Source organism: Malania oleifera, chromosome 4 (genome assembly GCF_029873635.1).
Source record: "Malania oleifera isolate guangnan ecotype guangnan chromosome 4, ASM2987363v1, whole genome shotgun sequence".
NCBI lineage: Eukaryota > Viridiplantae > Streptophyta > Magnoliopsida > Santalales > Ximeniaceae > Malania > Malania oleifera.
The window spans coordinates 72,503,786-72,575,874 of NC_080420.1; positions in this window are offsets into that span (position 1 = coordinate 72,503,786).

Genomic DNA, 72,089 nt, shown 5'->3' on the forward strand with positions numbered 1-72,089 from the left:
AGTCTCATGTAAGTACTTCAAACAATTCAATATTGATGCATGAAGCTCTTAGGAATTAATATTGACTTAGAAACCTATGTTTGAAAACCTTGAAAAATATTTTCAAAATTCTTAATTCAATATAACAAGTATAAAAACTAAAAAGAGTTTTGGAAACAAAGTTTTTAAAAGCATATGTTTTGCACGATCAGGCAACTAATGCTTGACCATCAGGCGATTGAGATTTTATGCTGATGAAAATTAAACAGATAGAATAGAATCAGGTGACTGACCTCTCAGGATCATGCGACTGACCCCATCGTGTGTTTGAAAATATGTTGTACTTAAAAGGCACAAGCAACTGACCCTGATATTTTAGTCAATTGACCTTCGTGATTTTAAATTTAGAACAGCAAGGGAAAGTTTCCAAATTTGATTTCTTGGCCCCCAAACTTTCAAACAAACTTGGGAAATACTCCAAGTAACTTGGGCAACACGAAAATTTACTTTATTACTCTATAAATACATGTTATTCACATGCATTAATCACAACTAGCAAGCACACACGAATTGAAAATTTAGAATACTGCTGCTAAAATTCTACTAAAGCATTGTCATGCTATTGCTGACAAAGCCACTATTTTTTATGATTATTTTCTACTCAGAAATTCAAAATTAAATAAGAATTTCAATAACAATCATCTGAGCTTCATTTTCTATATTGATTACTAATTGAAGTATATTATTCTTAAATTGTACTAATATGCTTTTGTTGAGAGTTTTACTTGTATACAAGTTGTTTCTTGTTTCTCTTATTGTTTGATGATTTAGGATTGTTGAATTATTGCCTAACGAGATAAGGGTATTCTTGATAGAGAAGAGATTTGTTTTTGTTTGACGATTCAAGGTTGTTGAATCATTGGCTAATAAGAAGAGGAATTCTTGTTAGAGAGGGATCTCCGCCTAATAAGGAGAGGTTGTAACTTTGCCTATTAAGAAAGTTGGAAAGGAAAATACTCATAGCGGTTGCTTGGGACAAGGACGTAGTTCGCTAGCCAAACCTTGTAAAAATATGGTCTTCAACTCTTCTCCCTACTCTCTTTAATTTACTATAAGCATATAACCTGCGTGTATGATTATTTAACACTTGCTAAACATTGGGAGTCGCTGAATTTTTTGATCCATATTTGATATCAGCAAAACTATTTTGTTTGGTTGTTGATTAATTATTTAGAGCTCACCAAAATCCTAATCTTAATTGGTATTTGACTCAAGGAATTAATTGATTGGTAATATTCTTAATAGAATTTCTTGAAATATAACTGAGACATATCTTGAGAATCTAAATATCTCATTGAAGTAATATTATAGGGAAATTGAGATCAATCTTTGTTTAATATGCAGTTAATAGAAATCTTATGTGATTACTTCATTTATTTTACAAGACACTTCATTTTGGTTTATTGGGACTATTCATTGAAGTTATTATTATTGTTATGAAGAAAAATTGATTCTGAAAATTTGGTTATATGTTGAAGCATTATATTCAAATATTGAAGTGCTGAATATTAAAACTGAGTTTGATTTTGTAAACTTAATATTGTCTTTGGTATATAAATCTGATATGATATTTTATCGGTTAAAATTCTAAAAACTGAATAAGCAACATAATGTTTTTTTATTGGTTAATATAAATAAGTTATTTGATAAGAATTGTGTTGTTGATTAAAGAGTGTAGTTGCCGTCAACAAGGATTAAACAAAAGTTGTAAAGAAGTTTTAAAAACCCAAGCATATATAGTCCCAAAGGTACACTTAGTTCAATTCAACCTTACTTTGTAGCAAAAGGTACCCCATTGAGTAATGAATGTTGTATTTACCTTATCCTATTTTGCCATTGTTGGTAATTTTTAAAATAAAAACTTTTAACCCAAAATAATATGCAAAAATCAAATGAAAATAAAGAGAAAGTGAAGGATTTTTCACTGGGAGGTCAATTGGCCCCTCCAATTCATTTACTCATTGCCACCCATAGGCAGTTTATCGACCCCTAAAGGTGGTCAATTGACCCAACCAATATTCAAATTTTGAATTGATTACACGTGATTGGCTACAGAATTTGGGCTTGCCACATTGATGCAACTTGTCAACTTTCAACAATGACAATTGATTGATGGTAGTGATTGGTAGTTAAATTTTGAATTTGAATTTTCATAATTTAAATTCAAAATAGTTTTCCCTCCATCTCCATGGAAAGTCTATAAAAAGAACCTTTTGTAGAGAGATTAGTGCACGTCCAAGTGGGGGTAGGGTGAGGATTTCAAGGCATATTTGTTTACTTTTTGAGACTGATCCCTGTTTTGATGCTGACAAAGCACTTGGAACTAATGTGTGTGCCTAGTACTTGAACAAATCATTAATTCCTAACACACACATGAGAGAGGATTGATGGAGGCTATAAAAGAATTAAAGCACATACTCCTGGTGCACTCCATGGAAGATGGAAGAGCAAAATGACAAGAAGACATTTGTTTTTATTGTAATGCATTTTGTTTTGTATTTGGTCTGTAATAATGCATGACATGCATGGTATGAATGAAAGCTCAGTGATGACCATAGATGGGTGGGCCGTAGGGAAATCAAAAGACCATAGAAATTTGGTCGACCGACAAAAGGTTTTTAAACTTAATTAAAAAGCCTAGGCCGTGGACTGACCATAGGTGCCCAAGCACTTTATGGAAAATCCCCCATAACTCAAAAGTTATAACTATGTGAATAGGGGAGAATTCCAATAAAAAATAGCACCTAAATCTTACTTTCAAAGGGCTTTAGGTGACCGACCATAACTGGTAGAAAGTCAACATGTTTACTGAGGCCCGGGCGAGCGAATCAAAATTGAACTAAACGTCCACGGTCGACTGAACCTTAAAGCTTACTTTTTCTACCATCCTCGAGCACCTGAACCTGTAGTTTAAAAACACCTCGGGTGACCAAATTGGGAGGTTTGACAACCGGAACCGTAGGTCAGGCGCCCAAACCTACGAAGGTTGGGAAATCGCCTTGGCTTCAGCCAAATGAACTTACCCACAGTTAATCAAACCCAAAAATAGACTTGTGTCTATTCGGGTGACCAGCCTTAAGGATTGGGCGACCGAACCTCTCGAGTTCGCACATTTTTATTGTAGCAATTTGGGTTAAAACTTAACTAAACATTTTTAAAAATTCCTAATATGTCACTAATGGTCAAAAATCCACCCAATTCTATATATACCCCCTCATTACTCAAATTTAAACATGAAATTAGATTGAAAATCCTCTGAAAATATTTTTTATTTTTTCATTCCTTTATACTCTCCTATACTTATTACATTGAAAATCTTTCAAGGGAGATTTATTTTAAGCATTCTTTTGGGCATTTGTTTTACAAATCAAATATCTTTTAACTCTCATATCTTATTTATTTTCATATCATATTTTGAGAGTGTTCTTCAAGTTCCTCCCACATTATTCTTTGATAAATATTTTTTGTAGAGAAATATTTTTATTGCTTGTGAATCTTGCACATCCATTACAAGATTCAAAGGCTCGCGTTCTTGTGCTTGCAAAAAATATTTTTTGAGCCAAAACCCTAGGCTCTCCCTGACTTTATTTGAAAAATATTTTCGGGAGAAAATCTTTTATATTAGGGTTTGATACTTTGAAGTGCATTATCATATACATCATTCTCAAAGATTACAAAATCTTTTTTAGAAAAAGCACCCTTTCTCTACTAAGTATATTTCATATCATTAGAAAGTGCATTTGTTAGAGCTTTGGATGTGTACATCCATGTTTGTATTTAGAAGCGTATTAATATTTACAAAAACTGTTTTTATTGTACTAGTTGGGTCATCCCATTAATTGAACAAGGGAGTCTCAGCCTGGTAAGTGAGACCGGTTCGATTCAGCCCCGGAATTTGAACTGGGGAGTCTTAGTTTCGTAAGTGAGACAAGTTGGACTCAGCCTTGTAATTGAGCTGGGGTTTACCTCACCCCGTAAGGAGAGGTTGTAACAACTTATGCTCTGCCCGTTTAAGTGAGCATAGATAGTGTAGTCCTTGGGGGGTATGCCCAAGGTGGGGACATAGGCTGGTTTGGCCAAACCTCGATATCAAATATGTGTGTCACTCTCTCTCTCTATCCCATTTAAATTTGCACCCTTTAATTTCTGTATGTGTATGCTTTCTTTGTCGTTATAATTATTTGTATACACACCTCTATTTTAAATTAGATATGTTTCATATGTATGTTTTCTTTTATTGTTTTATTAATTTACTTACACATGTGAAAATGAGATATGATATGTGGTGAATTGGCATAAATATTTAATTTAGCCAAAATATTTTAAAACTCAATTCACCCCCCTCTTGGGATCATACCAATTCCAACAATTGGTATTAGAGCCACGTGGCATTGACTTAAATGTTTTTGCTAAAGATCGGGATGGCTCACATTGGTATATCCCCATTTGGAGAGGGACGATCACCTTCCAGTCCTCCATTATTTTGTGGTGTTGATTACACTACTTGGAAATTTAGAATGAGCATATTGATAAAAGCAATGGACTGGAAGGCTTGGAAAGTGATTGCTAAATGAAGTGGTGCACAAATTTTTGAAAATGATTTCAACTTGATTAATTCTAATGCCATGCATATGCTATACTGCGCCTTAGGGTCTAACATTTTCTTGAGATCATGGCATGTAGAAGTGCATAGGAGATCTAGGTTGAGCTGGAAAAGAGATATGGAGAGACCCAGGAAAAGGAGATTGCCACTCTAGAAGCTCCAAGATCAGATGATCAGGTAGTGGCAGATCATGAGCTAACCACAATAGCCAACGAGGAGGTATATGTCTCACCCTCTGGTTTAATTAATATTGTATGTGATGATTCATCTTTTGATTCTTCCAACACATTATTTGATGAATCATTTGTTGAATGTTGGGATAATCTTGCTGATGACACATGTAATGATTCATATAATGATTGTGTTAAATTTTGTGATGAATCATGTGTTGAATTCAATGATGAAAACATGGCCTGTAATGAAAAACTAGAAAATGCTTTAATGAAAAGGCATAAATTTCTAGTTAGGTTATCTGCAAAGAAAATGATTTTGAAAAATGAAACTAAAAGGATTGAAAAGCAATTAGACAAATTAAAAGAGTATCATGCCATCCTTGAAAATAAAAATATTGAAAAAATATTGAGAATTTTATGCTTAGAGGAAGAAACAGATGATTATTCGAGAGTTATAATCAAAGTTGAAAATGAAAAGAATAATCATAACAAACTTTCACAGTTAAAAAGAAAAATATTTTCAAAAAGGGTTCATGTTTAGTTTATCAAACCCACAGTCATGCCTCATCAGCTAAAAATAGAATAAATAAACATATCCTTTTACGAAAAATCCAAAACTTGCTTATTTCGAAAATTAAAATGACACATTCAATCTACTTGTCCATCTAGAAGTGTCAGAGGCTTAGATAGAGAGATGGTGTGGGTAATTATGAAGGCAAACCCTTTAGGACCAAAGGAAGATCAGACTCAAATTGAAATTACATAATTATCGAATTCTTCCTTAGTGCATAGGATTAGCTATAGGGGGTAGTGATGACTATAGGCTTGGGAAGTGGTTGGTGCTTAAAATGAAAATTATTAGTAGATGCATTCACTATACACTATATTGAATACTAAGAATCTTAGATAATTAAGTCAATATGAGTATTCAAGTAATATATCCAACCTAAACTTAATACACACACACACACACACACACACACACACACACACACACATATATATATATATATATATATATATATAACTTAATACATATATATATATATATATATATCATCATGGCTAGATAAAATGTAAAAATTGGCTAAAGCATGATCTAGAAAATCCACTTCCAACTAGACAAGGCATCTTTGCTAGGTATATATTTCTTAATGCTTAATCCATACTTGAATTTAAAAATCTAAAGTTAAGCATACTTTTGTCCATTTCACAGAATTGAGCTTTACGGAATTTGTCTTGCCATATATAATTTTACCCTAAACTCTTTAATCAAAATTGAGTCATCACTTTGACCTAAAGCACTAATGATAATAAAAGCCTATTCCACTAAGTGCTTATTAAAAGACATCCATCAGAATCAAGTTAGGGGGTATCCATTAAGGGAATTAGGTTTCTCGTCTAGTTAAATCTAAATATTTCCCTTGTGCTTAAATTGTAACAAATCCTCTAATTTTGGTTCATCTCCTCCATAGGAAAGCTTTACCACATCATGATCACGTATGGTAAAGATCCAGTCTCTCATTGGTTCGTATCCTTACTCCAAAAAATTGTGATTGTATTCGAAGGATACTTTCCATTCTTCGAAGAGCATTGTTCAAGAAAATTCATATGCTCATAAATGCTCTTTGCCTAAGCAGTTGGACATATTCAATTCCATGTGAATATCCTAAATCATGTCCACTCATAATGAATACTCTTCTAAACTTAATGAAAATTTTATTATTTAAGAGTATTTATCCAAATTTCCTTCTAAAAGCTTTCAAACGTTAAATAAAATCATTTAGAGCTTTACATCCTTAGCTTAGTGTTCAAAGGCTGAAGTGATTGCCTAGGTCTCAATCTACATGGAGAAACATATTTCAAGCAAACCTATGCATGAACAATAAAATCCAAAGCCATTTGAACTTGAGCCTCTTACGGACTGAGTTTCATAAGAAAAGAGGTAGACATAGGCTTATCACCCTATCGAATATTCATTGTAACTTTTTGGTCCAATAAGCCTAAAGCATTTATCGCCAAGATTAAATCATTGAAAATCTTAAAACACTTGGCTAAAGAATTTGAAAAATAGAAAAGGCATAAAATGAATAAGTGCATAACTCAGGGGGGAGCATTACTCTTTCATGATTATTTATATAAAATACTCTCATGATTTTATCTTATATGCCCATATGCCTTCATAAGAAAAGCACCAAATTGCTACTATTCATTATGCGTTACATGATTATATTTTCTAATGGATAGTTTATCTTTTATGTCACTTGTTGATGGAACTATTGAAATGCATGCTTGTATTGGAATGCCAACAGTATGGCAGATGCAGTATCTTGTGAATTGCATGCTATTAGTGGATATAGGTTCTCGCATGCCTAAACTAAATTATAAATTGCTTGTTTTAACCTATCAGGTACAAGTTTTATGGAAAAATGTCTAATTTATAGATGTCATGCTGCCGAAATTTCATAAAATTTTCCTAAAAATAAAACCTTGTGCTAAAGATGATTATGATAAAATTAACGATAAAATATTTTTGAAAGGATAGGTGAAAACTCAAATAGATAATTAAACTTCATCCTTACATAATCATCATATACTTAGGGGGCGCTAAGCTCCTGTCATAGAGAGAGAGCATAATGGACTCATATGCATCATGTTGTGCTTCTTGAATATTGAGGCTCCTTTGGAAAGCTAGAACATCATATCCAGCTCATAAAGCTTTATATTTAGATATGGATTGTTCTCTGGTTTATAAGCATCATTTCAAGCCTTGATATATCTTTTCTGATGCACGTCTGAACTATAGGAAAGCTATGCTGGTTGCATGTTTGAGATAAATTAATCCTTATCCAGTATATCTGCTCTAAGAAGTTTTAAAGTGATTGCTTATACACTATGACACACTTAGTAAAATCATCCTTGATTAGTATAAGTACTTTATTGCATCTAAGTTTGAATTCAAATTGATAGGGGGAGCATCCAAAATAAAATTCCATCTTGATATGCTCACCAACTTTTGAAGCTTAGATATTTGTTGCAATTCACTGTGGCGCGTGCTAAATGTATTGACTTTATTGAAAATTTTTAGTTGAAATCTGTTATTTTGCCACAATCATCTGTTTGCCATATGATCCTTGTTTTAATTTCTTGAGATCTTTAGGATTTATATGGTTGCTTTTGTTTGGTTATATTAAGGATGTGCTTAAATGCTTAACCAGATGAATATTGCTTGCTTGAAGCTTAAAAATTAAAATTTCTTTTTCAACAAGCACACCCCCAATGCCTTTTTCCAAACATTAAAGGGGGATACAAACACACACACACACACACACACACACACACAGATATATATATATATATATTTATATACATATTTATAATTTTATTTAGCAAGAAATGGTTTTGCATTAAATATATTTTGTTTCTTGCTTATGTGTTTAAATGCCTTCATGACTCGTGGTATATTTTTTAAATTCTTGCATCATGATATTAAAAATTTTGCTTTCAAAACTATGTAACTGGTTTAGTAATTACATGTGAAAATACATGCGAACTAGTTAGACTAAAATCGTGCTCAAACATACTATTTGCTTTCATATGTCATGTGCTTTGAATTAAAATCTTTCACGAGTCTTATGAAACATTTGAACTACAATGTTTTGTGCATATTTTTGGTCTAATCTAGTTTATTATGTCATTTTTATCTCAAATGACCAGTTATACTATCGTTGTGTGCTCAACTGCATTTTTTTTTTTTTTTTTGCCCAAGTACTTTTATATTTATATGCCCAAATACTACATCAAAATGGGGGAGTTTTTTTAAAAGGAGGGAGAATTTTTTTTTCTGAGCTAAATGAAAATTATTTTAGAAAGGGGGAGTGCTACCTTAAGCTAAGACTTTTAAAAAAATAATCAAATATTTTTTCTAAGCTTAACCCTTTTTCTAATGCCCGAAAGGGGAGAGGGAGAGCAAAATGTAAAATCTCTTAGCTATATTGCATGCTACATGCATGTACTTCATTGTCAAAACTGAAGCATATTATCTGAAATGTCCCCTTTTGTGAATATGCTTGATTTATATTACTTATGTTTTAGATATGCATATTCTTGGGGGGAGTCTTTTCATACTAAACCCCATTTTGCTCTTGGGTGTTTGTCATCATAAAAAAGGGAAGATTATTGACTTTTTGAGTCCGATCCCTATTTTGATCCTGACAAAGCACTTGGAACTAATGTGTGTGCCTAGTACTTGAACGGATCATTAAATCCAAACACACACATAAAAGAGGATTGATGGAGGCCAGAAAAGACTTAAAGCACATACTCCTGACACACTCTATGGAAGACGGAAAAGCAAAAAGACAAGAAGACATTTGTTCTTATTGTAATGCATTTTGTTTTGTATTTGGTCTGTAATAATGCATGACATGCATGGTATGAATGAAAGCTCAGTGATGAATGTAGATAAACCGTAAAGAAATCAAAAGACCATAGAAATTCGGTCAACCGAAGCCAGGTTTTTAGGTTTAATTAAAAAGCCTAGGCCGTAGACTGACCATAGGTCCCCAAGCACTTTATGGAAAATCCCCCATAACTCAAAAGTTATAACTATGTGAACATACGAGAATTCCAGTAAAAAACAGGACCTAGATCTTACTTTCAAAGGGCTTCGAGCAACCAACCATAGGGAGTTATAAATGGCCCGATCGACCGAATTGGTAGATAGTCAACATGTTGACTGAGGCCTAAACGACCGAATTGAAATTGAACTAAACGTCCTCAGTCGACCAAACATTAAAGCTTACTTTTCTACCATCCTCGGGTGCCTGAACCTGTAGTTCAAAAACCCCTCGGGCGACCAAATTGGGAGTTTCGGCAACCCGAACTATAGGTCAGGCACCTGAACCTACAAAGGTTGGGAAATCGCCTTGGCTTCAGCCAACCGAACTCACCCACAGTCACCCCAACCAAAAAACAGGCTTGTGTCTATTCGGGCGACCGACCCTAAGGACAGGGCGACCAAACCTCTCGGGTTCACACATTTTTACTGCAGTAATTAGGGTTAAAAATTAATTAAATAATTTTTAAAATCCCTAATATGTCCCTAACGGTAAAAAATCCTCCCAACTCTATATATACCCCCTCATTACTCAATTTTAAACATAAGATTATATTGAAAATCCTCTGAAGATATTTTTGATTTTTTCATTCCTTTATACTCTCCTATAATTATTACATTGAAAATATTTCAAGAGAGATTCATTTTAAGCATTCTTTTGGGCATCCGTTTTACAAATCAAATATCTTTTAACTCTCATATCTTATTTATTTTCATATCATATTTTGAGAGTGTTCTTCAAGTTCCTCCCACATTATTCTTTGATAAATATATTTTGTGGAGAAATATTTTCATTGCTTGTGAATCTTGCACATCCATTGCAAGACTCAAAGGCTCACGTGCTTGTACTTGCAAAAATATTTTTTGAGCCAAAACCTTAGGTTCTCCTGTACTTTATTTGAAAAATATTTTTAGGAGAAAATATTTTTTATTTGGGTTTGAATATTTGAAGTGTATTATCATATACATCATTCTCAAGATTACAAAATTTTTTTAAGAAACACATATTCTCACATTGAGCTTTCTTTCATATCATCTGTGAGTGCATATTTAGATTTATCGTTGTACAATTCTGCTTGTGTAAGAAGCACTTTGTTTGTACAAATATTTAATCATTTGTTATATTCACGAAGGGTGGTTTGAAGAGGGGGACTTGCCATATGAAAAATTCCGGACTTGCTTAGACCCAGTTAGGAGAGCATCGAATTGGTTCGAACCTGGCTTGGAGAACTAGGTGTATTAGCCTATAAGGTGTTGTAAACGGTGTCGCTCCACCCATGAAGTGAGCAACTAGTGGAATCCTCTTACTTGTGAGCTTGAGGTGGGGACGTAGGCAGTATTGGCCGAACCTCAATAACATATCGTGTATCTGTTTTTAATTTCCTGCACGTTATATTCCTGCGCATGTATGTTATATTTAATATATTGTGAATGCTACGCATGATTTAATTTCTGCATATTATATTTATTTGCATAATTAGTATTCATTTAGACAGACCCTAGGTTGAGCTATATTGAATGTGGATTTGAATTAAACCTAGGAGAAATTTTTTTTAAATACCCAATTCACCCCCCTCTTGGGAATACACCAATTCCAACAATATTCATCATGGGTTTGAGGGGATTTTCATTTGAATAAAAGAAAGGAGAAATTCCATAATCCTCTTATTTTAGAAGGGACTTTGGGCGCATGATTTGAAGTGAAGTGTCTTCCACTTGATCTACAGAGGTCTACTCTTCAAAGAAGTCGGTGATGCTCATTAGGTTGAGTATAGCCCAAGAGCTATATTTGAATTCAGTATGTGATTCCAAAGTAATTACACGTGGACATTTTCAAAATAAGCATAATATTTTCATGCTTTTGGATTAAGCATGATAAGTATGTTCTTAATACTTGGCAATGAGCATTTAGTAGTATTTGAAGCTTTATTGAACAATGCTCTTGGTGATAGGAGATATGTTCTCTTGAATAGCCACTAATGGTAAAAAACCTTAGACTAAGAATATGCTCATAATTTTAAGCAAGAATATGATACTACAAATAGATACTTCATTGCAAAATTTATTGTAATTTGGTAAACCTTTTCCTATGGAAGAGAATGCTTTTGCATTAACAATTGTTAAGGATTTTTTCATAGGTCAAGCATAGAGGGAATATTCTATCTTGAGTTAATATAGATGAAAAAAAGAACTCCTAAGTAAATGCCTCTAATTGAGCAAGGAAGGATGTCTATTAGTAAGCACTAGAAGATTACTAGTTTAGAATCGATCATGATGATTAGTGCTCATAGCTAGAATTGAGAAAGTTTTCACTAGTAGGGTTTGATATGATGCATTCTTAGTGATGAATGAATTTTCATTTTTGAATGCCATTGAAGTTTTGATGAAGCATTCAATGTTAATGTTTCAGGATGAGTTTAGGGTTGGATGGTACACAATACTTATGTTGTCATGAATAACTCCCCTAAAACTCAATTTTGTGCAAAGGATGCATATTTACAATTTTGAGCATAAATCATCAAAAATTATATAACTAGGGAAGACACCTTTGTCCATCAAAAGTGGATTTTATAGAGCATGCTTCTGAGACTTTTTCAATAGTAGATTACCTAGGTTATTCATCTCAACAATACAAGGTTTTTATTGTAACCCTCAATTAGGCTATTTAAGACCTTCACTTTTACTTTGGACATTTTGAAGGAATGATATCTTATGGACTATTGTCCCACTAAAGCAGATACTATTTCATTCCTTTCTACTCCTAAGAACAAGCCTGAGTATAGAGTTTGTGAGGGTGTGCATGAAACTTCATCCCTTAAACTATAGCCAATACTTTCATATAAAAAATTTACTAATCAACAGCATATATACAATTAAAAGATCATATTTTATTTATCATTTGAACTTATCATTTTGATTTGATTCTCTAAAGTCCCTAGCATACTAATCAAGCTATTATTTTGCATAAACTGGGTTTTGACACCTTGAGTGCTATCCACATAAATTGTGGTAAAGGTCTCTAATTTTGTGGTATATAGGTTCACTTAGTCATTAATATCCCCTTTTACCTTGGTATGATTAAATCTACCTAAATCCTATTAACTAATCTTGGGTTCTAAGGAAGTAATATTCTAAAAATTATGTATTTCATTTTGGTACCCATTCTTCCTTGGGTCCCAAGGGGTTTGTCTTCTTAACTACCCATACGAGCTTCCTTTCTTTGCCTCTAGCACCTCTAAAGGGTCATGAGTAATGGATGTGACCTTTCCTTTCACAATACAATCAAGCCTTGTTTGCATGTGAAGAATTTGTCTTATTAACCTTATTTTCATTTAACAAGGCATAACCATTAATATGACCATGATATTTATAAGAGAAACCATGACTCAAATTATTTTTGTAAAAGCTATTTCGTTTAACTCCTAAAAATTTATTGGAGTTTTCTTTTCCTCTTGTGAATCTGTTAATAGTTTTACCATAATCTTCATCTTTATTTTTCAAGAGATATTTTCTTTTAAAATATTTTCAATTTGATCTTTCAAATTTCATACTTCTACTTTAAAATTTTCATGACCTTTTTGAGCATTTGAAACATGCTCCTCATTTTTATTTTTAAGGGAGATATTTTCCTTTTTTAAGGTGGAACAAAGACAAGGTTCCTTTTGTTTGCATGTTGACAAATTTTCCTCCAGATTTTTGTTCTTCTTTTGATCACAACTAATTCATCATATATTTTAGTGCATGTGATCCTTAATTCATCACAAGAATGAGCATAATCATCATCATCATAACTTACCTCCTCTTGTTCGTAATCCATGAAGCAAAAATGTGCTTCTTCCTCAATTTCATCATCGGTGGATAGTCCATTGATTTCATCGCAAGTAGCAACATTCATGGCATTGTAATTTCCTTTTTAAAAATTCCCTTTTTTTTGGTTTAAAGGGCAATTTATTATTTCGTGCCCAGTCTTATTGTAATCGTAGCATTTAATGCTATCATTATTGCTTGACCCTTCTCCTCCAATTTTCTTACCAAGTTGTCATCTCTTAACTAAGAATTGCTTAAGTTTCCTTTGTGAAAATTCTATATCATCCTCACTATCTTCATCTTCTTCTATCATGTCTTTGTGAGTAGAACTAGATGATTTTGAGGCAATACCTATTTCTTTCTTAGGCTCCTGTGGATCTTTTGCTTCTTTAATGGCTGTTGATTTTTCATGCCATGACTTGAGTAAAGATTGGAGAACTCTTTGTACATAATCTTCCATTGAATAAGTTCTATTGAGTGCTTTTAAGTTGTTTATGATGTGTGTGAACCGAGTGATCATGGATGTGATTGTTTCACCTTCATTCATCTTGAACATCTCATATTATTTAACTAGCATGCATATATTCGACTGTTGAACTTGAGATGTACCTTCATATATGTTTTGAAGCTTATATCATATTTCTTTTATGATTTCACATCCGCAAATATGATTATATTCATCATCACTCAAGACATAGTAAAGACAATGTTTTGCTTTAAAATTGAGTTGTACTAACCTCTTTTCACCCATTGATAGCTCCATTCTTGTCTTCACAATATCTTCATTCTTGTCATTTTTCTTGGTAAAAGAGAAGTCTCAATTTGATATGATCTCCAACATATCTAGATCATATGATTGAATGAAGATGGTCATAAGATTTTTACATTATGAATAGTTTATGCCTTCGAACCTTGGTGGTTCATACATGGATTGTCCCTGGGAAAAATAAGTGTTCACCGTATATGCCATTGATCTTTCTAGTCTAGAAGTTACCTTGATAAATTAAGCGCCTTCCTCTGATACCACTTGTTGGCCCTAGAGTCGAGTCTAGAGGGGAGGGGGGTGAATAGACTCTTTTGCATATTTGGGCTTTCTTCTAAAAAATAGAAAATCTTGGCAAGATACAAATGATTATATCACTAAATATATAATGTAAATCCTGCACAAGATGTAAATTAAAGTGTAGGGAAGAAAAGCTCAACAAACAATATGAATGTGGTTCAGCACCTTGCCTACGTCCACACCTTGAGACACACTCAAGGATTCTCAATCCATTATACGATCTCCTTCAAGGATGGAGAAACCTTTACACCACAAGGAAAAAAATCCCTTCATGCTCACATAGAGCCTTAAAACTCGGTTCACCAAGAACCCTTAAAACTTGGTTTACCAAGAATCCTTTACAACTCGGCTCACTAAGAACCGTTTACAACTCGGTTCACCAAGAACCTTTTACAACTCAGTTCACCAAGAACCCTTTATAACTTGAAGATGAATTACGAGGAAGTAGTAGCAAACAATGCTCTTTAATTTGAGCTGATATCAATTACAATGATAACCTTACACTAATCTCTCAAAGTAATGAATCACAACAAAAATTAGAAAACAAAAGAGATAGTGAGCACTTCAATGATGAACTAAGAAATGCAAAGTGTTTGCAAATGATTTTCACTAAATGTAAATTACTAAGTCAATGCTAGAACAAGTATTTAGCCTTTTATTTATAAGTCATTTTGAGTCCTAGCCGTTTTATGGCCGTTAGGCTTAGAAAATAAATTAATATTTTAAAAACTAGCCATTTATAGTTGTTTTGTTTGGAATCCTGATGCAAAAAGTCGACGGATTCACAAAGCCGTGGACAATTTCCCCTCAAACCGTGGATGATTTCTCAAACTGGCGACGGTATCCTCTAGGCCAAATTCCAATTAACTCTTTGGCTGAAACCATTGATGCACCTGGGCTAAATAGTCGACAGTTTGCCCTATTTCCTCACAAACTTTATATTTAGGTGCATAATCATGGTTTTAACCCAACCGGGACCAAGTATGTAAAAGTTTACAATACTAAGATCATTTAAAACTTGTCCCATATTAAAATACTTTTGAGTATAGGATATTTTCATAAAACTATTTGTTTTGTTATTGAAAACTTAAAAGTATGAGATTTATGACTTAGTGATTTCCTATATACTCTTACGAACTCGTATGCATATGTAATTTACTCAATTCTTACTCAATAAACATGTGTGAATTAGAACTACAAGAGTTACAGAAAATACAACCTCAAACACTCCCCATTACATATGATTCTACACTTTCTTCATTGGATGTGCTTAAGATCCCCCGAGTGAGTGTCCTCTTGATCTTTGGCTATTTGTGTGTTCACTCAATATTTGCCTATGAGAATATTTGCTTGATCTTTGACTTAAACCTGTATCTGTATGATTTCGTTATACATGTCACAACTTAGTATGTAAAAATTAGTTTAACGTAGAATTACTAATGGGCCGTTATCATCAAAATACAAAAATTATGATTATGTAGCCACTAAGGGTAACACATCCTATTGAACAATTCTCCTTTTAGAGTAAAGTTAAAAGTTTGGATTAGCTCATGATCCACTACGGGTGGTTCTGCTTGGGCTGCCACCTAATGCCACTATTGTGCAAATTCTTGGAAAGTTTCATTATCTTTCTTTTGCATTGCCTAAGCTCATCTTTGTTAGGGGACACTTCTATATTGACTTGATGATAAGAACAAAGGCTACCCCAAAATCATGCCATCCCTTCACTTGATTCTTCCTATCTAGTTATAGGAACTAACGAAGAGTGGGACCAGACAAGCTATTTCGAAAATAATGGATAAAGAGATTCTCATTATGTGTATATTATGACATGCTTTGGCAGTGCATAACTAGATATGACTTTGGGTAGCCATGACCATCAAATTTCTCAAAATCCACAAGTTTGAATTTAGTTGGGACTAGCTCTTCTAGAGCCTAACAAAGACTATTATTATCCACATACACAAATGCATCAGTGCCCTAGATGGCTTAAATCTTCTTTTTTAGATTTTCAACTTTATTGATCACTAGATTTTGTTTTTCCTAAATGATTGATTCTTTCATTTTTTCTTTTGATCTACCACATATTCATTTGCAAATTAAACTTTAGGCATGGGTGCATAGTAGCCTTTCTGAGGTGGGCTAATAGGAACATCTAAGCATTATACGACGAAGATGGCAAGTTAGGATTTAGAGGTAACTTAGGGTAGTCCTTACATCTAATGTTTCGAGTGCCTTTGCTTTGTTCATATTTTTCAACATTTCTAAGATCATATTGATATTTCCCTCCATGGTGTCCACCTTCTACTCTAGGATATTGATAGTGTCTAAGTGATCTATGATTTAAAACATTTCAGATTTAATAGATGTATTTTGGTGAGTTTGGGACTATGCTAGGATGAAAACCTTTACAACATACTTATGCTTTGGTGCAATTGAAAGACTACTTCTCAAAGAGAAAATTTTGAAACAAGAGAGCTTTATTTTAAGAAACCAGGAATCCATTCTCAAAACATTATTTATGAGTACATGGAACCAAGGCCTAATACCTCTGCTAACATATAGACCTACTTTTTCCATAAGGCAACATGAATATGTATATGTATGAACAAAAATGATTCAAAGGAAAACCCTTAAGTGGGTGAATATCTAACCTATGAAAAAAAAAGAAAAGATTGGCTTGCTCTGAGCTTCCCAACCTTTAGCAAATTGGATAATGGAGATAACGGACGCGAAGACCATGTTGACTTTTCAGGTCTGATTTTATTTTGATGTTGACAAACACAAGTGTCTTAATTCAATACACACATAAGGGACAGGAAGTGGATGCCAAGCTAGGTTTTAAAGCATATAAAAATTGGCGTATTCCATGGAGTCCTCAGAGAAAAAGAAGAAGAGATATTTGATTTGTATTTGTAATGCATTTAAGTTTTATTATTTTGATCTGTAATAATGCATGCATCTACATGATATGTCTAAATGCTAAGATTGATTGTAGACATACCTTAGGGCACCTAGAGTTTAACCAAAAACCCTCTTCATAAAAACTAAAATCAAACAAAGGTTTTGGAACAACCTTAGGTAACTTTGGTTGACTGACGTTGGATTTTTGGGCTTAATTTAAAAGCTCAGTCGATCAAAACCTTGGTAGTATAAATGCCTCAGTAGACCGAATAGGTCAGAAGTCAACATATTGACTTTGCTTGGTCAACCATTTTGTTTTTGAACGTATTTTCCTTGGTCGACCAAACCAACACGTGTTTGACCCCCAATTGTCCGGCCGACCAAATGTGTAGTTCATTTTGGCCACACTTGACTGAACCACATGAGCGGTCAACCAAACCTTAGCTTCGGTTAACTGAACCCACAAAGGGGTTTAAAATCACCCTAAGATGGTCAACTAAATCCATAGTTCAAAATTGATACGGTTGATTGAACCTATTAATATGGTCAACCGAACCTCTCGGGTTGGAAATTTTTAAAGGCCTAAAATGTCACTAACTTTTAATTAAACTTTTCCAAAATACCGAGCGTGTCCCTAATGGTCATAATTTTCGGAAAATCTATAAATATCCCCTCATAACTCTTAATTAGAAACTTTGATTAACTCCAAATCCTCTCAAATTATTTTGTTAATCAAAGTTCCCCAAACCATTTTTAATGCAATATCTTTTTCTTTGAGGCAAAATATTTTAATCTCTCTTACTTTCTTTAACTCTTTATTTTTGAAAGAGAGCACTTATTTTGGGAATTCATATTGTTAATCCATAACTTTTACTCTCACTTAGGTTTTATCTTGAAAATCATTTTTTAGAGCAGCCTTAAGATTTCTTTCGATTATTTTTTCTTGATAAATATTTTTGGAAGAAATCCTTTATTGCACAAATATTTTCTTTGAGCCTAAACTTTAGATTCTCCAGACATTTTTATTAGAAAAAATCTTTGTTGGAGAACATAATAATCATTTTGATATTTTCATATGTATATGTGTGCAATAATTATTTCGAATATCACCCTTCCTCAACTAAGCATAATGCATATCATTAGAGAGTGCATGTATTTGAGTTTTAAATGTGTACATCCATGTTTGTATTTAGAAGCATTTTAATATGTTCAAAAATGAATTTTATTGTACCTTTTGGGTTCGTCCCATTAATTGAACTGGGAAATCTCGATCCTGTAAGTGAGACCGGTTGGGTTCAACCCAGAAATTGAACTAGGGAGTCTCAGCCCATGAGTGAGACAAGTTTGACTCATCCTTGTAATTGAACTGGTGTTTACCTTGTCCTGTAAGGAAATGTTGTAACGGCTTCTGCTCTGCCTGTTTAAGTGAGAAGGGATAGTGGAATCCTTGGGGGGGGGGGTATGCCCAAGGTGGGAATGTAGGCTGGTTTGGCCGAACCTCAATAACAAATATCGTATGTTGCTTTCTCCTTATCTCATTTAATTTATGCCCTTTACATTTAGCATGTGTATGCTTGTTCATTTATGGTTACAATTATTTGCATGCACACTTTTATTTAAATGAGATAGGCTGCACGTGCATGTTTACAATTATACCTTAATCACTTTTCATACGCGTTATTATATTGAATGAGATATGATATGTGGTGAATTGGCGTATATGTTTAATTTAGCCAAAATAACTTTAAAACCCAATTCACCCCCCCTCTTGGGATCACACCAATTCCAACACTTGGTATCAGAGCCTGGTTGCAATAAGCTTAACTGCTATTTGCATAAAGATTGTAACAACTCATTTTTCGGTATATCCCCATTTTAAGGGTCAATCCTTTGCAAATCCTCTACTGCTTATGTTATATAGATTTTACCAGTTGATTATTGAAAATGCTTTTGTAAAATCAATTGATTGGAGGATTTGGAAAGTATTTGTCAAATTTATCATATCCCATAGAAAAATGTTTTTAAAATGCAAAGTTTCCCAAACAAAAAAATGATTTGAAAAAGCAAGACACAATTTTAACACAAATTATTTGTGTGCCATGCATACTTTTATATCATGCCTTAGGTACTAATATTTTTGTAAAGTTTATGTTTTTTAGTAGTACTAAGGGAAATTTGGAACCATAAAAAATATGGAAAATCGAGAGAGAAAAAGGCACCACTTGCACTCAAATGCCTAAGAAGAAGCAAAGTTATGGTATATCATCCTCCTTCTACTTTATTAAAAATCTTATGTAATGATATGTGTAATATATCTTGTGTTAATTTTGTATAAATCATGATGTATTTTATCATGCCATCTTATGAGGTGAAACTTAGAAATAATTTTTTTTTTCTCATAAGATTTTTGGATATATGTACATATAGGGTTAGAATACTTTAAATGATTTGTTTGGTGTTTAAGAGTTTAAAATTTGGAAAACACTATTTCTATTCTGAGAACCCTAGGAGATTCCAGCTAATACGGGAGTCTTCTTGATATATCCAATTTAATCTTAATATATACATATCATTATGATTGGATAATATATGATAACATTGGCTATCCCTTTCGATTGGACAAATTGATTTTGAACATCATTATATCTTAAGACTATATATATATATGCTATAATATAATAATCTTAAATATAGAAAAATATGTCCATCACATTGTGTTGAGTTTTAGGAAATTTATCTTACGGTATATAATGTAAAATCCTAAACTCATCATTGAGCTTAAATAATAAATTATTTTCTTATAATAAATTAAAATTAAGGAATTCATAAGCTCATCCCCTTATTGGAAAATATCAGTTATATCAAATAATGCAAATTGAATATATGATTCTTTGGCTGCATAATTAAGGGGGAGAAGATAATTTAAAACTTCATCCAACAGCTAGTTTGTTATATTATATTTATTATCTAGGGATTTTACGTTGGATGATCTAAGTGTTGAATGCCACTATCCTTTGCTTGTTAAATGATTGCAATATTTAATGGATAATTTATTTTAATTGTTGTCTGCTCTACTAAAATGCATTGTTGACCCTACGGGTCATACCCTGTTTTGATTATGACAAATACTCTGGTATTTAATGTTTGCCAAGTTTGTGTGCAGGAGCATATTAGGAAGATCATATTGATGACACATGGCAACTTGAGGAAAATGAAGACTCGAAATGTTTTTAATTATTGTAATCGATATTTCATTTCGCTAGGATTGTAATAATAATTATCTAATGTCTGTAATAATATGCATATCATGCATGTAGGACTATAAGCTATAGACCTTAGAGAGACCTTAGGGATTCGGTCGACTGATGCCAGATTTTTCTGGTAGGATAGAAAGAACTTAGGTACCTAAACAAATGCATAGACAATCCCCATATCACTTACATAATTAGGGGAATCAATTGGTTTAAAATTGGACTTAAAGGATCAAAATCATGAGGAATCAGGCAACTGAACCCTTGGTGTTCAAAACACCTCGGGCGCTTGAATTGTTGGGAAGTTAGTGGGTTGACCTGGTTTTGGGTAACCGAACCGGTGTCAAGGTACTTTTTACCAGTCCGGGCGACCGAACTTTATAGTTCAAAATGACCTTAGGCGACCGAACTCGTGAGTTCGGTTAACCGAATGTTGGACCGGGCACTCAAACCGCGGACAATAGGAAAATCGCCTTGGTTCAGCCAACCTAGCCCAAACTTAAGCACTCAAATGTTTAAAAACAGCTTTTTGAGTTGAGTCTATTCGGGTGACCGAATTAAGGTTTAGCCACCCAAAACCTTTCGGGTTGCTTATTTTTTTAGCGTAGTTAAGTCAGTTAAATAGGGTTAATTTTTCTAAACACAATTAAAACATTTTAAAAAATTCCCAGCATGTCCCCCAATGGTTATTTTCCCCCACTTCTATATATACCCAATCATTTGTCAAAATTAGTGGGGATTAGCAAAAACATTAGCACAAAAATTATTTGAAAATCCATAACCTTATTTTGCCCATTCTACTTCCAAATACTCTCATACCTTCATTTCTTTGATAAATCCTAGCATTGTGAGAGTACCTAGTGTGTTATTGCTATATTATTAATTGGCTAATACTCCCATTGTTTGCTTGATTGGTTGATATTTATTTTGGGGAGTTAAGCTAAGTTTATCCCACAGAATTAAATTTAATAAATCTTGTGTTAGGATAAACTAAGTAGCTTGAGGATTTATGCATTGTCATTAAAAGATTCCTATAGCTATATTTTTGTTGTGTAAATATTTTCACAAGCTATAATATTTTTCAAACAACTCTTGTGCCATATTTCATTGAGGAAAATAATTTTTGAGCTGATTTGAATTTTGTTGCTAGCATCTTTGAAACACTTATCTGATATTGAGATTTGATATACTTTGCTTTCAAAAAGTAGCTTGTAAAACACTCTTTTGCTTGATAGACTATGGACATGACCATGAGTGTTGATTGCACATGTAGAGCATTGAGCTTATAGTTCATACATGTTTGGTGTGCATTAATTATACAATGCATGTTGTGGTACAAATCTTCTTATGTAAGAAGCATTTCTGTGTACGTAAATATTACATCTGTTGTATTCCAGGCATGGGCCTGAAGAGGTAGACTAGCCCTGTTGAATAGTCTCGGATTGGTTTAGACCCGATTAGGAAAGTTAGGTGCACCATCGTGGTAAGGTGTTGTTAGGTTAAGGCCAGCTCCGCTAATTGACCTCGTTGTAAAGGTTGAGGTTAGCCCTGTATTAATTTGACCTGGTTGTAATTGGTGCCGCTCCACCCATTAAGTGAGCTTTGGTGAAATCCTCAGGCTTACAAGCTAAAGGCGGTGACATAGGCGCAATTGGCTGAACCCCGATAACATATCGTGTGTGCACAGTTTATATTTCAGCATTTTATATTCCTGCATGTGTATGCTATAGTGTGAATGCTGCATATGATTTAATTTCCATATCTTACACTGATCTGCGCATTTGGATTTATGATTAAATAGAAATACCCTGGGTTTGTGTAATAATGTTGCTAGATTAGTTGAACATAGGAGGAAATTTTTAAATACCCAATTCACCCCCATTTTGGGAATACACCAAAGTCAACAATTGGTATCAGAGCGTCGTTGCACTAGGCTTAACAACTTTTGTAAAAATCGCAATGGCTCAAGTTGGTGTATCCCCATTCATCGAGGGACAGTCACCTTCCAGTCCTCCTTTATTTTGTGGTGTCAATTAACCCATTGGAAAATTTGAATGAGCATATTTTTAAAATCTATGAATTGGAAGGCTTGGCATGTGATTGATAAGGGAATTTGTATGCCAATAGAAAATGATATTAATTTAATGCATGCAAATTCACATGCCATGGATTTATTGTACTGTGCTTTAGATACTGATATTTTTCATGAGATTATGGCATGTAGTAGTGCATAGAAGATCTGGGTTGAGCTTGAAAAGAAGTATAGAGAGACCTAGGAAAAGAAGATTGCCACTCCAGACGCTCCAAGCCTAAATGATCATGTAGTGGCTAATCATGAGCCGATTGCATTAGTAGATGTTGAGGTATATAAATCTTACTTTACCTCACTTACTAATTTGTGCAATGAAGCATGTGATGATTCTTATGCTGAATTCTGTAATATATCACTTGTTGAATCATCTATTGAACATAATAATAGTTTTGTCAATAATGCATGCAATGATTCTTATGAAAAAATTTGTGATATATCTTATAATGAATCATCGATTGTTTCTAATGATGATACTGTATGCATTGATTCATATGATAGTTATAGAGATAAACCTTGTATTGAATCATGCTATGAGTTTTATGTTGAAAGCATGTCATTGAATAGACAACTAGAAAAGGATTCATTTAAAATTCATAAGTCTCTAGTTGGAATGTCTTATCATAAAACATTTCTAAAAAATCAAAACAAAAGGTTGGCTAAACAATTAAAAGAATTAAAAGATTATCATCCTATCATTGAGAAGAGAAAGATTAAGAAGATATTGAAAATTATCTGCTCAGAAGAAGAAATAGATGATTATTCTATTGTTGCACCCAAAGTAGAATATGAAAAGAATAATCATAATAAACCCTTAAGAGCCAAAAGAAATAAATTTTTCAAAAAGGGTTCATATTATAAGTCCCATAGTCATTCATCTGCCTATTTTTGTAAAAATATAACAAATAAGAAAAATCCTTCATGCATATACAAAATTTGCTTATTTAGTAAAATGAAAGGGCACGTTAGTTTTAATTGTCTATTTAGAAGTTCCAAAGGCTTAGAAAAAGAAATAAAATGGATAATCACGAAAGAAAACCCCATAGGACCAAAGGAAGATTGGGATCCAGTAGAATGTACAAAATTGTTTTATTCTTTCTTAGATCCTAGGATTAGGTTTAGGGGGCAGTGATAACTGTAGGCTTGGGAAGTGGTTGGTGCTTAAAATAAATATTCTTAGTGATGCATTCATTATACACTATACTGAATACTAAGATTATTAGAATTTCAAGCAATATATCCAATCTAAACTTAATGCATACATATCATAATGAATGGATAAAATATAAAAAACATTGGCTATAGCATGTTAGAGTAAAATCCACTTCCAAATGGACATAGTATCTTTGCTAGGCAATTAATTTCAAATGCTTAACTCATGCTTAAAGATAAATCATCTTAAGTTAGGCATACATTGTCCATCACACAATTTTGTGGTTTAGGGGATCTATCTCATACTATATATCATTTAATCCTAAACTCATCCTTGTATATAAAAGCCTTGACAAAGAAAAGTCATTACTCTAGGTATAAGCACCAATACTCATAAATTCCATATCTACTAGTGCTAATTAAAAGTCATTCCTCTTATACCCAAACTAGGGGCATCCACTAAGGGAATCAAGTCTTCATCTAGATATCATAAAAATTTTCCCTTTGAGTTTAAATCATAAATCCTCTAATTTTGGCTTATCCCATTCACAAGAAATCTTTACCACTTCATGATCATATCTGGTAAAGTATTATCCATCCATGGGCTCATATCCTTAACTTAATTGGTCAATTATACTTCAATGGATACCCTCTATCCATGGTTGATTTGAAATTATCAAAGAGCATCATTCTTTAAATAGTCATACACTCCATATTGCTATTTGCTAAAACTAGTTAGGACATATCGTTTGGCATGCTCATCATGCATATCGTCCTACTTCCTCAAATACTCTTCTGAATATAATTGAAATTTAATCCTTAATCCTTAAGAGTATTTAATTTATACTTCTCACATAGCTCTCAACTTTTAAATCAAATCCTTTAGAGCGCTATATACCTTGAGTGTGTTGAATAGCTAAATTGGTTGCCTATGTCCTTATCTTGATAAATGCGTATATCTCAAAGTGACCTATGCACATATAATTAATATCGAAAGTCATTCCAAATTTTGCCTCTCACGTACCAAAAATCATAAGAAAAGAGGTAGACATAAGCTTATTACCTCAACGAATATTCATTGTGACTTTTTGGTTCGATAAGCCTAAAGCATTCATGCTAAGTCTAAATCCATTGAAAATCTTAGGAACCTTAATTAAAATATTTGGTGATGAAAAAGGCATTAAATGAACAAGTGCATAACTCAGGGGGAGCATTTCTTTTCAAAATTTCACAACTCTTCTGAATGCTCTCATTATTATATCTCCATATGCCTTTATAAAAAACAACACAACACTAAACTCATAACTATCCACTGTTGTTTTATTGTTCATATTATATCTTGATTGTCTAGCATTGTGAACTATTATTGAATATACTGATTGATAATACTGGATTGCATGGAACGCCGTCTACAAGGCTGTTGCAAAAACTTATTTACTTGCATGCTTGTATGGAACGCCAACTGCATGGCTGATGTAGTATGTTGTGTATTGCATGCTGGTAGTAGAAATAGGTTCTCGCATGCTCAAACTAAATTATTTTGAATTGATTGCTTGAATCTATCAGGTCTTGGTGCATAAAAATTTTGGGAAATATCTGATTTACAAACGGCATGTTGCTGAAATTTTTTCAGGAATTTTCCCAAACCAAAACCTTATGCTAAAAATGATTATGATAAAATTAACGTTAAAATATTTTTTGAAATAATGAGTAAAACTAATTGAATATTAAACTTCATCCTCACATGATCATCCAATGATTAGGGGAGCTCAGCTTCATCCCTATAGAAAGCGCATAAATGACTTATATGCATCACCTCACTTTTTGAAATATTGAGACTCTTCTGAAAATCCCCGAACATTATATCTTGCACTTGAAATTCTATGATTTGATATGAAAGTTCTTGGGTTATAAACTACATAGCATGCCTTAATATATACTCTCTGATGCATATATGGTCTATAGGGACAACTATACTAATCAAGTGAAAACTAATTGAAAATTAAGGCATGCTATGTAGTTCATGACCCAAGAAGTAGGCAAGTATTTGTCATCATCAAAAAAGGGTGAAATTGTTGACCCTACGAGACATACCCTGTTTTGATTATGACAAATACTCCAATATTTAACGTTTGCTAAGTTTGTGTGCAGGACCATATTAGGAAGATCATATTGATGGCACATGACAACATGAGGAAAATGAAGACCCGAAATGTTTTTAATTATTGTAATCTATATTTCATTTCGTTGGGTTTGTAATAATAATCATCCAAGGTCTGTAATAATATGCTTATCATGCATGTAGGACTATAAGCTCAAGACCTTAGAGCAACCATAGGGATTCGGTCGACCGATGCCAGATTTTTTTGGTAGGATAGAAAGATCTTAGGTCCCTAAACAAATGCACAAATAGTCCCCATATCACTTACATAATCAGGGGAATCAATTGGTTTAAAATTGGACTTAAAGGATCAAAATCATGACGACTCGGGTGACTAAACCCTTGGGTTCAAAACACCTTGAGCGCTCGAACTCTTGGGAAGTCATCGGGTTAACCTGGTTTTGGGCAACTGAACCAGTAATGAACGTACTGCCCTCGAGCAATTGAACCCGTGTCAGGGTACTTTTCACCAACTCGGGCAACCGAACTTTATAGTTCAAAATGACCTCGGGCAAGCAAACTTGTGAGTTCGGTTAACCGAATGTTGGACTAGGCACCCAAACCGTGGATAGTAGGAAAATCGGCTTGGTTCGACTAACCAAACCCAGACTCAGGCACCCAAATGTTTAAAAATAGCTTTCCGAGTTGAGTCTATTCGGGTGACCAAACTAAGGTTCAACCACCTAAAACCTCTCGAGTTGCTTATTTTTTTATCGTAGTTAAATTGGTTAAATAGGGTTAATTTTTCTAAACACAATTAAAACATTTTGAAAAATTCCCAACATGTCCCCTAATGGTTATTTTCCCCCATTTCTATATATACCCAATCATTTTTCAAAATTGGTGGGGATTAGCAAAAAAATTAGGGAAAAAATTCTCTAAAAATCCATAACCTTATTTTGCCTATTCTGCTTCCAAATACTCTCATACCTTCATTCATTTGATAAATCCTACCATTGTGAGAGTATCTAGTGTGTTATTGCTATATTATTAATTGGCTAATACTCCCATTGTAAAGGTTGATATTTATTTTGGGGAGTTAAGCTAAGTTTATCCCACATATTTAAATTTAATAAATCTTGTTTTGGGATAAACTAAGTAGCTTGAGGATCTTTGCATTGTCATTGCAAGATTCCTATAACTATATTTTTGTTGTGCAAATATTTTCATAAGCTATAATATTTTTCAAACAACTCTTGTGCCATATTTCATTGAGGAAAATATTTTTTGAGTTGATTTGAATATTGTTGCTAGCATCCTTGAAACACTAATCTGATATTGAGATTTGATATACTTTGTTTTCAAAGATTAGATTGTAAAACACTCTTTTGCTTGATAGACTATACATAACCTTGAGTGTTGATTACACATGTAGAGCACTGAGCTTATAGTTCATACATGTTTGGTGTGCATCGATTATACTCTGCGTATTATGGTACAAGTCTACTTGTGTAAGAAGCATTTCCGGGTACGTAAATTTTACATCTGTTGCATTCCAGGCGTGAGCCTGAAGAGGGAGAATAGTCCTGTTGAATAGTCTCGAATTGGCTTAAACCCAGTTAGGAAAGTTAGGTGCCCCATCTTATTAAGGTATGGTTAGGTTGACGTCAGCCCTGCTAATTGACCTACTTGTAAAGGCTAAGGTCAGTCCTATGTTAATTTGACCTAATTGTAATCGGTGTCGTTCCACCTGTTAAGTGAGCTTTAGGGGAATCCTCCGGCTTGCAAGCTAGAGGCAGGACATTGGCACAGTTGGCTGAACCCCGATAACATATCGTGTGGGCACTGTTTATATTTTCGCATTTTATATTCCTGCATGTGTATGCTATAGTGTGAATGTTGCGTATGATTTAATTTCCGTATCATACATTGATCTGCACATTTGGGTTTATGATTAAATAGAAAAACCCTAGGTTTGTGTAATACTGTTACTAGACTAGTTGAATCTAGGAGGAAATTTTTAAATACCCAATTAACCCCCCTCTTGGGAATACACCAAAGTCAACATGCATGCTTGTACTGAATTCCTCCTACATGGCTGATGTAGTGATGTGAATTGCATGTTGGTAGATATTATTGGTTCTCCCATGCTCAGACTGAATTGTATTGCTTGTTTGAACTTATCAAGTTTTGAGGACATGGTAAAAATGGGAAAATGTTCAAATTATAGACGACATGCTGCCGAAATTTTGGTAGAACGTTTCTAGAAAAGAAGCCATGTATTAAGATGAAAACAATTAAATGCATACAAAAATGTTTTTGAAAGGATGAGTGAAACATGAGAGAATACTAATTTTCCATCCTTAGTTGAAGATGCATGCACGAGAACATATAGGGAAGACTATACTGAACAAATGATAAAATGCATTAACAGATAACCAGCATAGTTGCGCTAAAAAGAGTGCTTGTACTATCTAGAATTTAATTCTTGATTAGTTTGAGCAACACATTTCCCCTCCTAGAATGCACAATAACTAAATAGTTTAGTACATGTAAAATCCAAACTGCTAGATATTTTGAAAACATGTACACATTCTGTTGCCCTAGGAAGAACTCGTCCATGGACATCATTTGGTCCTTATCATCTGGTCGTGAACTTAATGTAGGACCCAAATGGTTAGCTTTCATGTTACATAGTTTTATGTCCATGTGACAAGGAATTTTGCATGACTCGGGGGGGGGGGGGGAGCATTCATTCTACACACACTCATTGAGCATTTGGAGTTGTTTCATTCTTTTTAATCCCCTATTACATTACCTTTGAAGTATAGCCTTGATTAGCTATCATGTTTTAAATTAAAATGCAATATGTCATGTTGTGTGCTAAATGCTTATCATTTGTTGCATGTTGAAATTCTTTGAAAGGATGAACATATGAGGAATGAATTTAAATGAACATTATCTTTTAGCTTAATTCAAGTAAGCATGCATGCAAATATACAGGGGAGCTTTAGTCCCAATCTTAGGATAAATTAGTAAGAGCTTAATGCCTACAGTCTCTTGCTTAGAAAGTTTTGTTATGAAGGATGGACTTATGTTGGATGTACTTAATTGAAATTCATCCTTGTTCGTAAATGCACTTTTGTGTGCTTGAGATTATACTAGGGAGATTAAAGCCTCATTCTTAAGAAAAGGATAGAACTCACCAATTCCATGGATTTATACTATTATTGTTTCTACTTTTTGAATCCGATTTGTTCCAGTACTTACACTATTTTAAACTCTTAATGATTTTTTTACAATTAGTATTAGTATAAGTAATTAACAAGATCTAAGCACATATTCAAATTGATAGGGGGAACATCTAAACATAAAATCCTATCTTGAGTTGCTTACCAACTTTTTTAGGCTTAGATTTGGCTTTTGAATTCATTGTGGCTTGTGCTTAATTGTAATGCCTTTATTGAATATTATAAATGAAAATATTTTATCTGCCATAGTGTCTTAGATTTTTCTATATGATCCCTGTTCGTAAATTTTCTAGTATCTTTGGATCTATATGGTTGCATTTTTCTGGACCTTTGTGATTTGTGCTTAAATGATAAACTAAAAAAATAATGGTTGCTTGAGCTTTAAATTAAAGTTTCTTATTCAGCAAGCATAAGCCCCCAACATTTATCGAAAATCATAAGGGGATATATTTTTAATGCCTGTATATATATTACTTAATTAATGCAAGAAATGCTTTTTAAATGAAACATGCTTTATTTCTTGCTTGTATGCTGAATGCTTTCATGACTTGTGCTATCTTTGCTTTAAAATTTTATGTCATGAAGTTATATTTTTATAGTTTACAAATTTACAAAGGGTGTTGCATTGCATAAATGGTTCATTGGTTATACTTGAAATGCATATGACCAAGTTAGACCGTCTTTATGCTCAAACCTATGCCTGTTATCATATGCCGTATGTTTATACGATTTAAATTGCTATGGTTTTGGCATATTTTTGGTTTGATCTTGTTATCATGTCATTTTTATCTTAAATGACCAGTTAAACTATTTTTTATGCTTAATGGCTATATCTTTCAAGCATTTATAAAACTTTTTGTATGCCCATAATATATACTAAAAAGGGGGAGTTCTCTTTTCTAAGCCAGTTTTAGAAGATAAAATTATTTTATACTTAGCTTAGACCTTTTTGCTAATGCCAAAGGGGGAGAATTTTATGTGCAAAATGTTAATGACTGAAAGGAAGTTTTTTTTTTTTTTTTTTTTTAGGGAAAAAACATAGGGGCAACTATTATGGGACAATTATCTAAAGCTTGCACTTTAATGAAAAAATTTAGATGTGTGATCCTTGTAATGCCTTCTTTTGTGATATGCTTGTGTTGTATAGTTTATACTTTTACATTGTGCATTTTGTTAGGGGGAGCCTTTTCTAACTGTACTCATTTTACTCTTATGTGTTTGTCATCATAAAAAATGAGGAGATTGTTGGCTTTTTGAGTTCAATCTCTATTTTGATGTTGACAAACACAAGTGTCTTATGTGTGTACTTAGTGCTTCAACGAGTCATAATTTATGACACACATAAATGATAGGAAGTGGATGCCAAGGCAGGACTTAAAGCGAATAAAACTTGGCATATTCCATGGAGTCTTCAGAGCAAAAGAAGAAGAGATATTTGATTTGTATTTGTAATGCATTTAAGTTTTATTATTTTGGTCTGTAATAATGCATGCATTTGCATGATATGTCTAAATACTCAGATTGACCATAGAAAAACCTTAGGGCACCTAGAATTTAACCAAAAGTCGTTTTCATAAAAACTGAAATCAAACAAAGGTTTTGGAACAACCTTAGGCTACTTCGGTAGACCAAAGTTGAATTTTTGGGCTTAATTTAAAAGCTTGGTTGATCAAATCATTGGCAATATAAATGCCTCGGTAGACCGAACAAGTCGGAAGTCAATATGTTAACTTCGCTTGGTCGACCGTTCTATTTTGAATGTATATTCCTCGGTCAACTGAACCAACACGTGTCTGACCCCCAACTCTTCGGCTGACCAAATGTGTAGTTCATTTTGGCCATGTTCAATCAAACCACGTGTGTGGTCAACCAAACCTTAGCTTCAGTTGACCGAACCCACGAAGGGGTTCAAAATTGCCCTAAGATGGTCGACCAAATCTGTAGATCAAAATTGATATGGTCGACCAAACCTCTCGGGTTGGAAATTTTTTAAAGGGTTAAAAAGCCATTAGCTTTAAGTGAGCATGGATAATGGAATCCTTGGGGGGGATGCCCAAGCTGAGGATGTAGGCTGGTTTGAATGAATCTCGATAATAAATATCATGTGTTGCTCTCTCCTTATCTTATTTAATCTATGCCCTTCAAATTCAGCATGTGTATGTTTGTTCATTTATGGTTATAATTATTTGCATACACACTTTTATTTAAATGAGATACGCTGCACGTGTATCTTCACACTTATAGCTTAATCATTTTTCATACACGTTATTATATTGAATGGGATATTATATGTGGTGAATCAGTGTAAATGTTTAATCTAGTCAAAATATTTTTAAAACCCAATTCCCCTCCCCCCCCCTCTTAGGATCACACCAATTCCAACAAGTGGTATCAGAGCCCGATTGCAATAAATTTAACCGCTATTTGCATAAAGATTGCAACGACTTATTTTTCGGTGTATCCCCGTTTTGACAGTCAATCCTTTGCAAATCCTCTACTACTTATGTTATATAGATTTTACTGGTTGATTATTGAAAATGCTTTTGTAAAATCAATTGATTGGAGGATTTGGAAAGTATTTGTCAAGGTTATCATATGCCATAGAAAATTGATTTTTAAAATGCAAAGTTTCCCAAGCTTGAAAAATGATTTGAAAAGGCATGACACGGTTTTAATGCATATTATTTGTGTACCATGCATACTTTTATATCATGCCTTAGGTACTAATATTTTTGCAAAGTTTATGTTTTTTAGTAGTACTAAGGGAAATTGGGAACCATAAGAAATATGAAAAAATCGGGGGAGAAAAAGACACTACTCATGCTCAAATGCCTAAGAAGAAGCAAAGTTATGGTATATCGTCCTCCTTCCACTTTATTGAAAATCTTATGTCATGATTTGTGTGATATATGTTGTGTTATTTTTGTATAAATCATGATGTATTTTATTATGCCATCTTATGAGGTGCACTTAGAAATAATTTTTTTTTCTCATAAGATTTTTGGATATATGTACATACAGGTTTAGAATACTTTAAATGATTAAATAGTGTTTAGTGTTTAAGAGTTTAAAATTTTGGAAAACACTATTGCTATTCTGAGAACCCTAGGAGATTCTAGCCAATATGGGAGTCTTATTGATATATCCAATTTAAGCTTAATATATACATATCATTATGATTGGATAATACATGATAATATTGGCTATCCCTTTCGAATGGACAAGTTGATTTTGAACATCACTATATTCTTAATGCTATATATATGGTATAATGTAAAAATCTTATATCTAGCAAAATTTGTCCATTACATTGTATTGAGTTTTAGGAAATTTATCTTATGGTATATAATATAAAATCCTAAACTCATCAATGAGCTTAAATGATAAATTATTTTCTTATAGTAAATTAAAATTAAGGAATTCATAAGCTCATCCCCTTATTGGAAAATATCAGTTATGTCAAATAATGCAAATTGAATATATAATTCTTTGGCTGCATAATTAAGGGGGAGGGGATAATTTACAACTTCATCCAACAACTACTTTGTTACATTATATTTATTATCCAGGGATTTTATGTTGGATGATCTAAGTGCTGAATGCCACTATCATGTGCTTGTTAAATGTTTGTATTATTTAATGGATAGTTTATTCTAATTATTCCCTGCTATACTGAAATGCATGCTTGTACTGAATGCTTTCTACATGGCTAATGCAGTGATGTGAATTGCATGCTAGTAGATATTATAAGTTCTCCCATGCTCATATTGAATTATTATATTGCCTGCTTGAAGTTATTAGGTTTTAGTGATATGGTAAAAATGGAAAAATGTTCAAATTATAGACAACATGCTGCCTAAATTTCGGTAGAACGTTTCCTAGAAAAGAAACCATGTATTAAGATGAAAACAATTAAATGCATGCAAAAATGTTTTTGAAATGATGAGTGAAACATAAGAGAATACTAATTTTCCATCCTTAGTTGAAGATGCATGCACAAGAACATATAGTGAAGACTATACTAAACAAATGATAAAATGCATTAATAGATAACCAGTATAGCTGCGCTAAAAGGAGTGCTTGTACCATCTGGAATTTAATTCTTGATTAGTGTGAGCAACACATTTCCCCTCCTAGAATGCACAATAACTAAATAGTTTAGTACATGTAAAATCCGAACTGCTAGGTATTTTGAAAACATGTACACATTTTGTTGCCCTAGGAAGAACTAGTCCATGGACATCATTTGGTCCTTATCATTAGGTTGTTAATTTAATGTTGGACCCAAATGGTTAGCTTTCATGTTACATAGTAAATCCATGTGACTAGGAATTTTGCATGACTCGGGGGGGGGGGGGGGGAGCACTCATTCTGCACACACTAATTGAGCATTTTGAGTTGTGTCATTCTTTTTAATCCCCTATTGCATTACCTTTGAAGTATAGTCTTGATTGACTATCATGTTTTAAATTAAAATGCAATTTGTCATATTGTGTGCTAAATGCTTATCATTTGCAGCATGCTGAAATTCTTTGCAACGATGAACATATGAGGAATGCACTTAAATGAACATCATCCTTAAGCTTAATTCAAGTAAGAATGCATGCAAATATACAGGGGAGCTTAAGCCCCAATCTTAGGATAAATTAGTAAGAGCTTAATGCCTATAATCTCTTACATACAAAGTTTTGTTATAAAGGATGGACATATGATGGATGTACTCGATTAAAATTCATCCTTGTTTGTAAATGCACTTTTGTGTGCTTCAAATTATACTGGGGAGATTAAAGCCTCATTCTTAAGAAAAGCATAGAACTCACCAGCTCCATGGACTCATACTATTATTGTTTCTACTTTTTGTGTCTAATTTGTTCCCGTACTTATATTGTTTTAAACTCTTAATGAATTTTTACAATTAGTATCATTATAAGTAATTAACAAGATCTAAGCACATATTCAAATTGATAGGGGGAGCATCTAAACATTAAATTCTATCTTGGGTTGCTCACCAACTTTTTTAGGCTTAGATTTGGTTTTTGTATTCATTGTTGCTTGTGCTTAATTGTAATGTCTTTATTGAATATTATAAATGAAAATATTTTTTTTGCCATAGTGTCTTAGATTTTTCCATATGGTCCCTATTCGTAAATTTTCTAGTATCTTTGGATCTATATGGTTGCATTTTTCTGATACTTTGTGATTTGTGCTTAAATGATAAACTAGAAAAATAATGGTTGCTTGTGCTTTAAATTAAAGTTTCTTATTAAACAAGCATAAGCCCCCAACATTTATTGAAAATCATAAGGGGATATATTTTTAATGCATATATATATATATATATATATATGTATGTATATATATTTATATATATTATTGTATTATTGCAAGAAATGCTTTTTAAATGAAACATACTTTATTTCTTGCTTGTATGCTAAATGCTTTCATGGCTTGTGCTATCTCTACTTTATAATTTTATGTTATGAAGTTATATTTTTATGGTTTACAAATTTAAAAAGGGTGTTGCATTGCATAACTAGTTCATTGGTTATACATGAAATGCATATAAATTAGTTAGACCGTCTTTATGCTCAAACCTATACCTGTTATCATATGTTGTATGTTTTAAACTCAAATTTTTTACGATTCTTGTGATACGATTTAAATTGCTATGGCTTGTGCATATTTCTGCTCTAATCCTGTTATCATGTCATTTTTATCTTAAATGACTAGTTAAACTGTTTTGTTTGCTTAATGACTATATCTTTCAAGCAGTTATAAAATTTTTTTATGCCCATAATATATACTAAAATAGGGGAGTTCTTTTTGCTAAGCATGTTTTAAATGATAAAATTATTTTATACTTAGTTTAGCCCATTTTACTAATGCCAAAAGGGGGAGAATTTTATTAGAAAAATGTTAATGACTGAAAGGAAGTTTTTTTTTAGGGCGAAAACATAGGGGCAACTATTATGGGGACAATTATTTGAGCTTGCGCTTTAATGAAAAAAAATTAAATGCATGATCTTTGTAATGTCTTCTTTTATGATATGCTTGTGTTGTATTGTCTATACTTTTTCACTATGCATATTATTAGGGGAAACCTCTTCTGGCTGTACCCATTTTACTCTTATGTGCTTGTCATCATCGAAAAGGGGTAGATTGTTGGTTTTTTTAGTCTGATATCTGTTTTGATGTTGACAAACACAAGTGTCTTTTGTGTGTACTTAGTTCTTGAATAGGTCATAATTCAGGACTCACATAAAGGACAAGAAGTGGATGTCATGCCTGGACTTAAAGCGCATAAAATTTGGTGTATTCCATGGAGTCTTGAGAGCAAAAGAAGAAGACATATTTGATTTGTATTGTAATGCATTTAAATTTTATTATTTTTGGTTTGTAATATTGCATGCATTTGCATGATATATCTAAATGCTTAGATTGACTGTAGACAGACCTTAGTGCACCTAGAGTTTAACCAAAAAACCTTTTCATAAAAACTAAAATCAAATAAAGGTTTTGCAACAGCCTTAGGTGAGGTCGACCGGCGTTGGATTTTTGGGCTTAATTTAAAAGCTCGTTCGAACGAATCCTTGACATTATAAATGCCTTGGTTGACCGAATAAGTCAGAAGTTAACATGTTGACTTTGCTCGATCAACTGTTCTGTTTTGAACGTATGTTCCTCGGTCGACCGAACCCACACGTGTTTGACCCCCAACTGTTCGACCGACCAAATGTGTAGTTCATTTTGGCCGTGCTCGACCAAACCACATGAGTGGTTAACCAAACCTTAGCATCGGTCGGTCGAACCCATGAAGGGGTTCAAAATCACCCTAAGACAGTCGATGAAATCCGTAGTTCAAAATTGATACGATCGACCAAACCTATTAATATGGTCGACCGAACCTCTCGAGTTGGAAATTTTTTAAAGGATTAAAACGTCACTAACTTTTAATTAAAATTTTTCAAAATACTAAGCGTGTCCCCAATGGTCATAATTTTCATAAAATCTATAAATACCTCCTTATAACTCTTAATTGGCAACTTCGATTAACTCCCAAATCCTCTCAAATTATTTTGTTAATCAAAGTTCCCCCAAACCATTTTTAATGCAATATCTTTTTCTTTGGGGCAAAATATTTTAATGTCTCTTACTCTCTTTCATTCTCTATTTTTGAAAAAACAATTTTTGAAAAAAACACTTATCTTGGGCATTCATATTGTTAATCCATAACTTTTACTCTCACTTAGGTTTTATCTTGAAAATCATTTTTGAGAGTAGCTTTCAGATTTCTTCTAGTTATTTTTTCTTGATAAACATTTTGGGAAGAAATCCTTTATTGCACAAATATTTTCTTTGAGCGTAAACTCCAAATTCTCCAAACATTTTTATTAGAAAAAATCATTATTGGAGAACATAATAATCATTTTGATATTTTCATATGTTTATGTGTGCAATAATTATTTAGATCAACACCATTCCTCTACTGAGCATGATGCATATTATTAGAGAGTGCATGTATTTGAGTTTTTAATGTCTACATCAATGCTTATATTTAGAAGCATTTTAATATATACAAAAATGATTTTTATTGTACTAGTTGAGTTCATCCCATTAACTGAACTGGGGAGTCTCAACCGCATAAGTGAGACTGGTTGGGTTTAGCCCAGAAATTGAAATGGGGAGTCTCAGCCCCGTAAGTGAGACAAGTTAGCCTTAACTTTGCAACTGAGTTGGGGTTTACCTTACCCTATAAGGAAAGGTTGTAACGGCTTCTGCTTTGCCCATTTAAGTGAGCAAGGATAGTGGATACTTTGTGGGGGGGGGGGGGGGGAATGCCCAAAGTGGTGATGTAGGTTGGTTTGACCAAATCTCGATAACAAATATCGTGTGTTGCTCTCTCCTTATCTCATTTAATTTATACCCTTTAAATTCAGCATGTGTATGCTTGTTCATTTATGGTTATAATTATTTGCACGCACACTTCTATTTAAATGAGATATGTTGCTCATATATGTTCACACTTATAGCTTAATCATTTTTCATACACATTAGTATATTGAATGGGATATGATATGTGGTGAATCGGTGTAAATGTTTAATTTAACCAAAATATGTTTAAAACCCAATTCACCCCCTCTTGGGATCACTCCAATTCCAACAGACCATAAACCAACCTAATTAAGAAATAGGAGGCCCCTAGTTTTGGTTGTATAATAAAAAAAGATGCTAAAAAGTGTTTCAAAAGGGAAAGCCACTTATGTTCTAGACCTAGTGATGCATGTAATAGTCAACCCTAACTAGATAAGAGCGATGCTAATGCAAAGAAAGAGACTATCGTAGACCTATACATATAATAAACTCTCATTGAGAGGTTCTAAGACCTTGATATGAGGTGGCATGTTAGAGGCTTTACACCTCTGATGAACTAATAAGTAGTTGGGATTGATTCAAACTCAACAAGCCCCCATGTGTGGGCTATGCTATAGGGGAAACTTTCTTAGGGTTCCTCATGCATAAAAACCAATCGAGATGTTAAATCGATTTCCAAAGGAATCACTAGATAGAAGAGTTGAAAAAGAGGTTTGGACTGATTATGTGATAGACTTTATAGGTTCAGCTACGAATGTTTCTAGAGAGGTGGAGGAAATAGACTCATTGCATAATAACTAGACATGGGACTTGGTGGAGCTTCCAATTGTGGGAAATGGGCAATTGGATGCAAGTGGGTGTACAGAAAAAAAGAAGCAGTTTCAAAAGGGGAAAGAGAGAAGTACAGGGGTTGCCTAGTAGCAAAAGGTTACTTATAGAGGAAAGGAGTTGATTATGATGAAATCTTCTCCCCTGTGGTCAGACACACTTCCATCAGGGTAGTGTTGGGGCTGGTGGTGCAACATGATCTGCATCTGAAGCAAATGGACATAAAGACAACGTTCCTCAATGATGATTTGGAGGAGTTTATTTACATAACATAACTAGAATGGTTCAACCAACCTGGATGGTAGCATTTAGTTTGCAAACTGAACAAGTCACTATATGAGATAAAGTAGTCTTCGAGGCAGTGGTACAAGAAGTTTGATGCCTATATGACCCAGATTGGCTATAGTAGGTGTGAGTAGGATTGTTGCATCTATGTGAGAGAACTTGTGGATGAGTCCCTCATTTTTTTTGCTACTATACGTATACGATGTGCTGATTGCTACTAAAGACATAACTGAGGTAAATTGGTTGGAGACACTATTGAGAAAAGAATTCGGTATGAAAGATTTGGGTGCAGCCAAAAGAATACTTGGCATAGAGATTCGCGGGGACAGAGCTTCAGAAAGACTATGGTTATCTCAGGGGAGTTATGTGGAGAATGTGTTAGCGAGGTTCAGCATGGCCAATGCTAAACCAGTGAGCATGCCTTTGGTGAGTCATTTTAGGCAATTCACTACCCAGTGCCCAAGTATGGACGATGAGATTTTGGATATGTCGAGGGTCCCCTATGCTAGCGTAGTTGTGTGTCTGATGTATGCCTTGATGTGTACGAGGCTAAGCTTGGCACATGCTGTCAGTATAGTGAGCATGTTTTTCTCGAATATGGGTCGACAACACTAGATTGTTGTGAAGTGGATTCTCAGGTACTTGAACGGTGTGATCGGATATGGCCTTGAGTTTAGAGCACAACAGAGTGATCTGAAAGTGGTAGGGTACGTGGATATTGACTACACAGGAGACGTGGATGATGGAAGGTTTACCACGGGGTATGTATTTACCCTTATAGAGGGACCCATTTGTTGGAGGTCTATGGTACAATTGCTTATGGTGTTGTCTACTACTGAGTTGGAGTACATGGCAGTGACTCAGATTGCCAAGGAAGCATTGTGACTTACGGGGTTGGTTAGAGATCTGGGTGTCCAACACGGCAGAGTTCGATTGCAGTGTGATAGTTAGAGTGCCATTTAATTGACAAAGAATTAAGTGTACCATGTGAGGACAAAGCACATTGATATGCAGTATCACAGGGTCATTGAGTTGATTTCTTCAGGGGAACTTCTCCTTCATAAGGTCCATATGTCTAATAATGCAATGGATATGTTGACAAAGTCGGTCATGACGGACAAGTTCAAGCATTTCTTGGACTTGATCAATGTATCCAAGTGCTAGAGGGGAGACAAACCCAACCTACTGGCTCGAGAGGAGCACCAATTGTGCTTTCATATTTTCAAGGTGGTGAATATTCGCCAAGGTGGAGAATGTTTGGAGATGTGGCTCATATTCAGAGTAGATACATGTGCTGAAGAAAGCTACGTGAAGTGAGGGACAACTGCATGAGAGGAGTCTACAGCATTGAGGGCAAACCATCGATTAATTGGGCCAAATCGTCGATGGTATCAGGAAGTATGCAGATGCATTTTTTCAACACCAAATAGTCGACCATTTGGCCTAAATAGTCGACTATTTCAGTTAGCATAAATTACGTGATTTGAATTTGAGGGCTTGTAGATTGAGCTTATCTGGAGGATTTTCCTCCGAGGGATCAATATAGATGTAGTTTAGGTTTACTAGAACTCTTCTATAGGCATTGGGTTCATACTTAAACGCTATTGTAACCCAAAGATGTAAGTTTTGACATTGTTCATAGTGAAAACCGAAGTGTTGATCTTGTGGACGTACGCTATTGTTGAACTGCATATATCCTGTGCATTCTAGTTGCTTTTTGCTTGTTCTTATTATTGTTTGATTGATTTTTTAGTATATTTCATCACTAAGTGTTTGCATTAGTGAGTGTTGAGTGATTCGTGATTGATTGTGTGCTCCTTCTGTGAGTGTTCAAGTTGGACGAAACAACAAAAAGTAGTTGTCGTGCTTACCTTTGTGTGTGTGTGTGTGTGTGTGTGTGTACACCCCATTTGAAAAATGATTTTGAAAGAAAAACAACTCTTAAAGGGCAATATGATGTCTAACACGAAACATATATTATAAAAGAACACACACACACACACACACACACACACACACACATATATATATATATATATATATAAAAGAATGCAAATCGTGAAACAAAAGAACACATAAAACATACTAAAGAATGCAAATGATGAAACTATGTAAGGGGATTGTCGGCACCCCAATTTTAACTAGGCCATTTTCGAGAAAACATGGTGTAATAAAAGTTGACTTCGAATTCCGAAAACTGGAGGACCCTGTTTGAAAAACGTGATGTTTTTAAATTGATTTTCGGTAGTTTTAATTTGAGTCCCGGTGTCTTAAATTGAGTCCCAGAATTTTAACTTGAGTCCTGATATGTTAAATGAAGTCCTAGTATTTTTAGTCGAGTCCCGGTACTTCTATTTGAGTCCTGATATGTTTATGTAAGTCCAGGGTTTTTAAATATAGTCCTATGTTAAAATGGAGTCTTTTAAAAATTGAGTCTTTAATTAATGTCCTGTTAATCTTAAATTGAGTCTTGGAATTTTCAAGTTGATTCTTTTAATTTTAGATCGAGTCGTTCAATTTTTAATTAAGTATGAATCTTTAAACTAAGTCTTTCAAATTTTTGAAGGAAGTTTTCAAATTTTAAATTAGGCTTTTAAAATTTTTAAATCAAGTCTTTTATTTTTAAACCGGGTCTTTTGATTTTAAAATCGAGTATTTTATCGAGTCGTTTTTATTTAATAGAGTTCGAGTTCGTCCTTTGCCAAGAATCAAGTTTTATTTTTAAAATTCGGAAGTTTCCTTTTAGGAAGATAAAGTGGCCAACAAAAAAAAAATATCAAAAAAATTTAAAATAAAAAAGGGCAAAAAGCATGCACAGGATTAATTCCCTCCCAAACCCCATTAACCGAACCACGCGCATAGGGAGGGAATGTTTTTCTAAAGAATATTTTCCTCTTAAGATATTTCCTGCTTCTCGCGTGCTTTTGTGCGCCAACTCCATCTGCAGACTCCCTATAAAGAGAGTCCCTGCGCAGAGCTCAGGGGGAGGGGGACATTTTCACTATTCACGTAGCACAATTCTCTTTCTTTCTCTCTGGTCTCTCTCATTTACGACTCTCTCTTCCATTCTTTAGCTCACATTCCGCAATGCCAGAGAGCCGCACTTCCATTCTCTCCATCATCGTTTCTCTCTTTCTCATCTCTCCATCTCCAACTGTAGCAACCGTCTTAACACTTCCAGCCACCTCGGCGCCCCACTGCTAGCCTCACCATCACTTCTCCCTTAGCTCACCATCGTAACACCACCCGACACCATCATCACCATCACCACCTCCCACCCTCTCGGCAACATCCGCCTCCGCTTATACTTTCAAACTTGTTTCCATCTCACGGGCCACCGGCAACGACGCCTCTACAACACCTTCGTACTGGTGTTCGTTCTCCATCATCATCAGCATTTCAAAGATCTTAGACCTCTTACATCGTTTCTCGTCACCATTTCTGAACCCAACATCAACACAGCAGCCTCACTGTTCCTTTACCCAGTTCACTGCCAGCTAAAGATACCTCCCACAACTCCGGGCATCCCCTTTGCTCTGATAACCCTTCACAGCCATTAAAAAAAAAAACCCAGAGCAACTGTAGTCGTTCCTTCGTTCCCCGTATTCACATTGCCACGAGCACACTAGAGCAGACGTAGCTGTCTCTTTTCTTCTCTCTTGCAGCCAACCGCAACCCTCACAGCAGATCCGAGCAGTTCCGTTGTTTCTCCGATGGCCAACACACCTCTGGTCACCTTCCTCCGTTCAACCTCCTTGCTCTGGCGCACACACCACCGCCCATCAACATCAGTCTCATAGAGCAGCTCCCTTCTCCGATGCATCCTCGGCCGATGGCGACTCGGTGCTTCTTCGCACGACCAACAGTGCCTCCTTCATAATTATAAGTCTACGGATGTTTGCTTCTGAACTTCGGCTAATTCTGCTTGCTCGAGTCTTTCATAGATTGTGACAGACACAAATCGAAATGCTTTTGTCATGAGTTATTGTTCTTAATTCTAGGTTGGAGCTTGGGACGTGTCATAGAGTGGCCTGAAGGTAATGCTTGAATCTCTTTACTGCATCTATTTGTGTTGGATTGAATTTGGTTGAGCTAGTGTCATTAGAAACTTCATAACGTGGTGGTGGAGTACAACGCAATGAGGTAAATCTGTTTTACTGGATTTTTTTTGACATGGTTGTTTTGGTAATCTGCTGAAAGTGTTAAGTCATTTGCTTCATATTTTGGTCATCTTTTCTCAACAGAGAATGGAACTTTGATCTCCCAGACACTGTTTAAACTTATCCATGCACCCCATGAACACACTACAGCTCCCACATCACGAACACACAGTAAACTCTCACGCACCCTTCACTCACGGTTTACACACACTCCTTCACGCACCGTTGCACACACAGCACTCACCCACTGACATGCACTCCCTGCAAACACAAAATACACCCATACCCACACACTGTTTCATGCACTAAAGCACACACCACTCCTTGCCACACACACACACGCCAATACCCACTGTCTTACTCACTTTTACCTGCACGCAGTTTAAATGCACACACTCACTGCTCTCTCTCCATCTCCGGTCATACCACACAACAGACCTGCAAAGGAGCCATCATTCTCTTCTTACTCCCACATTCCCATGCATTCTCATTGACCTCCACCCGTGGCTCATAGCCGCGAGCCACCATCACCAGCTCTCATGTCAACATCACTTCCTCTTCTCAACTCGCCACCAAGTTCAATCTCACCAATAACGCATACACTCCAGCCACCGTCACATTCGTAAACTCTGGCCACTCGCCTGCAACTCCAACAGACTCTCAGGGTCAAGACACACACATGCAGGTGACCCCACAACGAACTCTAATAGCCAGATCCTCCACCTCACCTGCACACTTACAGACCCACACACTACTCACCCACGAACTCACGCTCTACACACACCCTTCAGCATCGCACCCATCTTCTTCCTTTAACACTAACACGCACACATTCCTTCACTCACAGTTTACACGCTGTTACACACACTAAAACACACACTATTTCATGCATTCAAATACACACCTAACACACACACACTAATTCACACTCACCCACACACACACTGACACACCCATAGGCACACACACAACACTAAAAGACACACCTATGCATACCACTATGTTATTTATGGCTCTTATACTTCTATTTTTATAAGCAAAGAAGAAAGGAGGAAAAACATGAAGGGGGTAGCACAATAGGATTTGTCGACGAGGGGCCTATGCTCGTCGACGAGGGAACAGTAGAGGTTCGTCGACAAAGGTTCTGAAACTCGTCAATGAACAATTACCCAGAGTAGGAAATTTTCATATTTCTGGCATCGACGACGAGAGCCTTGTATTTGTCGATGAAGGGTCTTTTTGGTCTCGTCGACGAGGCCCTGTGCTCGTCGACAAAAGGCGCCTGAGTTACGAAAGTTTTTCTAAATTTTGAATTTTTGAATGTTGAGTGGTTGGGCAAGCGCGGGGGAAACCTCCGAGGAACTTCTATATATGTCATTTGGGCATATTTTGAGAAGAGAGATGATCATTATAGAAGTGTATTGTGTACATTTTGATTTCCTTAGTGAAATTTGTGTGTCACTGCTTCCATGGATGTAGGCTTTGTCTAGACCTGGTAAAGCGGATCGGGTCGGTTTATCCAAGGTGGATAAGGTGGATTATTGGGTGAAAAAATCATAACCATATTCAACTCGTTTAAGTGGCAGATTAAGTGGTTTCGGGTCGGATAATTCATGGCGGATGGGCAGATAATCCGTCATTCTCAAATATAATTTTATTAATATTTTTTTTTGTCATAATAATTTAAGTTGTATACGGTAACTTGTGATTAGTTTGTGTATTAATTCTTTTAGGAACTATATCAATCATTCAATCATTTATACTAATTAACAACTACTGATTCATGCAAGTAAAACTGTAAACAATAAAACATAATAAATTAGTTCCAATCCAACTCAAAATAGAAACTCAAACTCAAACATAATAAATTAGTCCTAAGAAATTTCTAAAAATTTCGCAGTCAAAAGGCACAACAATGCCAATTCTAAAGAATAATTTGTCACTTATGCATTTTAACAAGCTTCATTCAAGAAAACATGATGTTCCAACAGGTGAATTCTTCAAAATAAGATCTTTAGTTCCATTTAAAAATTTTGCACTCAAAAGAAACATTGCCTTTATGCCCATGGAAATGCCTAAATGATGACATTTCAAATTGAGGATTCTTCAAAATAAGACCTTTGACTCTATTTAATAGAGCAGAGAAAGCCAAAAAAAAAAAATTGCAATAGTATTACTAGCTTAAATTTTTAAAGAGAAAAAGGATTTATATTTAGAATATAGAATAATATTAGTAATAAATTGCCTTTGTTTTCCAGTTGACTAGGAGGTTAGATGAAAAAAAAAAAAATAGAGACTAATCACCACTTGGACATTTTAACAAACATGTAACGAAACATGGTATTGTAAAAAGTGAAATTTTTTAAGAGAAGAAAAGAAATAGAAAATGCTAATACAAGAAGACTGCCCAAACTAGGTTTGAGCCAATCGATCGTGGTGACTCTCAGCAACACCAGTAATGCCAAAACACCTTTATTGAGCATCCAGTCCCAAATCAAGTCCATAGAAGACCCATGGTCTCAAAAAATCTGGGCACCAAATAACCAAAATAACGATGAAAGTAGAATTCCACGCCTTCCAAAATCTCTAAATTCAACCACCAAGAAATCCTCCAAAGAATAAGGGCACCCATAACACTTCCCAACATGCCAAAAATCTTGTTCCAAAGACACCAAGCCACAGGACTGAGAATACATGAGCACGGTCCTTATTACCATAGCTACACATGACATAAACATTTGAACATAAAGCCTAATAAGGTCTCTCAACCTGCAAGGCTACAACAAATCATTGGTGTTAACCCTATTAAGAATGGTGATCTACACAACACCTTTACTTTGAAGGAACTTTAGCTCTCCACAATTTATTGGTAAGATGAAAAAAATGATAAGATGTGTTCAGGTGAGTACAGAATCATTTACAAGAGAAAACACCATAATTATCCAAACACCAATCCTAAAATCCCCACAATGGTAATAACAAGAAGAATCCAAGAACCACATGAGAGAGTTCCTCAAGCTCCCCATCATTAAGGTTAAAACAAAAAGTGAAAATCCCAAACAATGTTGCTAAACATACTAAAAAACTAATGAACATGGAAAGCAAAAAGCAGATTTGTAGAAGAAGAAGAAGAATACTTACAAATTCGAACTTTGACGCAAATGAACTCATGAACTCACAAATGCTCAAAGACGAGCTTGCGAGGAACTCCTTTTGGTTTGAAAATGTCCACGATGAACTCGCGAAGCTCCTGACAAAGTGATGAACTCGCGAAGGGCTCTTGCTGGTTCGTAATGTGGAAGACCAACTCACGAAGGCCAGAGGGCTTCAAAGGGTTGAAGAAGAAGGCCAGAATGAAGGGTCGCTCACTCAGTCACTCTCACCTCTCGTGTTGGCTCTCTGAGCAAAGACATTCGTCACGCTCAAATGAAGAATCGAATAGGGCAGCAGGCAGCTAAGGCTCGAATTGAATTGGGCTGCGGGCGTTAGGTGATTAGGGATTTAGGGTTGGACCGGTTGGCCTAGGATTGGAGTGGGAGGGGCTGAGTGGGGCGTGTGGGCCGTACGACCGTGGGCACTTGGGCAGTGGGCTCACTAGGCTGGCTGGGTTTGGAGTCTTTGGACTTTGGTTGTAGCCTGTTGGGCTTTCCTAAGTTACTAATGTAAGCGGGTTGGCGAATATCCGCCGGATAAACCCGACCCGACCCGCTAAGGGGACATATATGAAAATGAAAAATCATATTTGACTCGTTTAGCAAACGGATAATTATAAGTCAATTAAAACAGGTCGGATGCGGTTCGGATTAATAGATTTTTATCCATTTTGCTAGGTCTAGCTTTTTCGAACCATGTAAATCTTTGTGTTGATCTTGTTATGTATCACAACAAATTGGTATTAGAGCGATTGTTGTTATGGAATCGGGATCGTCTTCTGCAAGATTTGACATTGTCAAATTCGATGGAACCTAAAACATTGGTTTATGGTAGAGGAGAGTGAAAGATATTCTAGTGTAACAAGGAATGGCTAAAGCATTGCTTGATACTCAACCAGAAGGAATGGATGAGATAATATGGGTAGATTTGAAAACAAAGGCAGCGTCGACAATATGTTTGTGTTTTGCCGATGAAGTTTTCTATCGGGTGATGGAGGAAGATTCTCAAGTGGCTATTTGGTGAAAGTTAGAAAGTTGGTACATGTCTAAATCCCTCAATAACAAACTTTTTCTTTAACAATGTTTATATTGGCTTAAGATGGTAAAAAGATCTAGTCTAGATCATCACATCAATGCGTTTAATCAAATCATAAGTGATCTTATGAGAGTTGATGTAAAGTTTGATGAGGATGACAAGACTTTGATATTGTTAAATTCTTTGCCCTCAACTCATACCTATGAAAATCTTGTGACCACTTTTATATAGGGAAAAGAAACACTTGATTCGGAAGAAGTAACAAGTGTTTTGTTAAATTTTCATCAAAGGTTAAAAATATATGATGAAGGAGAAGGACTTGTGGTAAAGGGTAGTAATGAGTGAGGCAAAGTAAAGTTTAAAATTGGGTCTAATCAGAAATCTAGGAATCAATGCAAGAAGAAGAAGGAAATCTGGTGTTATAAATGCGGTAAAAAATGGCATGTGAAACCGGAGTGTCCGGATTGGAAGAAGGAAAATGCTAGTAAGCATGAGGGGATTTTTAAATATGTGAATATTGTTCAAGAAGAGGATTCAACAGATGGTGATGTTCTATCAGTTTTAGCGGAGTCGGATAATCTAACGAATTCTTGAATACTTGACTCAGCATGTTCTTATCACATGACTCCAAACAAGGAGTGGTTTAACACTTATAGGTTAGAAAATTCTAGATCAGTTCTTATGGGTAATGATGCTTCTTGCAAGATCGTTGGCATAGGAAATGTAAACGTAAAGGTTTGATGGTGTTGTAAGAACATTGTGTAATGTAAGACATATACCTGAGTTGAGAAAGAGTCTGATATCTCTTGGTACTTTTGATTGTAATGGCTTTAATTACAAGTCCAAAGATGGAGTCTTGATGGTATGGAAAGATAATCTGACTGTGATGAAAGGGCAGAAACTGGATGGGAATATTTACACGTTGTAGGGAACTACCATTGTAGGTGGAGTTGCAGTAGTGGATGCTAAATCAGATGAGACCGTGTTGTGGCTTATGCATCTTAGGCACATGGGAGAACATGACATGAAAGAACTATACAAGAAAAAATTGTTGAAAGGTTTAAAATCATGTCAATTGGAATTTTGCAGATTTTGTGTTCTTGGAAAACAGAACAGGGAAAAATTCAGATCAGCTACTCATAAGACGAAAGGAATTCTTGACTATGTACATTCAGATGTTTGGGGCCCAATTAGAGTTGCATCACAGGGTGGACATGTGTACTATGTGAGTTTCATTGATGATTATTCACGGAAGGTTTCGGTTTACTTCATGCGTCATAAATCTAGTTTGTTTACCGAGCTTAAGATTTGGAAGGCTGAAGTGGAAAACTTGACAGGGAGGAGAATCAAATATTTATGGTCGGATAATGAGACTGAGTACACTGATTCTCGATTTATGGAGTTTTTTCCGGAGTAGGGCATTACATTTTATAGTTCGACGGACACCTCAAAAAAATGGTGTGGTAGAATGGATGAACCAGACTCTTGCTGATAGGGCTCGGTGTCTCAGATTGAATATAGGGCTACCGAAAAATTTATGGGCCGAGGCAATTAGTATGGCTTGTTTTCTAGTTAACTGATCACCAAGGGCATCACTAGCGGGTAAAGTGGTTGTTGACCTTATAGGTCACACCCGATTTTGATAATGACAAATACACTAGTATTTGATAGCTTTCAAGTTTGTGTACAGGTTTATATTAGCAAATCAATTGATGGTACACGAAGTAAAGCCTGAAGACCCTGAAAATTATTTCTTATTGTAATTTATATTATTTGGGTTTGTAATAATTTATATCAATCTGTAATAATCTCTGCATGTCATGCATGTAGGTTTTGTAAGTTTAACATGACCATAGACTGACCATAGGGTACTGAATGTCATTAGGGCACGGTCGACCGATGCCGAATTTTTTGGGACTATCTCAAAACGGCCCTTGGAAAGATGTTAGGTCCCTACACATACGTACAAATAAGTCCCCATCATCATTCATAATCTAGGGAGTAAATTGAATTGATTTGAACAATATTAGGGTAAAATGAGAGACCTTGGGCGATCGAACCCTAGGTGAACAAATCACCTCGGGTGCCCGAACTGTTCAAAAGTCAATAGTTTGACTTAACTCTCAGGCGGCCGAACCATTTTTGAACCTATCTCCATTGGGCGCCCAAACCCTCTGACAGCGTTGCCTTACCAACTCGGGCTGCCGAAGAGTTCAGTTCAAAAACTAGTCTAGGCGACCGAACCTCTGTGTTCGGGCTACCGACCCACTGACTGGGCACCCGAACCTACGAACAAATGCTATTGACTTTTCTTGAGCTACCGTATCAGGACTCCGGATGCCGAACTATTTTAAAGTATTGCTAAAAATTAGTCTCTTCGGGCGACCGAACCTTGGTTCAGCTACCCGAACCTTCTCGGGTTAAATTTATTTTACCCGAGGTAAACATGAGTTAATTTGGGTTAAATTTCCTAAAGCATTTTAGAACTTTTTTAATAATACCCTGAAGGTCCCAAACGGTTATATTTTTTACCTTGTCTATAAATATGAGTTCATTTGTGTGGATAGCAATAATTAGCAAAAATCATTAGTGCAAAATCCTCTCTTTTTCAAAAACTCATATTGCCCAAATACTCTCAAATATTTATTCCCTTGATACATCCTGATATTGTGAGAGCTTATTGAGTGTGCTTGTGATTACTAGATACTACTAATACTCTCCCTATTCTGGTTTGATTGTGTGATTCATTTTTGGGGAGTTTAGTTAAGTTTATCCTATAGATTTCAATATTATAAATCCTATGTTGGGATAAACTAACAATCTTAGGGATCTTTGCATTGTTATTGCAAGACTCTCTTAACTTTGATTTAGTTGTGCAAAAACAATTTCTACAAGCTATAATATTTTTCAAACTACTCTTGAGCTCATTACATTGAAGGAAACTATTTTGAGTTAGTTTGAATATTTGATTAAGCATCTTTGAAACTCTGATTGAACATTGAGATTTAATATAACTTGTTTCAAAGACAAAGCTTGTTTAGAACACTCTTGAACATTCTCGTGATAATATCTTGTTGAGTATTGTTTGCACAAATATTCACATCACTGAGCCTACATTTCCTATATTGTTGATGTGCATTTGATTGATTGTCATTGGTACAAATCTGCTTGTATTAGAAGAACTTTTCATTGTACGAAAAAGCTTTATCTGTTTGTATTTCTAGAGGTGGACTAAGGGGGCTTGATCAAGCCCGGAAGGAATAGGTTGGGGTCAGCACTGTGAATTTGACCCAGGGCCTTCTCTGCCTCGCAAGAAGAATTTGTAGATGTTGAGGTCAGTCATGTGCTAATTAACCTGGTTGTAATTGGTGTTGGTCCACTCGTTAAATGAGCTTTAGTGGAATTCTTGGGCTTGCGTGCTAGAGGTGAGGACGTAGGCACATTTGGCCAAACCCCGATAACATATCATGCGTGTTCTTTATATTTTTTCAAATTTATTTTCCGCACTTTTATTTTCAACACATGTATGTTGTATGTTTGATTCATTATATGTAGTACATGTATTGATTAGGTTTATAATTAAATAGAAAGACCCTAGGTTTGTGTAATGCTGTTGCTAGATTGGTTGACCTAGGGACAAATATTTTAAATACCCAATTTACCCCCCTCTTGGGAATACACTAAAGCTAACAATTGGTATTAGAGCCTTGTAGCATTGACTTAAACGTTTTTACTAAATGATCGATATGACTCACATTGGTGTATCCCCATTCGATGAGGGACAGTCACCTTCTAGTCCTCCATTGTTTTGTTGTGTATACTACACACACTGAAAAATTAGAATGAACATATTTGTAAAATCTATGAATTGGAGGGCCTGGTAGGTGATTGATAAGGGAATTTGTATACCATTATAAAATGATATTAATTTTATGCATGCAAATTCATAGGCCATGGATTTACTGTACTGTGTTGTAAATACTAATATTCTTTATGAGATTATGGCATGTAGTAGTGCACAGGAGATTTGGGTTGAGCTGGAAAACAAATATGGAGTGGCCTAGGAAAAGGAGATAAATCTTGAACTAGTAATCAGCGATGAGGTATATGATTCTTACTCTACCTCAATTGATGATTAATGTGTTGAATGCTGTGGTGCCACATATGCTGAATCATTTGCTAAATATTATGTTAATCCTGTTTTTGATGCATGCGATGATTCTTATGCTGAATGTTGTATTGTATCTTATGATGAATCATCTACTAATCCTTGTGATAATCCTGCTAATGACACATGCAATGATCCATATAATAATCATGTTGGATTTTGTGATGAATTATGTGATGAACTAAATGTTAAAAGCATGCCCTCGTATGGAGAACTAGAAAAGGCTTCATTTAAATTTCATAAGTTTCTAGTTAGATTATCTAGGCAGAAAATTGTGGTGAAGAAGGAAAATAAAAGATTGGCAAAACAATTAAGAGATTTGAAAAATTATCATACCATCTTAGAAAAGAAAAGATTTGTGAAAGTGTTGAAAATCATTTGCTTAGCAAGAAAAACTGAAGACTATCCTAAAATGATTTTCGAACCCTCTTGTGAAAAGAATAACAATGATAAACCGTTGGAAGTTAAAAAGAAAAATAATTTCATAAAGGGTTCATGTTTTGTTTATCAAACCCATAGTCATGTCTCATTAGGTAAAAACAAAATAAATAAGCATATCCCTTCATGAAAATCCAAAGCTTGCTTATTTCGAAAAATGAAATGGCACATTCATTCTACTTGTCCATCTAGAAGTGCCAGAGGCTTAGATAGGAAGATAAGTGGGTAATTATGAAAGCGAACCCCATAGGTTCTAAGGAAAAGTGGATTTAAATTAATATTACTTAATTATTTAATGTTTCCTTAAATCCTAGGCATAGGGTTAGCGGGTTGTGATGACTGTAGATTTGGGAAGTGATTGTTGCTTAAAATGAAAATCTTAGTATGCGCACTCACCTATCTTGTTATACTACGAATCTTTATCCACTTCTAAATGGACATGGCATGTATGCCTGGTATTTAATTCAAAATGCTTAACCCATGCTAATATGAAAATCACAAGTTTAAGCATACTTTTGTCCATTGCACAGAATTGAGTTTTAGGGAATTCGTCTTGCCTCATATCATTTTACCCTAATCTCATTAGTCAAAACCTGGTTATCACTCTAGGTATAAGCACTGATAATAAGTTATTATTCTACTGGTACTTATTTTAAGACATGCTTCATAATCAAATTAGAGGCATCCACTAGGGAATTGTTTCCTTTGAGTTTTAATTATAACTCCTCTAATTTTGGTTCACCATCCCATCCATTGGAAATCCTTACCAAACCATGTTCATATTCGATAAGGGCCTTTCTACTCACTGGCCAGTATCCTTGCTTTATAATTACAATTATATCTAAAGGATACATACCATTGTCCAAATAGTTGTATTCAAAAATTCATACTCTCCTAGATGCTATTTGCACATACTTGGACATCATTATTAAGCACGAAAATATTTTAGAAAATGTCCACTCATTCTAAATACTCTTCTGAACTAAATGATAATTTGATTGTTAAGAGTATTTACTCATTTTCGCTTTATAAGATCTCAAGTTAAAATCAAATCTATTAGAGCTTCATATACTTAGAGATGTGTTGAATGTCAAAAAATTATTAGCACTAGGTTTCAGATCTAGATTATGAAATGAAGTTTGAAAGAAACTTATGCATGATCAGTTAAATTTAAAAGTCATTCTAATTCATGCCTCTCACACGTATTGAGATGCATAAGAAAAGAGGCAAGATAGGCTTAGCTCACAGAAAAGATATTCATTGTGACTTTTTGGTCCATTAAGCCTATAATCAAAATGCCAAGTTTATATCATTGAATACCCTTAAGTCACTTGGCCAAGAAACTTAAAGCATATGATGACATAAAATCACCTTGGGTGCTCGAACTGTTGAGAGGTCAACAGTTTGACTTAGTTCTCGGGTGACCGAACCATTTTTGAACCTAACTCCCTTGGGCGGCCGAACCCTCTAAAAGGGTTGCCTCACCAACTTAGGCTGCTGAAGAGTTCAGTTCAAAAACTAGTCCGGGTGACCGAACCTCTGTGTTCGGGCTACCGACCCACTGACTCGGCACCCAAAGCTACAAACAAATGCTACTGACTTTTGTTCGAGCTATCGTATCAAGACTCAGGCTGCCGAACTATTTAAAGTATTGTTGAATGTGTGTTGATGCAGCACGGAAGGGTCATTGCATATGCATCTAGACAGCTTAAAGATTATGAGAAGAATTATCTTATACATGATTTAGAGCTTGTTGTGGTAGTGTATGCTCTCAAGATCTGGAGGCATTACTTATATGGTGGGAAGTGCGAGATTTTCATGGATCACAAGAGTCTGAAATATTTCTTCACCCAGAAAGAGCTAAATATGAGACAAAGAAGGTGGCTAGAACTCATTAAAGATTATGACTGCACCATTAGTTACCACCCAGGGAAAGCGAATGCGGTAGCTGATGCTCTGAGCAGGAAATCAGTGGGTCCAGTGTTAACATCCATGCAAATTCAGCACTCAATTCTAATGGATTTAAAGATACTTAGTATAAAATTGGTAGAAGATAGTACCAGGCATTTGTTTCCAATCTATTGATTCGGCCTACGATATATGAGAGGATTAAAGTAGCTCAGGGTGATGATGCGGTGTTGGCAGAGGTGATAGCTAGAGTGCGGGATGGTCAGGGAGAGGAGTTCAGCATAACAGATGACGGAGCCCTGCGATTCTATACTAGACTCTGTGTTCCTGCAAATACCAAGATCAGGAGGACTATATTGGAGGAGGCTTACATATCCCTATACATGGTTCGTCCCGACAGTACCAAAAAGTATTAGGATCTGTAGGAGTACTTCTGGTGGAGTGGGATGAAGAGAGAAATAGCTGAATTTGTACAGTAGTGCTTGACGTGTCAGTAGGTTAAAGCTGAACACCAGACATCAGCAGGGCAGCTATAGCCATTGTTCATACTAGAGTGGAAATGAGACCACGTTTCGATGGACTTCGTTACGGGGTTACCACCAGTGTGACAGGGACTGAATGCGATTTGGGTGGTTGTTGATTGTCTGACGAAGACCGCTCATTTCATCCCAATTAAAATCGGTTATTCCATGGACCAATTGGCAGAAACTTATGTTCAGAAGATAGTTCGCGTCCATGGTGTGCCGATATCCATAGTCTCAGATCGAGATCCTCGGTTTACTTCATGATTATGGAAAGGTTTTCAAGAGGCTATGGGTACACAGTTAGCTTTTAGCACTACTTTCCATGCTCAGACTAAGAGGATGATTCAGAAACTAGAGGATATGCTTCGTGCTTGTGTGCTTGATTTTGGAGGTAGTTGGATTTAGTTTATGTCGTTAGTTGAGTTTGCTTACAACAATAGCTATCGGGTCAGCATCGACATGGCACCTTACGAGGCATTATATGGTAGGAGATGTTGTTCTCCTCTTTTCTGGGATGAAGTAGGTGAAACGTGAGTTTTGAGTCCAAAGATAATACAACAGGCATTCGACAAAGTTCGATTAATTAGAGAAAGAATCAGTACAGCACAGAGTCGACAGAAAAGCTACGAAGACACATGCCGCCGAGAACTAGAGTTTGATGTGGGAGATCGAGTATTTTTTATGATAGCTCCTCGGAAAGGAGTTATAAGGCTTGGAAAAAAGGGCAAGTTGAGCCCTAGGTATATTGGCCCTTTTGAGATACTAGAGAGAATAGGATCAATTGCCTATAGGCTAGCTTTGCCTCCAACTTTGGCTCAAATTCATGACATGTTTCATGTTGCTATGTTAAGGAAATACGTCCTAGACCCATCCCACATCATCAGCTATGCATAGATAGAACTCAAGGATTCACTAGCTTATGAAGAGACGCTAGTACAGATTTTAGACAGAAAGGCACAAGAACTACGTACTAAAGAAATTTAGTTAGTTAAATTTTTGTGGAAAAATCATGCTATAGAGGAAGCTTCTGGGAACTCGAGGAGTAGATCAGACAGAGATACCCGCAATTGTTCCAAGAAGTATAGAGGTAATCAAGTAAAGTATAATAGTTAGATAAGTTTCTTTTGCAGGTACATGTATGGATTTAATGAGTAGATAATTTTTAGTTTTATTTGTGTAATCTCCTAGAACATAAGATGTAATCATGATATTCCTCCGCCATAAGTGAGGGCAGGTAATAAAATAAGTAGACCCTTTTTCCTTTACGGGTGATGGAGTGTATAGATGGTGTTCAACTCAGATAGTAAATTTCGAGGAAAAAATTTTATAAGGAGGGGAGAATGTAATAACCCTAAGAATTTTCAGCATCTCGTCAAAGAACATAGAGGATTCGTCGATGAGGATATAAGAGGAGCTTGTCGACAAGGACAGGTTTCGTCAATGAGAAAATACCGAGAAAGGTGTTTGGGGCAGTCTGAAATTCATTGACGAAGGAGGAAGTTTGTCGACGAAATTCCTTAAAGACTTGTCGATGAAATGATGTGTCTCTTCGACAAATCCAGGGCTATAAATAGTGAAAACCCAGATTAAATTGCCGACTTTGGTGCAGTAATCACTCTTTCTCTCTCTAAAATGCATCTCCCTGCTTCTTTCTTCAATCCTGGTCCTGTTTCTCACCAGATCAAAAATCCGAGGCCACCACGACGCTCCTGGCAAAGTTTTCTGCAGGTCTGGTAGAGCTGATCATTAGTGGAGTTGGTTTGGATTTCATCTCAATCTTAGGGTAAGGCATTTTATTCGGTATTTGTCTTTCCCTTAGTTATAAGAAATATAATATACGAAGAAATACTGATGTTTTGTTCTGGGGGATGTTTTTTTCAGGGTGTTGAGTGGAGAACCCTACGGGTGTAAGGCTAGACTTCAATGAGGGACCTTTCAGAGATAAGGTAAGGGAAATATGCTATGCTAGGAATTTTTATAATGTTATCAGAGATTTTACATATATGAATATACCAACTTATTACCCAGTTTTACAGAATATGAGTTTTAAATGCTTGTGTGGCCTGAGTAGATATCAATGTCATGAAGAACTTATATAGTTTTTATAGTATAGCATACTATACTGATTAAACAGATATAGACAATATATTACAGATATTTTTCCAGAACAGTATATTACAGTTTACTCAGATCAGTATGTTATAGTTTTATACAAATCAGTATATTACAGATATTTATCCAGAACAGTATATTACAATTATACTCAAATCAATATGTTATAATTTTATACAGATCAGTATATCATAGATATTCATCCAGAATAATATATTATAGTTTTACTTAGATCAGTATGTTATAGTTTTATACAGATCAGTATATCACAGATATTTATCTAGAATAGTATATTACAGATTTACTCAAATCAGTATATTACAGCTTTATTTAGAACAGTATATACAGTATTTATAGTATGCCATGTTTTCTATTATCATAACATACAGAGTATATAGACAGAGTATACAGACAGATATATAGGGATAGCATCAAGATGCTACAAATACAGCATACAAAGATTACAGTATTTACAATACAATAGATAGCGTTATGGTAATTTTGGAAACATGATGAAAACAATAAAAGAGTATATATGTATATATATAGTATTAGATCCCTGAGGAATGATTAGAGACAGATACAGATAAAGAATATAGAGCACAGTACCATTGGTATATACAGATAGAGTGCAACCACATATCTCAGATAGTGTGTGGGTACCATCAAACTGTGCTCGGAGAGGATGCAGCTCCCCAGTTCCCTAGGTTGAGGGGGCCAGCTTGATGAGGTACTAGCCAGTCCCACGCCTAAGAGAGTATGCAGTTTGGCCGAGCTGAGGTAGTGTAGAGTATATTGACTTATCTAGAGGGCTGACCAGATTAAGTCCCACCTACAGGCCGCACAACCCTGTCATGAGGGGTCAAATCATGACATATAGAGTTCCAGGGATAAAGCACAGTTATATATATTTTATACAGCTTTACAGTATCTGATGAGTATAGTATGATATTAGCAGTATGAAAAGTAGAAAATACAGATGATACATTTACATTTTAAATTGTGAAAATGATGGACATGCTTTATAGATTTACCATTTCATTACATATCAGTTGTTATTTTAACAGTATGCAACTTAGTCGCCACACACTAGTAATAGCATATTTCCACTTACTGAGCATCGATTCACCCCATGACTTTAACATTTTTCAGGTGAGCTAGTTGGGCGAGCTGACCAGGCTCGTGGATAGAGAGTTTATTTGATTACCCTGGATTAGAGGGTAAGTTTGTGTAGGGTTTTGTGTTTGGGGACAGATATTTTGGAGAGAGATGTATTATATAGTATGGTTTAGAAATATATATTCTTGGTATTGTATGATGTGTATGGATGCATGGATTACGTTTCCGCTGCATAGGTATGATTTGATATTCAGATTTACCCTGGTGCCTTCCGAGGCTCGAGTTCATAACAGAGGGTATTAGAGTAGTATATATATATATATATATATATATATATATATATATATATATATATATATATATAATGATGTAAATTTTGAGGTCATTGCACCTTAGGTGGTTTGCCTAAGGCGAGGACGTAGGTTGCGGATAAGCTGAACCTCATAAAAACCTTGGTCTCCTTCTCTTTCCCTTATTCTCTTTAAATTCCAACAAACATATAAACTACATAGATGATTTAATTTCTTAATCATATATACTACGAAATTTGGAAATTAAATAAACTGAAGTTTAATTTGGTTTTGGATTGCGGAAACTGAAAGGGAGTATGTTGTTTAATTAATACTTTGCAAAAACCTCAAAGGGAGTACGTTGATTGGTTAACACCCAAAGACACATGAACTGAGAGTTTATTTAAATTCCAAGTTGTTTGGAATTTGTGTTGTGGTTTGCATTTACATTCACTACAGGGATTGAAATAATCATACACACAAGGCTATTAACAAAAGCTGATTACCAAAGTGCTGAAAATTATATTTGCTTGAGTATTTTGTTTTTGATTACTTGGATGTTGATTGGTTATGTGGATGTTTAAGTTTTTAATCACTTGTACTTGGTAAATCAATTGGTTTGGTTGATTGGTTTTTTGGATTGCTTGTTCATTTAAGTTTTTGTGGTTGTGGATTGAATAAAGAATTAAGCTTGTGTTGTGTTGTTCATTAATCATCAAGACCTTAAGAATTCATTAAAAGATTTGAAATTAATTTTAATAACCCAATTCACCCCCCCCCCCCCTCTTGGGACTACACCTTGGTTTTTAATATATATATATATACATATACACTTTTATTTTTCTTAGCAAGAAATGATTTTACATTAGGACATATCTTGTTTCTTACTTGTGTGCTAAAATGATTCATGACATGTGCAACTCTGTTTTAAATTTTTGTCTAATGAAATTAAAATATTTTTAAAGAGCATTGCATAACTGGTTCATTGATTATATTAGAAATGCATGCTAAATCGATTAGAGCAAATTTTTTCTCAAACCTACTTTTTGCTATCATATGTCGCATGTTTTGAATTCTATTTTTTTTTTTTTTTTGCGGGTCTTATGTATTAGTTGAATTGAAATGGTTTGAGGATATTCTTGGTTAGACCATGGTTAATATTTCATTCTTAATCTTTGAATGACCTTTTATACTTCTATTCTATGCTTAATTGCTCACTAGAAAAATCTTGCTTGCAAGCACAATCTCTAATACTTGTTGATTATTTCCAAAGGGGATGCCTTTTTAAAGTTTTTTTTTTCAAGAAATGATCTTAAATGATAAAGTTTTATTTCTTGTTGCTTGTTTATTAGCTTCAATGTATTAATGACTTGTATTCAAAAATTGTATCCTTTCAGTCACGTTGTTCACTTTTTTTTCTTTTTTTTAGCCTTATTGTTTAAATTGTCATCTTACTTTAAAAAGAAAATTTTTTTTTCCAAAAAAGGGAGACAGACCTTAGTCAAAATGGGAAGATATTGGGAAGATAATAGCTATAGTACTTGAGTTCTATAGCCAAACATTTAATTGCATGATTAATTATTTGGTTTCTTCCTTCCACATATGCTTGAATTAAATTATAATTTTTTTTATGCATATTATCATGGGGAGCCTTTTAAAGGCTATACCCATTTTTTCTTGTATATTTGTCATCATAAAAAAGGGGGAGATTGTTGACTCTATGAGTCATATCCCATTTTGATAATGACAAATCATTTTGTATCTTAACAGTGCTCTAAGCTTTTGAACATAATTATTCATAGTATGCACGGATAGTAAGGATACAATGGATGTCATAAGGAACTAAATGCTCACATCACATGATGACACTTGAAAAGCAAAAGGAATGAAGCCCAAGTTTCTCATTTTTAATTACAATTAAATTTTTGGGTCTATAATATTAAATGGTCTGTAATAATGCACTGAATGCGTGATAGGACTTTATGCTCAAAGGCCATAAACTGACCATAGGAACCAATACCCTAAAACTAAAAGCCATAAGCATATTCATATAGGGTTGAAAAAGTTCAAGGGCAATGTAGGACAAAAATATTTATTTTTAAAGTGCCCCAGCTGACCGACATTGCATGTTCAAAATGCCTCAACCGATCGAGCTCAATATTTAATTGTTTTTAAAATTGGTCAGTCAACCGTACTTTATACTTTTACGAACATCGGTCACCCAAACTCATAATTGGCTTGTTTTCTAAAGCATTAATAGACTGATTTTCGCATTTTAGATTTGGTCAACCAACCAAACATGGTCTCTCGGCAAATCGGCTATTACTCATGGTCGACTGAACCTACGAAGGCTCAGGAGAGCCTTGCCAAGCCAACTGGACACCTCCCATGGCAAACCGAACTCAAAAGTAAATTCAAAATCTCTGAGTGAGGTCAACTGACCGACCCTTGCTCCGGTTGACCAAACCTCTCGGGTTCCCTAATTTTTTATAGTATTAATCAGGGTTAATTTTAAATTAAACTTTTTAAAAATACTGGCCATGTCCCTAACGGTAATGTTTTTTGGAAAACTTATATATACTCATTTGTTTCCCTTGATTAGCAAGATGATTAGCACTTTGATTAGCAAGAAAAATCCCCTCAAATTATTTTGTGCTATTCTCAATATACACTCACACACAAGCTTAGATTTCACTCTCTTTCACATAATTGCTTGCATATTCTTTTAGAAAGAGAAGGTTATACTCATCTCCTTCATTTGCATATTGATTGCATCTTGAAGAAAGATTGAATCTTCATTTTCTTTGTGAGTTTTATACATTTATCTTGAAAGCTCACACTCTCATTTGCTTGTCCATATTTGAAAATAATTTTTTTTTAGAGAGTAAGCTTGAGTTCTTCCCATATTATTTAGTTCATAAATATTTGTTGGGAGAACTCTTTAGCTTGTGAATCTTTACATCGTCATTGCAAGATTCAAAGGCTTGCATTGTGTTTGTAGGAAAAATATTTTTGACAAGCAAAACCCCAGATATCTCTTATACTTCATATTTGAAAATTACTTTTGAGATATTGGTTGGGTTCTCAAGATTTTTGAAAATATACTTAGTGATTATTATATATTTTGACTCAAAGATCATCTTCATACTACTCTCACACACATTGTTGACCCTATGGGTCATACCCTGTTTTGATTATGACAAATACTTCCGTATTTAAAGTTTGCCAAGTTTGTGTGTAGGACCATAATAGGAAGTTCATATTGATGGAACATGGAAAATTGAGGAAAATGAAGACCCGGAACGTTTTTAATTGTCGTAATCTATATTTCATTTCGCTGGGTCTATAATAATAATCATCCAAGGTCTGTAATAATCTGCATGTCATGCATGTAGGACTATAAGCTCAAGACCTTAGAGAGACTTTAGGGAGGTCCACCGACGCTGGATTTTTCTAATAGGATAGAAAGACCTTAGGCCCCTAAACAAATGCACAAACAATCCCCATATCACTTACAAAATAAGGGGAATTAATTGAAACAAAAATTGAACTTAATTAAAAATCTTGAGAGAAGTTAGGCGACCGAACCTGTGGTGTTCAAAACACCTCAGGCGACCAAACCATAGACAAGTCAACATGTTGACTTGTGTTCAGAAGACCAAACCAAATTGCACATATCTTCCTCTGTCGACCGAACTTGTGTCAGGTTACTTTTCACCAACCCAGGCGCCCGAACGTTGGCATTCAAAAAGGCCTCGGGCGACCGAAGTGGACCATTCGGTTAACCAAACTTAGCTTCGGGCACCTGAACCACAGACATAATGTTTTTTACTTTTGTTCACCCAACAGAACCTAGACTCGGGTGATCGAACTTTTTAAAATGCTTTTTAGAGCTGAGTCTATTCGGGCGACCAAATTAAAGTTCAACCACCCGAAATCTCTCGAGTTGCTTCATATTTTACCGAGGTTAAAATTAAGTAAATTGGGTTAATTTTCTTAATTGGTTTTAAAACAAATCTAATAATACTCTATATGTCCCCAACAGTCATAATTTACCCATTCTCTATATATGTGGGCTCATTTGCAAAAATTAGTGGTGATTATCAAATAGGATTAGCCAAAAATTCTCTCAAATTTCCTAAACCCTATTTGTTCATTCCAACCCCATAACACTCAAATACTTTCATTCCTTTCAGAAATCTTACTTTGTGAGTGTTCATTTATTGTTTGTTGCTAGATACTCTCATTTGCTATATTGATTGATTGATTTTTGTTGGGAGTAGAGCTTTAAGTTCTCCCATCAATTTTGTTTGATAAATCTTGTGTGGGAAGACTTAGTGGCTGGTAGTTCTTGCATTGTCATTGCAAGTTACCTTAGCCTATATTTTTTGTGTGCAAAAATTATTTTCAAAGCTTGCATTCAAACATCCATTGTGCTTAGTACATTTAGAACATCTTATTAAGGTTGTTTGAATAATCTAGCTTGCATATTTGAAACCTTGATCTGATACTGTGATATTCATATATTGTGTTTCAAATCTTGCTTTGATATACACTCTTGTGCTTGATTAGATAAAGTCATTATTCTGAGTGTTGATTGCACATATAGAGCACCGAGCTTATAGTTCATACATCATTGAGGTGCATTGATTATATTGTGCGTATTGTAGTACATACTTTCTTAGTTGAGAAGCACATTTCTATGTATGTAAATTCATATTGATTGTATTCCAAGCGTGGGCCTAAAGAGAGAGACTAGCCTTGTTGAATAGTCCTGAATTGGCTTAGACCCGGTTAAGAAAGTTAGGTGCACCATCCTGGTAAGGTGTAGGTTGAGGTCAACTTCGTTAATTGACCTGGTTGTAACCGGTGCCGCTCCACTCGTTAAGTGAGCTTTAGTGGAATCCTCGGGCTTGTGAGCTTGAGGCGGGGACGTAGGTAGTACTGGTCGAACCTCGATAACATATTGTGTGTCTATTTATATTTCTGCACTTTATATTTACTGCATGTGTATGTTATATTGTGAATGTTGCGCATGATTTAATTTTCGCATATCATTATTTGCGCAATTGGTGTATGATTAGAAAGGCCCTTGGTTATGTTATACGGCTATCTCATTCAACCTAGGAGATAAATTTTAAATTCCAATTCACCCCCCCCCCCTCTTGGGAATACACCAAAGCTAACAATTGGTATCCGAGCCTTATAGCATTGAATTAAATGTTTTTGCTAAAGTTTGGGATGGCTCACATTGGTGTATCCCCATTCGGAGAGAGACGATCACCTTTTAGTCCTCCATTGTTTTGTGGTGTCGATTACACCACCTAGAAAATTAAGATGAGCATATTTATAAAATCAATGGATTGGATAGCCTGACGAGTAATTGTTAATAGGATTCGTATGCTCTTGAATGAAAATGATATTAGGCTAATGCATGCGAATTCATATTCCATGGACTTATTATATTGTGCTTTAGAGTCTAATATTCTACTTGAGTTTGGGGCATGTCATAGTGCACAGGAAATATGGGATGAACTAGAAAAGAAATATGGAGAATCCCAGGAGAAGGAGATAAAAACTCCTCTAAATGCTCCAATATTAAATGATCAGGAGGAGGTAAATCATGAGCTTGAAATCAATGAGGAGGTATATGATATTCACTCTAGCTCGTTTGGTGATTCTTGTGATAAATGTTGTGATGTGTCATATACTGAATCATCTGTTGATAATACTATTAATGATGCATACGATGATTCTTGTGGAAAATATTGCAATATATTGTATGTTGAATCATCTATCAAACCTTATGATAATACTGTAAATGATTCATGCAATGTTAATTGTGAAAAATCTTGTGATGAATCATATGTTGAATTTTATGATGAAAGCATGCCCTTAAACAAAGAACTAGAATGTACTTTATTTAAAATGCATAAACTTCTAGTTAGGATGTCTAAGTAGAAAACAATCTTGAAAAATGAGAATAAAAGGATAGCAAATCAATTAGACGAATTAAAAGAGCATCATGCTATTATAGGGAAGAAAAAGATTGAGAAGATATTGAATATTAGCTGCTTGGAAGAAAATGAAAAGAAGAATCATGATACACCCTTAGGAGTTAAAGGAAATAAATCTTTCAAAAAGGGTTCATTTTTTAAATCCCACGGTTATAAAAATTTCTTATCGTGCAAAAATAAGATTTGTAAGCATAATCTTTCACGCATACATAAAACTTACTTATCTTGTAAAATGATGTGGCACATTCAATTTAATTGTCTATCTAGAAGTGCCAACGACTTGGAGAAAGAAATTATGTGGGTAATCATGAAGCAAAACCTTTTGAGACCAAAGGAAGAAAGAAGTCAAATTAAAATTACATAATTATTAGATTCTTCCTTAGTGCATAGGATTAGGTTTAGGGGGTTATGATGACTGTAGGTTTGGGAAGTGGTTGTTGCTTAAAATGACAATCTTAGTATATGCACTCACCTATCTTGTTATACTATGAATCTTTATCCACTTCCAAATGGACATGACAACTATGCCTGGTATTTAATTCAAAATGCTTAACCCATGCTAGCATGAAAATCACAAGTTTAAACATACTTTTGTCCATTGCACTTTAGGGAATTCGTCTTACCTTATATCATATTACCTTAATCTCATTAGTCAAAACCTGGTCATCACTCTAGGTATAAGCACCGATAATAAGTTCTTATTCTACCCAGTGCTTAATTTAGAAGACATTTTTCATGATCAAAATTAGAGGCAACCACTAAGGGATTCAAGTTTCACTGTTAAATCAAAATGATCCCTTTGAAGCTTTAAATATAAAATTCTCTAACTTTGATTTATGCAAAGGCCTTTATCCTCCATAGGAACTCTTTACCACACCACGATTATATCTGGTAAAGGTTTCCAATTCCTTAGTTTGTATCCTTGTTCCAAATCGTAATCATATCTAAAGGATACTTTCCAATCACCAAAGAGCATTGTTCATAACATTCACATATCCTATATGCTCCTTGCCCAAGCCTGACATGATTATCATCACAAAAATATTTTGAAAAGTGTCCTATCTATCCTAAATACTCTTCTGTACGCATTAGTGATTTAAATTTTCAAAGAGTATTTATTTATTTTCCCTTCACAAGCTCTCAAATCATTAAGTCATATCTTTTAGAGTTTTATATACTTAGAGATGAGTTGAATGGCTAACATGATTGCCTAGGTCTCAATCTAGATGAATGTATAAAATTCAAGTAGACTTATGCATGTGCAATTTTAAGTTGAAAGCTATTCTAGCTTGGGCCTCTCTCACGTATTGAGATTCATAAGAAAAGAGGCAGACATAGGTTTAGTACACTTACAGAAATATTCATTGTGACTTTTTGGTCCAATAAGCCTAAAGCATTCATGCCAAGTCTAAATTCATTGAAAATCTTAATAACCTTGGCTAGAGAAAGTAGATAATTAAGAAAAGGCATAAATTGAATAAGTGTATAACTTAGGGGGAGCATTTCTCTTCATGAATATATATACATTAAATGCTCTCATGATTTTTATCTTTTATGCCCATATGCCTTCATATGAAAAGCACTACCATTCATTATGCATTAAATGAATATATCTTCTAATGGATAGTTTATCTTTTGTATCATTTGTTGATTATACTATTAGATTGTATGCTTGCATTGAAAGCCTCCTGCATGGCGGATGCAGTTGATGTGTATTGCATGCTGGTAGTGGATATAGGTTCTCATGAGCATTAAACTGAATTATAAATTGCTTATTTGAACCTATCAGATACAGGTTTTATAGGAAAATGTCCAATTTACAGACTGCATGCTGTCGAAATTTCGACAAGAATTTTCCCAAAAGTAAAACCTTGTACATAGATGATTATAATAAAATTAAAGTTAAAATATTTTTGAAAGGATGAGTGAAAATCAATTGAATAATTAAGCTTCATCCTAGCATAATCATCAGACATTTAGAGAAGCTCAACTCCATCCCTATAGAAAGAACTTAAAGGATTTATATGCATCAATTCACATTCTTGAATATTAAGGCTCTTCAGAAAACCCTGACCTTCATATCCAGTGCTTAAAGGTCCATAAATAAATATGGATTGTTCTAGGTTATGAGTATTAATTCATGCTTTAATATATTTTCTAAGATGCATCTATGGCCAATAGGGATGACCATACTAATCATAACATAGTTAATGAATCATCAGTAAGGTTGGGTTAAAGGATTCAAATTGATGGCTTATACTACTAGGCATAATGAAATAATTTTCTATATGGTATAAGCAGTTTGTTGCATCTAAGTTAGAATTCAAATTGATAGGGGGATCATCTAAAATTAAAATGTCTATCATGTTATGCTCACCAACACTTTTTAGCTTAGATCTGTTTTGAATGTGGCATGTGCTTAACTGAAATGATATTATTGAAAATCTTTGTTCATATTGCCACAGCTGTTTGTATTTGTCATATGATCTTGCATGTGATTTTAAAATTTTTAGGATCAATACAGTTGTGATTTTCTAGTTATTTTGTTTAGTATGTGCTTCATTGACAAACCATAAAATTTGTGCTTGCTTGTTTTAAATTAAAGCTTCTTTTTTAGCAAGCAACCCCCAACACTATTTTGCAAACATTATAAGGGGGATATATACTATTATTATATACTCTATATTTTTAAATTGCATAAACTGGTTCGGTAACTTCATATAAAAATGCATGCAACTAGTTAGACTGTGTTTGTGTTCAAACCAACTATTTGCTATCATATGTCGTGTGTTTTAAACTCATATCTTCCAAGAGTCTTATGATAGGTTTTAATTGCAATGGTTTGTGCATATTTATGGTCTAATTCTATTTTCATGTCATGTAATCCATTTTAATAACCAGTTATATAGTTTGTGTGCTTAATTACTAAACTCGTCATTGATTTATATGTTATGAATTTGTTTGTGGTATGAAATGCACAACTATCATATCTCTTGCATATTGATAGTTGTATTTATATTTTTCGATTTTGATCATACTGGACTATTTAAGTTGATTGTTAAGGATAAATTGTACATTTGAACTCAATTAGGTCATTTTTATACAGATATTCTTTTGGGATGTTCTATTTTCAAATAACAAGCTACCGAATTTTCTTAAAATTTTCCCAAACCATATCTTCTATATGAATGACACTTTCCTCTTATTTGCCTATATATACTTAAATGATTTATCTAGGCCCTTTCTTCTATTTCCAAAAGGGGTAGAAGTAGGCAAGTACTTGTCTTCATCAAAAAGGGGAAGATTGTTGACCCCATGGGTCATACCCTGTTTTGATTATGACAAATACTCCTATATTTAATGTTTGCCAAGTTTGTGTGCAGGACCATATTAGGAAGATCATATTGATGGCACATGAAAACTTGAGGAAAATGAAGACCTGGAATGCTTTTAATTGTTGTAATCTATATTTCATTTCGTAGGGTCTGTAATAATAATCGTCCAAGGTTTGTAATAATTTGCATATCATGTATGTAGGACTATAAGTTCAAGACCTTAGAGAGATCTTTGGGAGGTCAACCAGCCAAATTTTTCTCGTAGGATAGAAAGACCTTAGGTCCCTCAACAAATGCACAAACAGTCCCCATATCACTTACAAAATCAAGGGAATTAATTGAAGAAAAAATTGGACTTAATTGAAAATCTTAAGAGAGGTCGGGCGACCGAACCTGTGGCATTCAAAACACCTCGAGTGACCGAACCATGGACAAGTCAACATGTTGACTTGTGTTCGGTAGACCAAACCAAATTGCATGTATCTTCCTCGATCGACCGAACTTGTGTCAAGTTACTTTTCCCCAACTCGGGCGCCTGAACAATCGCGTTCAAAAAAACCTCGGATGATCGAAGTGGACCATTCAGTTAACCAAACTTAGCTTTGGGCACCCAAACCACGGACATAACGCTTTTGAATTTTGTTCACCCAACATAACCTAGACTCGGGCAATTGAACTTTTTAAAATTCTTTTTAGAGCTGAGTCTATTCGGGCGACCAAACTAAAGTTCAGCCACCCAAAACCTCTCGGGTTGTTTCATATTTTACCGAGGTTAAAATTAAGTAAATTGGGTTAATTTTCTTAATTGGTTTTTTAAAAAAAATCTAATGATACTTTATATGTCCCCAACAATCATAATTTACCCATTCTTTATATATGGGGGCTCATTTGCAAAAATTAGTGGTGATTATCAAATAGGATTAACCAAAAATTTTCTCAAATTTTCTAAACCCTATTTGTTCATTCCAACCCCATAACACTCAAATACTTTCATTCCTTTGAGAAATCTTAATTTGTGAGTGTTCAGTAATAATTTGTTATTGCTAGATACTCTCATTTGATATATTGATTGATTGATTTTTGTTGAGAGTAAAGCTTTAAGTTCTCCCATCAATTTTGTTTGATAAATCTTGTGTGAGAAGACTTAGTGGCTTGTGGTTCTTGCATTGTCTTTGCAAGTTACCTTAGCCTATATTTTTTGTGTGCAAAAATTATTTTCAAAGCTTGCATTCAAACATCCATTGTGCTTAGTACATTAAGAACATCCTATTAAGGTTTTTTGAATCATCTAGCTTGCATATTTGAAACCTTGATCTAATACTGTGATATTCAAATATTGTGTTTCAATTCTTACTTTGATATACACACTTGTGCTTGATTAGATAAATTCATTATTCTGAGTGTTGATTGCACAAATAGAGCACCGAGCTTATAATTCATACATCATTGAGGTGCATTGATTATATTGTGCGTATTGTAGTACATACCTGCTTAGTTGAGAACCACATTTCCATGTATATAAATTCATATTGATTGTATTCCAGGTGTGGGCCTGAAGGGGGAGACTGGCCCTGTTGACTAGTTCTGAATTGGCTTAGACCTAATTAGAAAAGATAGGTGCACCATCCTAGTAAGGTGTAGGTTGAGGTTAGCCCTGTTAATTGACCTGGTTATAACCGGTGCCAATCCACCCGTTAAGTGAGTTTTAGTGGAATCCTCGGGCTTGCGAGCTAGAGGTGGGGACGTAGGCAGTATTGGTCGAGCCCCAATAACATATCGTGTGTCTATTTATATTTCCGCACACTATATTTACCGCACGTGTATGTTATATTGTGAACGTTGCACATGATTTAATTTTTGCATATCATTATTTATGCAATTGGTGTATGATTAGAAATACCTTAGGTTGTGTTATATGACTATCTCATTTAACCTAGGAGATAAATTTTAAAATTCCAATTAACCCCCCTCTTGAGAAAATACACCGAAGTTAACACACATACAAATATACATCTTTGAGAGTTATCATATAAATCATAAAATCTTTATTAAGCATTAATCCTTATCATACAAGAGTGCATTTAGGCTTAAATTTGTACATCATTGCTTGTTGTAGATGCATTTTATTTGTATATAAAATATTTTATATTGGTGTATTATCGATGTGTGGTCGGAAGAGGATTGCAATGGCCTGTAATGTGAATCAGATTGGCTCAAACTCGGTTAGGAGACCACCGGATTGGCTCAAAACCCGTTAGGAGAGCACCGGATGGACTTATACCTGGTTACAAAAGTCTTAGACTGATTCAGATCCTGTTAGGAGAACTAGGAACACCATCCTGTGAGATGTATTGGTTAGGGTTAGCCCTGTAATGTGACCTAGGGTATTCCTCATCCAGTAAGGAAAGGAGATCGTAATCGGTGATGCTCCACCCGTTAAGTAAGTGTTGACTTTTTGAGTCCGATCTCTGCTTTGATGCTAACAAAGCACTTGTATCTCATATGTGCGTTTTTGAATAGGTTCGTGATTCAGCACACACATGAGGTAATGGACATGGAAGTCAGAAGGAACGTAAATATCACACACTCAGGCGAATTCCATGATACCAAAAGAGCAAAAGAAGAAGACACCTAATTTAAGTTGTATATGCATTTAATTTTTATTATCTATTCTATAATAATGCATGCATCTGCAAAATATGTTTGAAAGCTTAGAACAACCTTAGGCTGACCATAGGGGACCCATTGATAGCACCAAAAATATTTTTTATAAAAGGTTGAAATTAAATAAGGATTTTTGAAATAACTTTAAGGTCAAAATCGGGGCAAAAATGGTCGACCAACATTGGATTTTTGGCTTAGTTAAAGAGTCTCGGTCGACTGAACCCTTATGTACTAAATGACTCGGTTGACCGAACCTACCATGTAAGGCATATGCTGTGAAGTCTCGGTCGACCGAACCCACCATGCACAAATTAGCTTGGTCGACTAAACAGGTTAGAAGTCAACATGTTGACTTCACTTAGTCGACCATACTGAATTGAATGCACTGTCCTCGGTCGATCAAACCATTAGCCTTTGACACCCTAACTACTTGGTCGATCATACCTTGTAGTTCAAATTGACATTGGTCGATCGAACCTAGATGAGTAGTCAACCGAACTTTTTTCTTGGTCGACTGAACCCACAAAGGGCTCAGAATCGCCTTGAGTTGGTCGACCAAATCTATAGTTTAAATTTGCCCTAGTCGACCAAACTTATAAAAGTGGTCAACCGAAACTTGTCCTTGGTCGACCAAACCTCTTGGGTTAGAAATTTTTAAAGGGCTAAAACGTCATTAATTTTTTAATTAAACTTTTCCAAAATACCGAGCGTGTCCCTCAATGGTCAAATTTCTTGAAAATCTATTAATACCCCCTCCATAACTTAGATTAACAACTTTGATTAACTCTAAATTTCTCTCTAATCCTCTATTAATCAAAGTTCCACCAAATCAAGTTTTATTGCTAAAATCATTCTTTTAGGGCAAAATCTTTTAAGCAAATACTCTCACTTGTTATTTATTTCCAGAAAATTATTTTTGAGAGTACTGCTTAGGTTTTCTCCTGGTTATTTCTTTGATAAATATTTTTAGGAGAAAATTATTTACAACACAAATATTTTCTTGAGCTTAAATTCCTATATTTTCCAAATATTCTTTATTTGCAAAAAATATATATAGGAGAACATAATACTCATTTTTCATATATGTTTTATTTGTGCAAAAACTACTTGAAAAGCAAATCCTAGGTTCTCGTATATTAAAATATATTTTTGGGAAAAAAATTTATTACAGTCATATGTTTGAGTATTTTATCATACACATCATTTCTCAAAGATTGAAAATATTATTTTGAGAAAACACCCTTTCTCTATTGAACAAAACTCATATCATATTAGAGTGTATATATTTGAACTTTAATGTGTACATCCATACTTGTATTTAGAAGCATTTTAATATGTACAAAAATGATTTTTAATGTATCGGTTGGGTTCAACCCGGAATTGAACTGGGGAGTTTCAGCCCCGTAAGTGAGATCGGTTAGGTTCAGCTCATAAATTGAACTAGGGAGTCTCCGCTCTACAAGGGAGACAAGTTGGGCTCAGCCTTGTAATTGAGTTGGTGTTTACCTCGCCCCATAAGGAGAGGTTGTAATAGCTTCTGCTCTTCCCATTTAAATAAGTAGGGTTAGTGGAATCCTTGGGGGGTATGCCCAAGGCAGGGATGTAGGCTGATTTGGCCAAACCTCGATAACAAATTTGTGTGTCTCTCTCTATCTCAATTAAATTTTCACACTTAAATTTATATATGTGTATGTGACTCATTCTAAAAATCAGCAGTTTGGAACCTATCCCAAGTATAGGAGTTTTGTCGTGTAATATTTAGCCTAAAGGTCAGATCATCCTCTCAGGGAATGCAGTTTAATCTCAACTTTTATGTAATTTCGATCAGAAAATAAGAAACAAAAAATACTCAATGCAGTTCAGATTCAGTTTCTGGGAATTTTGGGATTTTTGTAGTGAAATTAACTCTAAATAAAAATTTAACACACATAAAATAACTGAATGGGCAACAGATTCAATACCAGAACAACTAAATAATTAAACCTTGCAATCATCCAATTAACTAAAGACCGACTAAGCTAAACAATAAATAAAATACACTAAATAAAAATACCAAATTCCAGACTGGGAGAAACGAGATAAGTAGAATAAAAACACCAACTTTATTAATAAAACACCCAAGATAATTGTTTAAATCCTAAAACAACATTTAAATAAGAAAAAAAAAAACAACCTAGCAATCCCCAACAAACTTAAGCATGTCGACTATTTAAATGCAAGAAATAAAAAAATAAACTTAAATAGTAGAAGTTCAAGATTAAATAAACTTAAATAGTAAAGTCTAACAATTTGGAATTAATAATATTCAAGAAAAAAAATAAGACATTTGAAATAACTTAAAGCAGAGAAAAGAGATAAGAGAAGTGAGAAAAGATTGAGAGATGCACTGTAAAATGGATTAAATATACTAAACAATATAAGCATGCCCTTAAGAAAAATATTGTACTGTTGCCATTGAAATGGTGAAAATCAAAAACAATAAATAGCAATACAAATCTATTAGGAAGCCATATTTGAAGGAGCAGGAGAGAGAGAGAGAGAGAGAGAGAGAGAGAGAGAGAGAGAGAGAGAGAGAGAGAGAGATGTAGGTCGTGGCAGCAAGAAGGCCTAGCTCTCGGGTTCCCTTCCAGCACAACACATCAACACACAGCAAACACTCGAGTTCTCCCTTCAGCACACAGCAACAACACTCAGGTTGCAACAAATTGGAGCAGTAGCAGCACATAGGAGGCGGCCGTAGGGGCACCTAGCAGGAGGGACAAGGAAAAGCAGCAACCAGGTGGTTCTCGACGGCTTCAGCAATCGCAGCAGTAGTAGTTAGAAGAATGGCAGCATTGGCAAGCAGTGGGCTTCTCGGATGAGGGAGATCCAACAGGCAGTCGTGTGTAGAGAGCAGCAACAACAGCCATGGCTATGGGTTCTGCTCCACACACAATAGTAGCAACGCAACGGAGGACTTGGGTAAGAGGTTTTCACGGCTTGGTAGCAGACAAAGAAAGAGAAGAAGGAGTAGCAGGGGGGTTCGGGTAGAGTAGGTAGCAGCAAGGGAGAGAGGTGAGGGAGAGAAAAGAGAAAGGATAAGAGAAGAGAGGAGGGAGAGTTGGAGAAGGAGGAATAGAGGGGAGAGTTT